At 40.1% G+C, this 61,219-nt stretch overlaps 3 protein-coding genes and 1 pseudogene across 6 annotated transcripts; 2 read left to right on the top strand and 2 right to left on the bottom strand.

Moving 5' to 3' along the window:
- Nucleotides 1–6,855: 6,855 nt before the first annotated feature.
- Nucleotides 6,856–10,820, bottom strand: LOC144717041 (metallo-beta-lactamase family protein). Of its 4 annotated transcripts, XM_078592353.1 has the most exons (12): nucleotides 10,533–10,817; nucleotides 10,420–10,463; nucleotides 10,251–10,331; nucleotides 10,077–10,184; nucleotides 9,752–9,843; nucleotides 9,607–9,681; nucleotides 9,440–9,509; nucleotides 9,259–9,360; nucleotides 9,080–9,191; nucleotides 8,927–8,986; nucleotides 8,694–8,834; nucleotides 6,856–8,594 (listed from the first exon to the last, which is right to left on the bottom strand). In XM_078592353.1, exons 1-11 carry the CDS (start codon nucleotides 10,714–10,716, stop codon nucleotides 8,728–8,730), a joined length of 1,035 nt encoding a protein of 344 aa, XP_078448479.1. In that variant the 5' UTR covers nucleotides 10,717–10,817; the 3' UTR covers nucleotides 6,856–8,594; nucleotides 8,694–8,727. The 4 variants fall into 4 exon arrangements, with proteins under 4 accessions (XP_078448479.1, XP_078448481.1, XP_078448478.1 ...); XM_078592355.1 differs by lacking the exon at nucleotides 6,856–8,594 and having other exon boundaries at nucleotides 8,656–8,834; nucleotides 9,752–9,846; nucleotides 10,119–10,184; nucleotides 10,533–10,820; XM_078592352.1 differs by lacking the exon at nucleotides 6,856–8,594 and having other exon boundaries at nucleotides 8,656–8,834.
- LOC144717040 (pentatricopeptide repeat-containing protein At5g66520 pseudogene) lies at nucleotides 6,992–8,758 on the top strand (annotated as a pseudogene).
- Nucleotides 10,821–27,109: 16,289 nt separating the features above from the next.
- On the bottom strand, nucleotides 27,110–31,138 carry LOC144716379 (alpha carbonic anhydrase 1, chloroplastic-like). Its single transcript, XM_078591497.1, has 6 exons — nucleotides 31,063–31,138; nucleotides 28,149–28,342; nucleotides 27,945–28,051; nucleotides 27,760–27,862; nucleotides 27,560–27,682; nucleotides 27,110–27,238 (listed from the first exon to the last, which is right to left on the bottom strand). Exons 1-6 carry the CDS (start codon nucleotides 31,136–31,138, stop codon nucleotides 27,110–27,112), a joined length of 732 nt encoding a protein of 243 aa, XP_078447623.1.
- Nucleotides 31,139–53,334: 22,196 nt separating this feature from the next.
- On the top strand, nucleotides 53,335–56,258 carry LOC144717039 (uncharacterized). Its single transcript, XM_078592351.1, has 11 exons — nucleotides 53,335–53,846; nucleotides 53,937–54,045; nucleotides 54,243–54,256; nucleotides 54,349–54,567; nucleotides 54,644–54,715; nucleotides 54,778–54,867; nucleotides 55,189–55,227; nucleotides 55,319–55,423; nucleotides 55,489–55,663; nucleotides 55,857–55,966; nucleotides 56,046–56,258. Exons 1-11 carry the CDS (start codon nucleotides 53,628–53,630, stop codon nucleotides 56,145–56,147), a joined length of 1,254 nt encoding a protein of 417 aa, XP_078448477.1. The 5' UTR covers nucleotides 53,335–53,627; the 3' UTR covers nucleotides 56,148–56,258.
- The last annotated feature ends 4,961 nt before the right edge of the window (nucleotides 56,259–61,219 follow it).

Genomic DNA, 61,219 nt, shown 5'->3' with positions numbered 1-61,219 from the left:
CGGTAAGGTGACCCTATATCACACACCCTTTCAATATTGATGAAGGAGGTCTTTAAGCAATCGCTCACATGAGCATTTGCTCAAGGACTCATCTAACCATATTATTTGAAAAGAGGTTGCCCGATCATTTCACGTTCTCTATTCACAAATGATGATATTCTTTTCCTCAATGGATCTGAAAAGTCCACTAAGGGGATTATGAGTGTACTCACTACGTACGAGCAAGCCTCCAGCCAGCTCGTCAATGCTTTGAAGAGTAGCTTTATGGTCGAACCATCCACCATCGTATAGCGCTCACATATCATCCATCAATATTCTTGATACTCACGAGGATGCCTTCCTTTCGATTGTCTTGGATGCCCATCTTTCTCGGCCCTGCACGACATAATAATTTTGATGCCTTGTTAGCCAAAATGAGAAAGAAACTATATGGGTGGAAATTTTGCTTTCTATCCCCTAGGGGGCGCATCCAACTTATACGTCAGATTCTCATGAGATTCCCGTTGCATCCCTAGAAGTACACTCATTATTGCTCATTGTTCTTTGCTTTATGGAGAGTCTATGACCCAATTCCTGTGGTCGGGTCACCTCGAGGGGAGGCATAGACACCATTGGGTCTCTTGGCAGAATGCCTACCTACCAACGGATGAGGGGAGTCTAGGGGTCAGGCGCCTCAAGACGTCCAAGTCATGCTTTTGAAGTAGCTGTGAGGTGTATGAGTACCCCAAACTCCCCTTTGGGGTGCTTCATATTGGCCAAATATGGTGAGTAGGCTTGTAGGATCGTAGGGAGTCAGATATCCAGGGCCGAAAAAGGTTGGATACTTGGCAGCATCGTTAGCTAGAGATATCCAATGTGACATATTGGCATGTTAGCCAAGGCACAATTAGTGCTTGGTATGATACTTCACTCACCGATACACCCTTAGCTCACCACCCTAACTTTGTCCACCATTGCCTATGGTTGACCCTGACACAGTTACTAACGGGGAACGTACGACTCCTATGGGAGCAACATGGCCTTTTATTAGATTTCTTACTGTAGGTTATGGCTGCTACAATAGGGACCTCCCCAAATTGTCCTCTTTAGACACTCACACTTAATTGGAATTTCTCATGCATGTCCTCTTGGGATCACTTTCAAGAGAGATTCCCTACTCAGACTTGGGGTCAATGCATCAGGCATTTGACAATTATTACTCGCTCCTCATTCTTCCTTTGGAGACTCCCTATTAATGATTGGGTGACCCCTCCTAGTCACTCACTCAGTTTGTGCTGACCTTGTTGCCCAATCTCTCCTTAGGTTGACACTATGAAACACATTTTCTTACATAGTGAGATTGCTATAGACTGTGTTGGCGCCAATTTACTCACCATTGGCATTTGTTCTTACACACCCATACTAAGCTAAAGTTGATAGTATTTTGACACGATATTTATCTTGCCAACACGCTCAAACCTAGCCTTATCTCCACATCAACATAGCATACTTGCTATGGGAGCTATGGAAAGGGTGAATTTTTTCTTGTTATGTAGGGTCTACCATGAGGGCGCAGGATGTCGTGCAATGCTTCAAGCAATGGCTACTAACGAAGGTGAAAATGGGTGTTAATTTTGTCATTGTTGTTATTTTCGCTTCGATCAAATAAAATTTTTATTTTGTAAACTTACTCAAAATTGTATAGAATTGAGCAAGGTCATCTCCACAGGGATTGGCTCTTAGGGATAGAATTCAACTAATGAGTAGGAGAGTCAACAAAAACCACTAGGTGTTTGTTGTAATGTTTGAGAGAGAATAGGGAAGAATTTAATGATGATTTATAAATGAAGTCCTCCATAAAGATTTTATTTGGACATTGAATTTTATAGATAGGTAGTAGAAGTAGATTAGTGATTTTATATAATTTTTTTAGATTTTTTAGAGGTTGAATTGTAGGAGAAACGTAAGAGTCAAATATTCAAGTCAAAGTGTTTGGTAAAATGCTTAAAAAGAGATTTTATATTTTTATGGATTTTTTATAGTGAACGAGAATGTATTTTTTTAGTTGTTTTCTCTTAAGATGTCTATAAAATGGGAAGTATGTCTTCCTAGATTTTATCGTATTTTTATGGATTTTTAATTGGTCAAAAGATATTTAAAAATGGTTGTTTAAAATTGTTTAGAAAATAAGTGCCTCAAGTGTTTGAGGAAATGCGTGAATAAGTTTTTTTTGTTCTTTTTCTTGAAATAGAGTTACTTCGATTTCAAGAAATGGATTGAGGATGATTCCTCAACCCTCTCATTATACTAAATGATTTATCAATTAAAGCTAAAGTGAAATCAAATTACTTAGCAGATTTGGCGGTAGACGGAAGTCGCCGACGGCTCTTGACCTCTGTTCCGGCTGCGTTGTCCTTCGGCTAAGTATTTCTTCTCTATCTTCCACTCTTCTCTCTTCATAATCTCCCTTCAGATCACAGCTCTGCCACCGCCGTTGACCAAGAGATCGAAGAGAAATGATAAGAAGGAGGATCTTCTCCTCGGCGATTAATTTTCAAAAGATCAGTTCAATATTCCAACGGCGAAAGATAGTTTTCCGGCAACTTACAACCATTTTATAGGTCAGGAATGGTCCGAAGACCTTCCTGATTGGTATGGGACAACTCCGGCGACGTATCGGCAGAAATCTGCCTTCTCGCCGCCAGATTGCCATCGCCGGCGACGGAGACAATGGCAGGAAAAGAGATTTTGGTCGAGTCATTCTTGACTGTTAGATCTATTTGTTGGGGGGTAGACGTGGATCCATTTCATTTCGGTGGACACCTGCTCTGTTAGTTCTCGCTGAGTCAGCATCGGTTGTCCACGTTACCGCCTCCGATTCATCCACCTAGAACTTTGGCGCTGAGTTGTCACCCTAAAAGAAATGAAAAGAAAAGGAAATGATTAAATCACAATCTTGACCGTCTGATCTTCCGAAGAAAGATCGACGGTCAAGATAATAACATCTTATTTAATAAAGGCCCGAACCCACACGGGCTTTGGGCTGGGTTGGCTCAAAGCCCGGTCTGGTTTTATTCTATTTTTCTTAAGATCACGGCCCGAAGGGCCGCGATCATACTCTGGCCCATTCTTGGCCCGCCTCGATCATGTTTGATGCATGAGGTTTTTGCTATCCCTCATTGCCTATTTAAAAAGGTGAATTAGTATATAAATTCCGAATATCGTAACAATATCGATTGAAATAAACCTCTTACCTTGGGCACTAACTGAGCTTACCTCAACCTCTTGACTGCTTTGATGCTTGGTTTGGGCTGCGCCTATGCTGCGGGTGCCGCTTGCGACTGAGGCCTTGGCTGTAGCTGCGGGTGGTGCCTGCGGCGTGCCAGCTTTGGCTGCGTCTTGGCGGCTCCTTAGGTGCCCATTTTTTAATTATCATATGTATATTATTATTAATACTTTTATTATTAATTTTCTTTTATTATTATTATTTTTTTATTTTATTTCTACTTAATCAATGAAGTTTATGCTATTTTTAAGATATGCAAAAACTCATAAAAAATAGGACATTTTGGATAATGGATGAAAAATTGCATGAAAATGGTATTTAACATAAAAATTCATCTTCATTTCATTAAATGACTTCATAAGCCCTTAATAAATGCTGCTTTACATTCCTGATTTGTGGTACATCAGCTACGGAGACACACCATCTTGTACCGCCCATAAAATTTACACTTTGGGAATCTAGATGGCTTTGACTTCCATCATCACTTGGCTATAGATTGTCCATTGGTACCCACCACCAATAGGCTTTACAAAGCATAATGTGGATGGTGAAGCCAAAGGGAAACCGGGCCCAACAGGTGGAGGTGGTATCCTATAGGACCACACATGTCGTATCATTTTTACTTTCTCATCTTTCTATGGAGTACATACTAATATATAAGCCCAACCTTTGGCGATAGATGATGGATTGCTCCTCATTGAGGAGCCAAACCTTCATAGTATCATCTTAATTTCGGACTCACATTTTTTGGTCAACATGCTCTGTGTAGGTTCATATTCCTAGTGGCGTCTCTAGAGAGTCTAGCAAGACATCATGCGATGTCACCCATACCTAACCAGTATTCATCATCAGTTGCATGAGGGGAACCAGAGAACGGATGGCGTTTCCAACTATGTTGTATGCTCTCACACCCCCTCCCTATACATCACTTGGCAGAACCTTCCTTAGGCGGCTCGCAGCTACCATCGCCTTGATAGCCTCGGTTTGCTTGTTCTCTGCACGTGTTGTATCCTATCAAATGTTGCCCCTCACGAGTGGCGTATTCTTTGGAGTACTAGAGGGGGGAGTGCGTGGGCTCTCACCTAACTTTTGTATCCTCTGTGCTCCTCCACGATGATATCTGATGATGACATGAGGACCGCTTGGACTCCATGCATCACTGCCTCAGAGGGACACGAGCATGCTATGGGCACCTGTGGCCTTCTTAGGGAGCTGCACCGGTATCATCTTTGTATATTTTTATTTTTTATTTTTTGCATCATGGGCATTAGTGAGTAGGGTCTGAGTGTGATTGGGACATTTACTCTTGCTCCACGCCTATAAACGCTTATAAACACTTCACTTAATACATAAAATTCCCTTGGGTGGCGTCTGGGCAATGGCTGGATCAGTTTAGGGCACAACCCTTGGGTTTTGTACCTGGTACTGTGTTTTTTGCCAATAGTAAAAAAAGATCTACCCAAGCTTTCATGTCATTTATTGAATTACTAAGTCCGTATCAGATGATAGAATACTATTGGATGACTTCAGCTTAAATTTGAAAATTATAATGTATAACACTGTTTTTGGTATGTATATCACAAAATGAGCTTCCATCTGTGGTAATGTTTGTATAACACAAATATGTAAAACATTGATGGTCACATTTTAATAAGTAAATTTACAAAAATTGAAATTGAAACTGAAATGTTAAGTTCATAAAATTAAAGGTGTGACAATATACCTAGTGTGCGCATAAAAAAATGAGCTTCACAAATAGGAACAATGTTTGAACTTTGTATTTAAGCATATCATATTATAGAAATAATTTATCTAATATGAATACATTAATAAATTATTTTAATAATGATATAAAGTTTCTTTAACTATATAAAATGTTTATATGAATGTTTATTAAAATGAATTCATTTATGTGAAAGCACTAAATCTGATTGGTTCACAATATTTTGTCTCAAGATTAATTTGTAAGACAAGGAGGATGTATCCAAGTTGTAATAAAAATATACTTCAAGGTTCTATTATCATCTCAAAACATGTGTATAATGAATATTTGCAGACGAAGTTAAAACCTTAATGCCATATTATTCATTATATTCAATTCATTGTAGGCACTATTGTTAATGTCTGTATCATATTATTTTCGATATTCAATACGAGACACAAATATATTTTTATGCTCCTCAACATTTACAATTAGTGCCTAATATAATGGTAAATTTCACTTATATGAGCTGATAAGGAATTCAACGTTTGAAAGTAGCAAAATCACTGCAGTCCAGCTGTCTAATTCAACCATTTTGTGTGTCTAGAAAATAGCCTTGTCTTATTTTTTCATTTATCCCATAGAAATTCGTATGTCAAACTATCATACCCAAAATCTAAAAATGTACTTAATGATAAAGAAATAGGTGAAAATTGATATTCCCAAAGAAATCTAATGGATGTAACAGAAAAATGAAGTTTTTTGTTCAATATTTTTGTTCCTTTATTTTTTAGTGTTTATAACTGTATACTTTCATGTATGGATTTTTCAGATAAACATAACAGTTTAGATGGACTGAAATGCCTTTAAAGTCTTGAGTGAGTGATGTACTAATCATGTTCGGGGCTCCAAAAGGATCCTTTCAAGGTCAAGGCTATTTCCTAAAGGTCAAGTTAGGATGACCACATGTATAAAACATGTGAGGTTTACATGAATATTGGGATTCATGAATATGATATCTAAAATAAAGGAAGGTTGAAGCGATTAGGGGATTTGGGTATTTTTAAGGAGCCTGATTTGAATGGAAAATGTTGTTTGTAAAAAACAAACATATTTTGACTATTCCCATAATATTCCATGTACTTACTTGAATTAGGGTCTTAGATAAATTAGGGAAGAAATCCAGGCTTATTCTGAACTATGGAAGAATTTGCATTTATGCTTTATCTACACAAGGGTTATGACATAAATTAATTCATTTATTATCTTGAGCCAATAATGATAACTATGCAAGCATCTCACTTTTTGGCCGAAAATTTGATTCACATGTATTATTTAATATGCCTCATGCAGGTACACATCTGCCAGGGCCTCTGGAGCATCTAGGAGGACATCACAAGGTGTCAAGGGCAGCTCACATGTACATCACCAACTACGCCAGGGGAACCAGACAAGCAACATGCTCACTGACCATACTGTAACTTCCCAATATGACACTCTTTCATCTCATGACAGAACCTACTTAAAGAAGCATATGATAGTCATGGCCTTGACCGCCTCGCCATGCCGACCATCCACATACAACACTCTCATTTCCATCAGACTGCCAGTGGTGAATATCATGGGTGTGAAATAGCAGGGGGGTGGCACGTGAAGAAGCATCATAGAGATGGTGTCTGCGGCATTTCTACCTCCACCACATGACGTTGGATGAAGGGTAGGAGAATCATCTTATAAATGTATGGCCATTGTAATAATGGCCAAAAGACATATAAAAGTATGGCCATTGTAATATTGGGTAGGCATGGATTAGTGGGTCCATGGGAGATTGGGTATTTAGGCCCATGCATTGTCCAACACCAGCATTTTTGATATATAGAAATACAACTGCTGGACAGATCTCTGAGTTTGCATTAAAAATGCAAGTATACAACTTTAAGTTATACTAGTATTCACCTATTCAAGAGTAAGGTTGTAACAGTGATGATTTCCTTGGACAAGCCTTCAGGCGCTTGAGACGACTGATGCGGCCACTGCCTGGTGCTCTGTCCAGGAAGCAGTTTCGATTGCGCGGTGGAATCCTCTCCCTCGTCGAAGGATGTCGTCTCACCATGAGAAGCGCCAAGCAGATCCACGCCGTCTTGGTCGTCTCCGGCGCCATGGCCGACCCCTTGGCCGCCGGCAAGATCGTCTCGTTCTTCGCCATCTCCGAAGCCGGAGACATGAACCACGCCGAGATGATCTTCCGCAGCCTCCCTGAACCCTCCATCTTCGTCTGGAACACCATGATCAGAGCTCACCTAGAAAGGGGAAACTCCTCCGCGGCGCTCCGCTTCTACGCCCCAATGCTGTCCTCTGGCCACCTCCCCAACAATTACACCTTCTCTTTCGTCCTCCGCGCCTGCCTCCACTCGCCATCCCTCTCCGACGGGCAGAAGCTCCACGCCCAGATCGCCAAGCTCGGGTGGGAAGCGTATGATTTCGTGCAGAACGAGCTTATCCACCTCTACGCTGCCCGCGGCTGCGTTGACGATGCCCGTAGAGTGTTCGACCGGAGCCTCCACCGAGACGTGGTGTCCTGGACCGCCATGCTTCATGGATACGCTGTCGCCGGCCGCATCGACGAAGCTCACAACCTGTTTGACAGAATGCCGCACCGAAATGCCGTCTCCTGGAGCGCCATGATTGGCGGGTATGTGCAGGCGGGGATGTTCGGGCAGGCGCTGGAGGTGTTCGGCGAGATGCAGAAGTCGGGGACGCGGCCGAACCACGCCGGCCTCGTCGGCGCGCTCACCGCTTCCGCCTTCCTCGGCGCGCTCGACCAGGGCCGCTGGATCCACGCCTACATTGCCCGGACCAATTTGGAGCTGGACCGGATCCTGGGCACGGCGCTGGTGGACATGTACGCCAAGTGCGGCCAAGTCGACGCGGCTTTGGAGGTGTTTGAGGAAATGCCGGAGAAGGATGTGTTCGCCTTCACCGCCATGATCTCCGGCTTGTCAAACCATGGGCGCAGTGACGGGGCCATCCGGCTTTTCCAGAGGATGGAGGGCCAAGGAGTGAGGCCCAATGAGATCACCTTCATCTGTGCTCTCACCGCATGCAGCCGCGCCGGGCTCATCGCCGAGGGAAGGAAGATCTTTGATGGCATGCGGCGGGTGCACCAAATTGAGCCGGGTGCAGAGCATTATGGGTGCATGGTTGATCTCCTTGGCCGCGCAGGGCGGCTGGCTGAGGCAGCGGCTTTGGTTAAGGAGATGACCACGGAGCCGGACGCTTACGTCCTTGGTGCGCTGCTCAACGCTTGCAGGGCGCATGGCGATGTGGATCTGGCGAGGGAGACGGCGGAGACACTGGAGCGTCTTGGCCTTGGTCATGGCGGCATCTACGTGCTGCTGTCCAACATGTATGCCTCTGAGAACAGATGGCACTGCGTGGCCGAGGTGAGGAAGGAGATGGAGTCCAAGCGGGTGAGCAAGGTGCCTGGCTGCAGCATGATCGAGATCGACGGAGAGGCGCGCGAGTTTGTCGCAGGGCCCGGAGCTCATCGTGGCAATGAGGCCATGTCTGTGATGCTGAAGAGGTTGGATGCCCAGTTGAAGGTCTCCGCAGTGGAAGTGAGATCACCTGACATCTCAACAATTTGTTCAGCTCTCAATTCTTCCTCATTGGATCATTCATACTAGCGTTGGTCATTCATAAAAGCCTGTTGTAAGTAAATTATACCAATTCCCAAAGCCGTGTTCATTACTTGGGTATGTCACGCTCGAGCAGAGTGGCCGTGTTCAATCTCTTTGGCGCTGATGAAAGCTTTCAGCGCTGCGCCTCTCTCCTCCTTGTCTCTGAACTCCACTCTTCTTCCATGCCCTGCAAAATGCCCCCATCCATGTTAACATACACACACACACTCTCTCTCTCTCACTCTTCAGCAGGACGGAGAACATAGATTAGCAGCTGACCTGGAAGAATCCACAAAAAGTCTGAGTTCATGAGCTTCCAAATGCTCCCCAACTGCAGTCCTATTGAAGACAAGAACATTACGATAACATATTGACTCTGATTTGAGCTATGTCATCCATTCCTAAGTTAAATATTGACTCTGCTCTTGTCACCTGAGTCTTTGCTGTACTGCTCAAACATGGTCAATTCCATGTCTTCTGAGGCGGCAAGGTGATCTCCAGTGAATAAGACCTTCAGGGGCTTGTACAACAAGCAGACCGATCCCTGATCATCAAACCAGAGGGTCATAAAAATAAGCAGTCGTCGGTCAAAAATTCTCTACAAGTCTTGCCTTGGTGTGCCCAGGAGTGTGGATTAGGTCAAAGTCAACGCCCAGACTCCACGGCCCCTCCCCATGTAGCTGCATCTCTGCGTCAGCCGTGAAGGCTTCCACCTTCTCCCCAAGCACAGAAGAATCAACGCTAGACCCTTTCACCTTGATATTACAAAATAATCTTAGTAAGAGGACTTACATCGGCGGAGTGGATTATTCTCTCCAGCCCAAACTCGTCATGCCATAAATGGTGATCTCCCACGTCATCCCTGACAAACGAAAATAACTTAGAGTTTGGTTTAAATATTATATATAGTACATGTTTGAAGTGAAAGAGTTAAAAAAAGGGGTCAGTCAGAATTTGACTTGTGCGTCAGGAACATGTAACGCGCTCCTCCAAGCATGCGAATTCTCCTTGCGAGCCCTTTGTCATATCTCGGGCTGCACATGAGATATAGATATAAAGATAGATAGATAGATAAAAGATAAGGATAGAGTTAAAAACATAAACCTGTCGACGAGTATATTTCCGTTGGGGTGGATTACTAGATAACTAGTGGCTCCAAAAGATTTTTCAGAATGGTAACCGCAGAAGCGCACACCCTGCATGAAAATCGCGCAAATTTCACAAGTTTCAGAACCAAAATATGAAATCGGGCAGGACTGAGCTCACTGAGCTCAATAATTATTGGGTTTTGATTTAATCTATGGTGCTCAGATGTTGATATTTGTCAATTGAGCTGAATAATTTAATGGGTTTTGATTTAATGTATGGTGCTCAGATGTTGATCTGTGTCATGGTTCAAGCCTGGAAATCGTATAGAGAAGAGTGCTACCGGGAGGCTCTGCTCATCGATCGGAAGAGGGAAGCTTTCCTGAACTTGGCGGATCTCTGCAGATGGCTTCTCCGTGTGAATTGAGGCCGTCGGACATGAGAGCAGCGCCTACGCAAATGATAGGCTGTGAATCAGCATGCCAGAAGAGAAGACAATAGCGGGAAGAACCCTAACCTGGAGAGCTCGCATCCTCTCTTCTGCGCCGCTTGGTTGTTTATAAACGGCGGATTGCTCGCTAATCCGCTGAAATGTCTCCTGTATTCAAGACGGAAGGGAGAATTCGGAGATTCTCAGCGGGAGGGTATGAACAGGAAGAACAATGATAGACTTTGCATCCACTCACCGGCGCCATCCATCGGCATGTGTCGCAATCGATGCATCTTTCATCTGCGAGTTTGATGGAAAACCTCAAACGATGATCGACATTGAATGAACAATTACCAACTGCTTACCTACGTAGAATTCTCCCTCGGTGTTTTGGCTGCGGCGCCGTCGAGTCGACGCTGTTGGGGGGGCCGTGATCAGCTCGGCAGGAGTTGGGCTTGATCGACGGCGTCCATGGATGCGGGAGGGCTGGCTCGGCAGCAGAGGTCGCGGCCAGACGAGAATCCCCATGGCTATAACTCCTCGACGGTGCCATCAAATTTGCGTCTTAAATCACAATTCCCTAGAGTTGATTGATGATGAATCTCATAGGATCGTCTTGCATTACATTCTTGAATCACAACTGTGGATGGGGAACTGGGATTGTTGGACCAGTAGTTGATTGATGTCCAAATTTCATGTGTGAATAAATCCCAAGTTTCTAGATCAATTGGAATTCATTTGGTCAATCAGAAAATTTAATATACATCTGATCAATATTTGATTTTTGACGGAGAAGTTTCTCTAATATAAATGAATGCTCCAAAGAATTTAATAAATAGTTATATGGATAGAAATGCTGCAGATTGAGTTGGATCAAATTTAAACTAATTTCTGCATCTCGTTTTCATGTCAACCATAGATGAATTAATTGTACTTTTTTTATTGTTTGATATAAAGATCAGATCAAAGAAAGTTGTCAAAATAAAGTTCTGACAATTAAAATAAACTTTCTAAAAGTGTTTTTTTCATAATTTTTGGACAAGTATTAGAGGATGTAGATTGTGCACATCAGATAGAAGTCCACAAGTTCAAAGTTGACCTTGTTACCTTCTTATCTTATACTATTTACATTCTTGCTTGCTTGGACCATGTGATGTCATATTCTTGCTTGGAACTGCCTTTTCACAAAGGTGTGTCTGGTAACAGAAAGAAAATGACAAGAAAGGTAAGGCATCTCACTTTAATTCAAAATTTATGTGCATTTAATGCTGACACCTACTCTCTCTCGTAAAGTGAATTACATCCCCTTATTTTTGGCATTAGTGTTTGAATGTGAAAAGTGTCTCCTCAACCAATTTCCTTTTTAAGGACTCTCTCTGCAAGCAAGATCTCCCTAGAAAAGAGAAGGCCTTCAAGGCTTTTCTCCCATTGAGCTCATCTCTCTCAAGGCGACCAAGCGAAGAGCAAGAATCAAGGATTCATTCTCCATTCTTGGTATGTCTTGAATTATTTTCTCTTTGTGTAGTGATTTCAGGTTGATCAAGAGGAATATGAATGTGGAAAGATGAGAGAAGAAAAATTGGAAAAAAGAGAAGCAAATATTTGAGGTTTCAATCATCTGAAGGTGTACATTTCCTTTCATTTGTGTGAAAGGCCTTTAAGGACAGGAATTTCGGGGGTATAATGCATTATATTCAAAATATTGAACCTAGCATGGGACTTAATCCACTTCCATTGGCATAGAAATATGTCTTCTTGGATCAAGGATAAGAGAAACCACTAACCATATCTGCATGACTTACATCTGACCAAGGGGACAAATTACTCAACCTACTAAGTGAAAATATAGTGGAGCTCTAGGTTGGTCACCCACTGATCTCGAAGGACTAGACCCAACCGTATGCATGCATATGATTTAGCTTGAGGATAATGCTAGGCCTGTGAGGGAAGCTCAATGACGACTAAACCCAAAGGGTTGCGATGCTGCAAAGGATGAAATTATGAAGTGGCTACAAGAAAGCATCCATCCATGTTGTACCAAAAAAAGTCGGAATTATGTTGGTTAGAAATGAAGAAGGGGATGTGATTCAAACTAGACTTCCTACCAAGTGGAGAGTTTGTATAGACTACCAGAAGTTGATGTAACATGCCAGGCGTCGAGATCGATCGGCTTGTGTTACACCACAGGGAGGGCGAGTGCAGTCATGTCATGTAGTAGAGACAAATAATGATGTAATGTCAATGATAATGAGACAATAAAATCGATGAGAAGTATAAATATGGCATCGACGTACACCAACGTCCATGAGGCTACGCCAAGCAAGACCTGGAAATGCCACAAGGCTCCCGATGATCTGAACGTCGGGTTGAAGGACGACGGTGCGAGCTCGGTTACTGCCGCTAATGCGCATGCCCTCGACGGTCCAAACCAAGAACGTACCGATTGAAATCCTAATCCTCGGAAGATGAATCCTATCTATCACTAATCTAACCCCTGCGGTCAAGAAAACGTCCGGAGGCACTGGAAGAAATAATATAACGTCGAGAGGGAGCTGATGAGCGTACTTGGAACGGTAGGCCTAAGCGGTGTCTGATTCAGCAGCAGTGGAGGTCGAGCAACACATAGGCGTGATGACGACGCATGTTGATGCCACGGCTATGCACGGAGACGGGCATGACGATGACGAGTTTGGTGGCAATGACCGCGTCTAGCGTAGATCCGATGTCCAAGAAATCTACGGTCCGGTTGTCAGCCAATGGCTATGACGGGCTGCTGTAGTGGTCGCTAGGGTTGGTGCGGCCGCAGCAGGCTGCGGCGACAACTAGGACTGCTGTAGGACTGAGTAATCTGCGGGGCCGCTAGGGTTGCAACGACTGCGGGCAGTTGCGGCGGCTGCGACTATGATGGCTGCAACGGCTCCGGCGGCCTCGGTCGCTTGTTGCTGCGGCAGCTGCAGGCCGTTGCAGCTGCCACATGCTGCTACGGCGGCCGCAGGCGGTGGCTTGCGTCGGCGGCCTGCGGTAGCTGCGATCGATGTTGCCGCTGCGGCCGTGGCTAGTGACCAGACGGCCATGGCGACGGCGCGGTCGGCCGCGGAGACGACGGTCATGAGCGGGAAGGACGCCGGCAGCAGCGGTAGAGCTCTAGCGAAGACAACGGCAATGAAGGTTTCTAGCGAAGGGGGGGCAGTTTTTGGTGAACTCTAGGGTTTTTTTCTCTCTATGTTCGCAATGGCATTTTAGTAAATATGTCAAAATCTAAAAAAAGACTAAAAATACAGGAAAATCACTAAAAATCACATTTTTAAAATCTTTTCTACTCTTTTTCATTCCTATGGGCGGGCCCCACCTTTTATAGGAGCAAATATGGGCCTCCCCCTCAGAAATAAAGGGTAGAAGGCCTAATTAAGATTAATTAGGGCCCCCTAATAGAAGATAGAAACCCACTAACACGCCCACACATGGGCTCACACACGCACAAACGTGTAGGTCCAGAGAGGGGTCCAACCACGTGTGAACAAACAGAAAACAAACGCATACGGGGCTGACATACAAGGCCTACTAAACAACGAAAATATGAGGAAAGATAATGTCAAACCTTTGTGGCCCATTGATGAGGCTGGGTACTCTGAAGGCTAGGTCTCGCGCATGAGCTCTCGTTCGACGAACTGGTTCGATGGAGTCTTCGAAGCAAGATGGTCCCCTAAAAAAGTCAGAATCATGGTGGTTAGAAATGAAGAAGGGGATGTGATTCAAACTAGACTTCCTACCAAGTGGAGAGTCTGTATAGAATACCAGAAGTTCAACTCCTCAACAAAGAAATACCATTTTGCTTGTCTATTTAATTGATCAGATTATTCAATGGTTGGTAGGACAATCATATTATTATTGTTAGGTGGTCATTAAAGGTATATACAGATTGTCATATTTCCAGATGACCAAGAGAAGACCACCTTTACATGTCCATTTGGAACATCCACATTCAAACATATGCTATTTGGGCAATGCAATGCCTCAACAACTTTCCAGAGATACATGACTACAATCTTCTTTGAGCTAATAGGAGGAAGCATGGAGGAGCTTATGGACAAGTCCTTGATCTTTGGCATGAGCTTTGATGAATGCATGTCCAGATTGGAAAAGGTCTTCGAATATGGATAGAAAAATGATTGGTTCTCAGATGGAAAAAATCTCAATTCATGGTTGAAGAGGGTTTGGTATAAGGTCATGTTGTCTCTCCAAAAGGGCTAGGAGTGGACAAAGCAAAAAACAAAAGTAATCCAAAATCTTTGCTTACCAAAAAACATCAAAGACATTTAATCTTTTTGGTCATATGGGATTTTATCAGAGATTCTTTAAAGATTTCTCAAGAATTCCCAAGCCTTTGACGTCACTAGTAGCAAAATATGTTGCTTAGCAAAATATGTAGATTTAGGAATGGATAAAGTTGTAGAGGCGGCGTTTCAAGCCATGAAGAAAGCTCTGATTAAAGGCCTCATTCTCCAAGCTCCCAACTGGGGCATGCCATTTGAAATCATGTCTGATGCTTCAAATTACGTAGTGAGAGAAGTTATGGGCCAAAGAATGGACAAGAAGCCAGAGTTGATCTACTACACAAGTAAGAACTTCAAGGGCACAAAAAGAACTACACAACCAAGAGAAGGAATCTCTCTCTGTTGTCTTTGCATTGGAGAAATTCAGGAATTGTTAAATGACAAAGCCGTCATACACAATAATCCTGTGGGTTTAAAATATATTTTCTACAAAAAATACGCAAAACCCAAGCTGCTCCAATGGGTACTCCTTTCAGAAGAGTTAGATTTGGAGATTAAGGATAGTAAAGGAAGTGAGAACTTGGTTTCAGATCACGTCAGCAATGATGATTGAATATGGAGGGAGATAGTTGAAGAATTTCTCGATTACCATTTTCTCACTATTGAACGTAATGAAGCTCCATGGTATGGGCACATAGTGAACTACTTAGCCACAAAAGTACTCCCATAATTTTGGAGAAGTGAGAAGAAGAATAAAATCTTTAGTGACATTAGATTCTACATCTGGGATGACCCAGAATTATACTGACTTGGACCTGACCATATTTTACAATGATGTGTTCTAGAGAGTGAACAATTACACATTTTAAGCATGTGTCGTTCAATAATGTGTGGGGGCCATTTTGCTACATAAAAGACTGGAGTAAACATTATACAACGTGGATTCTATTGGTCTACACTCTTTAAGCATTCAGAAACATCTCAAAGAGGGAAAAGATGCAACTAAATCCTATCAAAGAAGTTGAGATATTTGACGCATGGGGGATTGATATTATGGGGCCATTTCCTCCATCATTTGGAAACAAGTATATTTTGGTTGGTATAGACTCTTTGTGAGTGGGTTGAAGTTATACCTACTAAAATAAATGAGCATAAGTGGTTGTCAAATTTATTTTTGAAAACATACTGACCAGATTTGGATGCCCACTAGGAATTATTAGTGATGGAGGCTTCCATTTCACTATTCAACATGCCAGAGCTCTCTTGAAGAAATATGGCGTGCATCATGGAGTCACAAATGCCATACCACCCACAAGCCAATGTGCAAGTGGAAGTCAGCAAAGAAGAAAATAAGCAAATCTTACAAAAGATAGTGAGGCCTGATCGGAAGTTAATGGATGCATTGTGGACATATTGAATGGCTTACAACATCCCTTATCGCATGTCACTTATTCGATTGATTTATGGTAGGGATTTCCATTTACCCCAAGAATTGGAGCATACAGCACACTGGGCAATTAAGGAACTCAACATGGACCTTGGGGTCTCAAGGAAGAGAGCTTCTTCAACTCCACGAACTTCAAGAAATCAGAGATGAATCATATGAGAGTGCCAAAATATATAACAGGAAAATGAAGAATTATCATGATAAGTTTGTATCAAGGAAGACTTTCAAGATATATGATCAAGCTTGGCTCTTTAACTCACGCCTAAAGCTATCCCAGGCAAACTCCTAGGGAATACTGATAGAAGTGTAAAAGACAGGGAAAAGATTCAAAGTAAATGGAAAAAGGCTTCAGCAATACATAAAAGGAGAGAAGTTTCCACCTGAAGAATTAATAGAATTACAACCTTTAGATAAAGAGTCAGCCCCAAACGTGGGCAAATGGTTTGAGTAAGAATTCACGAGGGTGAGAATTTCCCTTATTTTCTAATAAAATGACGAGGAGGTGAATTTCAGCAATTTATCATGAGAAATAGGCTGACCAACCATGGAGCTGCTAACGTCGTCTTAAAATCAAGGAGAATTACATTTCGGGTTCCTTCTACTCACACTATTAATCTGTATGCATTAATTTTACCAGGTTAATTGATATACAAGGGTAGAGTATCTAAGTTCATTCATGATTCATGGAGTACCTTATAATCTTATATGCCACTTACATGTTATCATCTCTTTAACCCCCAAGCCAACAATTTGTTAGACATAGAGTGAATAAAAGACTTAGACAATCCTGAATGATGTGGTGATCCACCCAAGAAGAAAGAGGGATGAAGTTGGAAACCTGTCGCTTCCATCATGATTGAAAGTCCCTGTTTTGAGTAGAAGACGTGTGCAATTCTTTATAGCACTTGGTTGATGATCATGACCGATTCAATCTTATGAAGCCATTCTTTGGCTATAGATCTCACTTTTTAATCTTGAGATAGCAGTAAATTTCTTGAACCATGACCTAACTCCACACAATTGCATATATTTATCCTGCAATCTCAAATGCTCAATTACATACGGAAGTATAAATGCTTGGTAGACAAAAAACTTTGATAAGCAGTAAAAGGAGCAAGGCCCAGAGAATAAAATGATTTATATGACTTATGTTTATAACCTTACAAAAGAAAATTCAAAGGAAAAAAAGTTGCGCATCGAGTTCTACAATCATATCTTCTCAAACAGAGTGGGCAGTAGTTTTCATGCTTAACGAGAATGTGGGGTTAATAGGTATTTTATAGTACCAAAGGAAAGGAGAAGAACTTGAATTTTGCTTTGTGTACTGAGAAAGGACTCAACTCTTAAGTAGCCCAATTGACCCGTGAGATTTATGAGTGGCAAGAAAGCCCTTGAGCATGACCCTCAATCTGAGGGGAATTAACCCACTTTGGATAACCCAATTTGAAGAGAACTAGAAATCAAGGTCACCGATCATCATTATGAGAGAACACTGGCTTTGTTATACGTCATTGGTAAGGGACTAGCAATGTTTAAGTAGGGGGGTATTTGATGAACCTATTTTGAGACATGAAAACATACACATCTCAGAGTCATTCCGTGCACCATTTTATTGATGTTATCTTCATTTTAGTATAAATTCTCATTTCATACATTTATTCTGGAATGAGCTTAAAACCACCCTTTTTAATGAAGTTTCTACCTAACTTTCGAAGGCCATACCTTCTCAAATAAAACATGTATCAAAATATTATTTTTAATGGAATGAATTCTCACACAAGTGGGTATTGTACATTTTGTAGGGCATAAATTCTAGAAAAATGATATTAAAAAATAGCTTATAGGAGGCTAAGAGCCAGCAGCTGAGTGAGGCTCTTGCGGTGTTCAGGCCAGCATGCAGCCGGCGAGCATTGCCGCACATGGAGATGCACAAGGAGCCCTCGAGGGCTGCACAAGGAGCCACCAAAGGGCCACATTCATGAGGCCTAATACGCACAAATTGATTGCCCCCCATGCGCACTAGAGGGGAGGTATTTCATTAATTCAATTCATATTACAATCATAATTCAAATATTTTTCTCAATTTTAAAGATTATCTATAAGGGATAACCTTTAATCCAGTTCTTTCGGCATCATATTGGGCAGGCCGAGAAGCAATACAGGGGATCGTGGCCCAATGGGCCAAATTCTTTAGGAAGTTACATAGGAATTATGAACATGCTTTAGACCGACCCGACTCGAAGCTTGTGTCATATTGGGTTAGTTTTAAGTTGCCAATATAATCATGACCATTTGATCTTCTTAAGAAGATTGGATGGTGAGATATTAAGAGAGCATCATATTATTTATTTTACGACACAATCTTAAAAATAACGTGAATGGTGGACCATGTGATCAACAAATTAGAAGCAAAAAACAGGCTGACAGAGCCACTAACATGGCTGATGACATGGCTGGAGGCTACCAAACTTAAAGGTTGTCGAAGGTGAAAATAGGGTGTAATTTTGTCATTGTTACTGTTTTCGCTTCAATCAAATAAAATTTTTAAGTATAAACTTACTCAAGAATGTATATTTTTGAGTAAGGTCATCTCCAAAGGGATTGACTCTTAGAGTTGAATTTAACTAATGAGTAGGAGAGTAACCAAACACCACTAGGTGTTTGTTGTAATATCTAGGAGAGAACAAGGAACAATTTATAAATGATTTTATAAAAGAAGTTCCACCAAAAGATTTTATGTCAACCTCAAATTTTGTATGTATGCAATATAGATGGATTGGTGATTTTAGGATACTTTTTGTAGAATTTTTAGAAATTGATTTATAGGAGAATTTTGAGAATCAAATCCTGCACATAACCTATTTGATAAAATGCCTAGTAGAATAAAATGATGGATTTATATGTGTGGAAAATCAAGTTTTAACGTTTTTTTAATTTAGGACGTATTTAGGGTGGGAATTATAAATTCTAAATGTGATGATAAATTCTTATATATTTTTAATTGGTCGGAAAGTATTTTAAAATATTTTTAAAAGTTCTTGTTGAAGTCATGCATATCACGTGTTCGACGAAATGCTCGGATGAATAAGAATGCTTTTTCATAAGAGTTTTTGGTCGATTCTAATTAAATTGTTTAAGAAGATAAGACTTAGTTGAATGAAATTTGTGACTTACCAGACTGTGCAGTCGAGTGGAAGATTGCCGTGGGCTTCAGATCTAGTCGCTCGGCAGCGTCGTCTTCCTGGCTTAATTCACAAAGTCTTCTCCCTCTTCCACCCTTTCTCTCTTGCTAATCTCCCTTCAGGCCACAGCTCTTTCACCGCCGTGACTGAGAGACCAAGGAGAAATGAGACGGCGAAGGATCTTCCCCTGCGTTGTTTTTTATTTCAATTATGCAATTCAAATTCGACGGCAAAAGATCATTTTTCCAGCAATTTTACATCATTTTTATAGGTCAGGAACAGTCCAATGACCTTTCTGACAAGTATGGGACAACTTCGGCTCCATCTCTGGAGACAAATCGGCAGAAATCTGCCTTCTCGTCACCAAAGTGAAGTCTCCGGTGATGGAGACGGTGGCAGGAGGAAGACATCGGTCAAGATTATTCTCGACCGTCCGATCCTCTATGAGAAGGATCAACGGCGATGATTAAATGGTAACTGTGGACCCTCCTTATATCCGATGGACCTGCTCCATCAGCTCCACCAAGTTAGCTTCGGATGTCCACATGCCCATTTTTGATTCATCCACGTTGGAGCTGCGCGATGAGCTGTCACCTGAAAAAGAAGAAAATAAAAAGAAAATTAAAAGATGATCTTGATCGTTCGATCTTCCGAAAGAAGATCGACGACCAAGATTATAACATTGCTTTTAAGTAAGGCCCGTTTAGATACAGTCTTTGGGCCAGGTTGGCTCAAAGCCCGTTTGGATTTTAAGTGTATTTTTCTTGAGATCGCGGCTCATCATTCTCTTGCCTTTCAAAAATTTGGTTTTTAACGATCTCATATTGCCGCTTTCAAAGGGGAGCGGGATATAAATTCTGCAATCCATATCCAAACGAATTGAAATGAACCTCTACTTATCATGGGCGCTAGCTGGTCTTACCTCTAGGGCAGCTTTAAGGAGCTGGCCTTGGGCTGCGCTTGCGCTACAGGTGCCACCTGCGGCTGTAGCCTTGGCTGTGGTTGCGGGTGGAGCCTACGATGCGCCTGCCTTGGCGGCTCCTTAGGTGCCTATATTTTTTAATTATTTTATATGCATATGTATATTATTATTACTTTTATCATTATTACTATAATTATTATTACTATTATTATTACTATTATTATTACTATTATTATTACTATTATTATTACTATTATTATTATTATTACTATTATCACTATTACTATCATCATTATTATTTTCATTTATTATTTTTTTATTTTTACTTAATCAAAGAATTTGATAATATATATTTTTAACAATGGAAAACTCATTAAAAATAGGACATTTTGCATGATGGATGAAAAATTGCATAAAAATGGAATTTAACATAAAAATGTATCTTCATCTGATTAAATGACTTCATAACCCCTTAATAAATGTTGATTTACATGCCTGATTTGTGGTATGTCAAAGGAGTCCATGGCTGCCATATAATCGCAGCTGTGAATTCCTGATAATATGATATCTAATGTCCAAGGGGCAGATATGTTATCTGTGGCCTTTGTTGTTGTCCTCCTCTAGCTAAACAACGGCTTTCTACCGACGGGGACCGCCATAGGCTGTCAAACAGCCAATAAGGACCCCCATGGCCCGTCCATGCTATCTATAGACAAGGGAGGTCCTTCCCATATCTTATATAAGAACTCCAAAGATCTAAAGGGATCATCTCTCACCACAGGAGTTGAAGAAATGGAGAGAGACCCTTCCCGCATCAAAATGAGTAAGACGAGGAGTGTGATACTTCTCAAATGGCTTCAACCACTCAGGAAGTCACCATGAAGAGTAGAGGAAAACCCATATCTACACCAGCACAAAGGAAGACAATCAATGACACACCGATGCTAATCACCCCTATCCCTGCTCGCCAGAATCATGGCAAATCTGATAGCTTCCCATGACTTGATCTGGATGATGATGATAATGTTAGTATACACTAGTCTTGATTAAATCATTTATCGAGTTGGATTCAGAGATATTTCATAGACCATTGAGGCATCAACCGCTCTTTCTAACAAGAGCGGTGCATTGATAATTTCCCGAATCTTGCTGAATTTTCCTTCGATTTTATCTGATGAAAAATATTGAAAAATGCCTATTGTATATCTATTTATAAATCATATTTATATTATTCTAAGATAACCATAAAGATAAATAATAAGAGTAAATACCTACATTTGCCTTTATTAATCTTGTTAATCCTTCTTTCTTTTGTTAACACCCCTCTCTCTATGTAGTTAATTAAAATATATCCTCTCTTTCTAACTACCTAATTCTTCTAAATTTGGACAACACCTATTTTTTAAACTCTCCATTAAGATATTATGATATATAAATCTTTGTATCTCATTAATCTATTTATATCTAAATAAACCATCATTTGAATATGTATCTCGTATCTGATACATAACCTAATATTAAATAATTAAATAAATAAATAAACTCCTATTGCTTGGGCGGTGGTAGAAGGGGAAAATCAAGCTTCTTGGACTTGGTTTATTAGCCTGTTGATGACTGATTTAAGAATTATTGATGGCTACGGTTGGACTATTATAAGCGATCAGCAAAAGGTATTTAAATTTCTCATTCGCCGTATTCTACCTATCTTAAGACTTACTTGGTTAAGGTAGAACCAATGTTGTGCACTAAAAACCTGATACGCTTTGACATTTCGCAGGGTCTAGCAAATGCAGTGGTAGGCTTGTTACCTCATGCGGAGCATAGGAATTGCGCAAGACATATTTATTCAAATTGGAAGAAGAAGGGACACTCCAGTGACATCTTGAGGAACCTATTTTGGAAAGCAGTGAAGTGCACAACCCGTGAAGGATTCCAAAGGGTTATCAGAGAAATGGAGACATTGAAAGAAGCAGCTGCGCAAGATTTTATAGAGGTAGGCGTACAAAAGTTTTGCAGGGCTTTTATTTCTGAGAAGCCGAAATGTGAGGTTATTGATAACAACATGTCTGAGTGTTTCAATAGCTTCATCTTGCCGAGTAGGTCTCAACTTATCATCGACATGTTGGAATACATTAGAAGGGCAGTCATGGAGCGTATAGTGAAGAAGAGGGAGTTATTCTCTGAGAGTGCTGATTCCTTATGCCCTCAGATAAGACGGGTACTCGAAGATAATAGACTCAAGTGTAGGACATGCAGTGTTATTCATGCAGGCTATCTTAAATTCGAGGTTAGCACACACGGAGAAGGATTCGTGGTTGACCTGCGTGCCCAACACTGTACCTGCAGATATTGGGCTATCATGGGCATTCCATGCCCGCATTCTATTGCTTGCATTCACTTTATCCGAGCAGACCCTACTAATTACGTCAACGAATGGTTGAAGAGGGATTCATACTAGCTAGCTTACAGTTATGGTATTCCGCCGATGAATGGGAAAAACCTGTGGAGGAAAAATGAGGGAAGCTACCTCTTCCCCCCATTGGCGAAGAAACAACCGGGAAGGCCAAAGCGCAGAAGAAGAATTGACGCTAGTGAAGCCGGTCCCAGTGGTGTACGATTGACCAAGAAAGGCGTGCAAATGCACTGCTCTCTCTGCAACCAAGGCGGCCACAATAGAAAGACATTCAACAATACAAGGCCACAACCTGCATACGAGGTATGGATTGAGTTTTATATTGAACTTCCATTATATCCTCGATTTTCCGTAAACCTGAGATATTAAGCACATCTTGAACAATCATACAGGGATCGCAGTCTTCTTCGGGAGGATTCAGCAAATTGTTAAAGAGCATGACCAAGTTCCAAGTTTGACTGTTTCTTCATTTTAATTCACTACTCAGATATTTGTTGGTCAGTACTCAGATATTAATCAGTCAGCATATTTTATAGGTATTAGTATGCCACCCGTCTTTGTTCTCGAGTGTTACAAGTCGCATAGGGAATATTGATTCCTATATATTTCAGGATATTGAAATACTGAATATCAATATCAAGTTATATCGATATCAATATCCAAAAACTGATTTCTGGGAATATCGATATCGATATCGAATATTGATAGTGCGGAATATCGATATCAATAACTGAGAGAGAGACTGCAAGAGTTATGGAGGGATAGAGGGAGTAGCTAAAGAGAGTGGAAGCCGGAGAGAGCAACAGAGAGAGAGGGGGTGACAGGGAGAGCCGGAGACGGGAAGTGAGAGGGAGCGAGAGTGAGAGAGCAGGCGAGAAGGAGGGAGTCTCGTCCATCATCATCCATCATAATCATCATTCATCAATCATTATCATCATAATCTCACCGCAGCTACCGGCGAAATTCTCGTCGCAGTCGTTAACAATGGCATCGAAGCTGTCCACGAAGCCCTACAGGCCGGATGATTTTCCATGGCCTTCGTACTCTACGCCGTAGACCGCGTATCCCGCCTTGGTCAGTTGAATTGCCGTCCCTGCAGCGATACCATTCAATTCCAAGTCCGTCAATCCTCCGCTATTCACTTATTTGTCCGCTTATACCATCCGATATTCTCCATCCACTCACCTCTCATCGAGATGCCGCCCTCCATCGCATACCCTGTAGGACACAGATAAATGGGAGAGAGATGCACATCGATACCGTAGATTGATAGACTGATAGATAGAGAGAGAGAGAGATGGGGAGACAAGATATAAGAAGAAGTTGAGATAGATGAGAGAGGGATGGAGAGACGAGAAATAACAAGAGATGGAGATAGATGGGAGGGAGAGATGGGGAGGCGCGATATAACGAGAGATGGAGGTAGACGAGAGAAAGATGGAGAGACGAGACATAACAAGAGATGGAGATAAATGGGAGAGAGAGATGAGAAGACAAGATATAGCACGAACTTGAGATAGATGAGAGGCAGATGAGAGAGAGAGATGGAGAGGAGACATAACAAGAGATGGAGATAAATGGGAGAGAGAGATGAGAAGACAAGATATAACACGAACTTGAGATAGATGAGAGGCAGATGAGAGAGAGAGATGGAGAGGAGACATAACAAGAGATGGAGATAAATGGGAGAAAAAGATGAGGGGACACGATATAACACGAAATTGAGATAGATGAGAGATAGATGAGAGAGTTGGAGAGGAGACATAACAAGAGATGGAGATAGATGGGGAGACACGATATAACACGAAATTGAGATAGATGAGAGATAGATGAGAGAGATGGAGAGGAGACATAACAAGAGATGGAGATAGATGGGGAGAGAGATGGGGAGACACGATATAACACGAAATTAAGATAGATGAGAGATAGATGAGAGATAGATGAGAGAGATGGAGAGGAGACATAACAAGAGATGGAGATAGATGGGGAGAGAGATGGGGAGACACGATATAACACGAAATTGAGATAGATGAGAGATAGATGAGAGAGATGGAGAGGAGACATAACAAGAGATGGAGATAAATGGGAGAAAAAGATGAGGGGACACGATATAACTAGAGATGGAGGAAGACAAAAGAAATATGGAGAGACAGTACGCAATGATTTATGGAAACGGATATATGTGGGAGAGAAAGAGAAGGAGAGACAAGATATACCTTGAGATAGAGATGGGGAAAGATGAGAGATAGATGGGGAGACAAGATATAACAAGAAATGGAGATAGATGAAAGAGAGATGGAGAGACGAGACATAACAAAAGATAGAGATAGGTGGGAGAGAGAGATGGGGAGACAAGATTTAGAAAGTGATTTAGGGGGAGAGAACGACCGCGGGAGACCAAGAGAACGAGAAAGAGAAGAGGGAGAGGGAGCACGAGAGACAGAGTGCACGAGAGAGGGATGATATTGATTTGTGGAAATATTGATTTATTGCCATAGGTTTTATAGCGATCGTTAAGTTCGCGACCATCATAGGCATACAACTTTGTTAATGCAAAATAGAAACCCATTGTTTGATTGTTGTAGCCGAGGACGTCTTTATCGATTGCGCACTTGTAATCAAGTTTTATTGAGATTCTGGTTGGACTGCAAAGGAGATGTATCTCATAAAGTATGTAAGAACTGAGAGGTGGAATCTCAGGTAACGTCTTGAAAACATAAATCCTGATGGGTGAGTCTAAGATTTTTTAGATTACCGAAGGAGAGACCTTTATACACTCAATGATGCAACGAATGATCTTAGAAACCTGGGCAACATAAAGTTCAGAATTCTGCATACGAAAGGTGGTAAGTCAAGATGATCTCCATTGAGGGCTTCAATAGGCCTAATTAAACTCCTCTTTAGTTGATTTTAAGAACATTTCTGGTTTTTTTATAATGAATGATAATCATATAAGTGAACAATTTGTTCTGGGAATGATTAAAATATTTCTGCGAAACCTCTGACTAACTTTAAGATGAAGATGAGGAAAACACAATTCTCTCGACAATATCAGTCATGATTTTAAGGGATCAATCCGATGCGAGATTGTGTAGCCTACAAGTTTTAAATAACTCGAATCTCCAAATCATGTCTGAGCGAAAGATTCATCTTAATCCAAGCCTTGGAGGTTACCCACGGCCCTCATTTCAGCTTTTTGAGATTCCTACAGACCGATCTCCGAAACCAATTCAAATAAAAAAGAAATCTTTCTGGAAAGGCCTCCGAGCGTCGATATTTCAGAGCTGGAAATCGCATGAGAAAAAGAAACAAATAACAATGAATATCAGAGACGACGGGATTATCTAAAGCGAAAACCTTGTATTTTACTTTCCGCTGCTAAAGAGAGAGAGAGAGAGAGAGAGAGAGAGAGAGAGAGAGAGAGAGAGAGAGAGAGAGAGAGAGAGAGAGAGAGAGAGAGAGAGAGAGAGAACTAGCGGGAGCGAGGGTGAGACGGAGAGGGCGAGAAAGAGTTTGGGGGAGAGAACAACCGCGGGGGACCAAGAGAACGAGAAAGAGAAGGGGGAGAGGGAGCACGAGAGAACGAGAGCACGAGAGAGGGATGAGAGACAGAGAACTAGCGGGAGCGAGGGTGAGACAGAGAGGAGAGAGAGCGAGGGAGAGAGAAGGAGCAGGAGAGGGGGAGAGAGGTCGAGAGAGGGCGGAAAGAGAGAGAGCGAGGGAGACAGAGGAGATGAGAGACAGAGAGAACAAGGGAGACAGAGGAGATGAGAGACAGAGAGAACGAGAAAGAGAGAGAAGGCGAAAAGAGAGAGAACGAGAAAGAGAGAGGGGATGAGAGACAGAGAGGACGAGAAAGAGAGAGGGGGGGAAAAGAGAGAGAACGAGAAAGAGAGGGGGGATGAGAGACAGAGAGAACGAGAAAGAGAGAGGGGATGAGAGAAAGAGGGCGAGAAAGAGTTTGGGGGAGAGAACGACCGCGGGAGACCAAGAGAACGAGAAAGAGAAGGGGGAGAGGGAGCACGAGAGAGGGATGAGAGACGGAGAACTAGCGGGAGCGAGGGTGAGACGGAGAGGAGAGAGAGCGAGGGAGAGAGAAGGAGCAGGAGAGGGGGAGAGAGGTCGAGAGAGAGAGAACGAGTGGAGAGAGGTAGAGACGATGAGAAGGAGAAAACGGGAAGGGTGAGCGAGGGCGAGAAAAAGACGGACGGCCGGCGACGGCTGAGGCAGCCGGAGACGGACGGCAGCGGCGGCAGCGGCCGGCGAGGGGCGGCGGCGGCGGGCGGCGAGGGGCGGCGGCAGCGGGCGACGACGGGCGGCGGCGGCCAGAGACGGGCGCCCGCGGTGGCCGTCCGCGACGGGCAGCGGTGGCAACGGCCAGCGAAGTCCAGAAGCTGACGTGGAGTCCACCTGGCGTGGATGCCATCGTGGAGTCTACCTGGCTACCAGGTGGACTCCACGTCAGCTTCTGGACCATCGCTGGCAAACAAAAAAAAGAAGACGCCAAATGGCGTCTTCTGATTGGCGTGTGCTATATTTTGAACAAAACTAAAAGTTTGTGCTACTTTTTGAACGAAAAACGGAGTTCGTGACGTTTCGTAGTAAGCGCCCTATTATCGAAGACTTTTGCCTTATCCTTGTTGGGCATTATAATCCACGCTGCGACTACCCTTCTGGGTTTATTCCGTTTCCCCCTCCCAGTGCTCAATCATACACCCCCGTGGCAGAGTAATACGCGACGGCCATGAAGAGGCTGGGTGGGCCTCGTGTTATTGCGACAATCATATTCTAGAAGATCGATGAGAGAGGTCACCTGCTCCTTGCTTATCTGCTTCACCTGTGACAGAAGATACGATGGGAGCTACTGTTACGAACACGGACAGAGAGAACGAAGGGGGATACGTCGGAGAGAGCTAGTACATAAATAAATGAAAGGTGATATTAAAAAAGTAACTTATGATTTACAGTGGATCGCTGAACGAGATAGGAGGAATAAACAAGTGACATGGCGGAATAATGAAGAACGACCCGAGGGACACAAAAGAAAACTGGGCGAGGATATACACGGACGCATGCACACGGGGGGACAGTGCTTTACTTTGGCCATGACGTTCCAAATAACGTTCTACGAACAGGGTGGCGTATTGAGGGAACCGACATAGCGGTAGTACTTGCTCGTGCTGCTTATCAGGGCTCTTGTCCTCACAAGCCCTGCGGTGACGTTGGCATTGGGAATCCCAGTTTTTACCGCCTTCGACAGTGCTGCCACTTTCTCCTTAAGCTATACGAGGATTCACATGTCATAAGCCCTCTCACGGGGGTTACCCTTAACCTGAAGGATAGGAGAATAATTCATACCTGGGACAGGAATGGATCAGGCCTGCCGTACTTGTACAAAACAGCCACCACGCTGAGGTCACCACTGGGACTCACGTGGACAAGGTGCAACTCCGCCGGATATCTAGAAGACAGATGTGTAAGGCCTAGGCGCTAAAGAAACGGACAAGGAGAAGGGAAACAATAAGACGAGATTTTTTCCTCACCGAATGTCGTCGATGATATGCTCGTAGGGTGAATGCCGATGAACATGGTCAAGCTTGTACTTGACACCGTCGACGACAATGGCGCCAACTCCTTCTCCGTACTTGACCTGTCATGATCGTGTTTTCTTCCTTAAAACTACAATCCGGGGACCCTCAATGCTTTTAGAAAGAAGGTGGAGCCGCTGCTCACCATTACGTTATAACCTTCCCAACTAGCGTGGCGCTGGCTTTGGCATAAATGCTGTGGAGCGGCCTCAGTTTGGGATCCCGTACGGCGGCAGAACGGCTGATGTCTATGGGTGATTGGCGAGTCCCGTTAGAGCAGAGGAAGAACTCGGGGCTCAGATCAGACCACTTTTGTGGGTCCGAATTTCCGTCATATGAGAACCTCGTCCGGCCTGGGGGGTTTTAAAAAAGTGCTAGGATTGATATATACAAATATATATATTTGGTCTTTGGTGTGACTTAATGAGTTTCGAGATGTCATTATCTAATAATGGAGTTAGGAAAAATAATGTTATGGCTGAAATGAACGTCACAAACTGAATTGACTTTGTTCCTAAATAATTTCTATTTTTTAGTTTTTTCTGTAGTTATAGTGTTGAATGCCCAAAACAGGATGCCCTCCTAATGCTAAAATCAGTAGAGTGAGGGTGCTGAAACTAATTGTTATTTTTATTTAACTTAATGAGAGTTTTTTTTTGAGCTTATAGGAACTGTTTGACGAGGAGGTTGATTCAGAGAGAAAACAAGAAAAGCTCCTAGCAAATCAGATTGTGCATGCATGGAGGAGACAATGTAAAGATCCAGTGGTAGTCTGAGTTTCAATGGAGGAGACAAGGTAAATATAAACAATCAGACAAGCCAAATTTCAATGGTAGTCTGAGTTTTTTATCTTCTATTAATTCAAACAGTTTGCATTGAAAAGTAATATTAGAAGAGGAAAAAGATGATGGAAGGTTGGGCCAACCATAGTTTGCTTGGAAAGACACACCAGCTTTTGTAGTAAAAATATCCCCTAAAAGTATCTGGATCATCTATGAATTGTAACCAGATTATTTTGAAAATGCCAAGGCATGTGAAAGAAATACATTCCCTTGGAGATTTTGAATGGGAAGAAACTTTAAGTTCATGGACTATGGACAAAACGAAACAAAACTATCATTTTATCTTATTTATCCTCCTCAGTCTTATCTCAGACTTGCAGGTCCTTAAAATTTTATTGAAACTACTTACGCTAATTTCTCCATTATCTACGTCCCTATCACTTCCCACAATTATCTCTATGCATTTTGAATCTTAATTGATCCACAATTCAATAGAATATTTAGGTTTTCTCTCCTTTTAACATGATGTAGAAATCCATTTCTTTTCATCATGAATTTGAATTTGTTTCTCTAGTCTTATGTATTTTAACCCCTAGCGTTCAAAACTCAATCTCATATCATTTTTGTTTTCAATTTAAATTCGGTTTAATTTGAAACCCTGACTTGAATTACAGTCCTGAATTTTTATCACTGAAAAGGAAAATCTAGGAATTGTTATAAGATTCTAGATATCCATTGAAATAGGTTTTGAAGTAATTCTGTTTCTATATTTTATTCAATATCTTTAATGAAAAAGAAAACTAATGTTTTTATAGATAGATGGTTCCCCAGTTATAGAAATCTTTCTTGTCATATATTTTTATATTTTTATAAACTTAATAGACCAAATTTAAACCAATATTTTCAGTTTTTAATTACACATCAGTTTAAGGCTTATCACCTTTGACTTGGCCATGTCGTCTATTGGTGATGCTGATCAAATCAGCTTATTCACTCATGTAAGTGACGGGGTTTCAAATGTTGTCATCATTTATTAGAGATGCCAAAAACATACATAAGCGTGTGTGGTGTTTATTTGAATGTCTCGTAAATTTTATTTAACTTTATCAAATATAAGTTGTAATTATCTGAAGTCACACAGATGTGTGTAGTGGTTAGGGAGGCTATTGGTATGGGCACTGGCCTCTTGAAAGGGGTCTATTTATAGGATTAGAAAGAAAAAGGTTATAATATTGATAATATGAGACATTTGTTATGTAAAAAATAATATAATAGGTAAATTAATAATAAAGAGGATAATAAAAAGTGATAAGGTAGGTTTAAATTAGAAATGGGTAATTAGAGTGATGTTTAAATTAAGATGATATAAAAATGGTGTGTAATAAGAAGAGTAACTAAGAAACAGAGGAAGGGATAACTATGGTTTGTATAAGATAGGATAGTTGCGTATTATTATACTGATTAGTATATTTAAAGAAATTAGGATGCATGAATGTTTAGGGTGACGAAACATGCGTAAAGTTTTACAATGACAAACAAGAGTAAGGTAGGTAGTGAAACATTTATTTTAAATTTCAATTAAGATAATACAGTAATAACATAAAGTGAGTAAATAATAACTATATTATTCTTACAAGGGATATCTATAGTATGACCTTATTTGAATTGATTGTCAAGTTATAAGCAAGATAGGAAATACATGTAATAATTTGAAGAACGTTAATATATTGGGAGAGATTGAATAAGTGAATTTTATTTTCATAAGATATAACAGGATGGATGGAGAGGAAAGAGGATGAGAAATCAAATGATAGAAACAATAGACTATATATGCATTTATAGATTTATAGGATTAAGATTAATTATATATCTCACAGGATTTTAAGATCTTGGTAGATAATGAAATTTTCTTGTATTTTTTGTTACCATCTAAGAATTTTCATTGGCAGGGAAGGACAGGCGATGATAAATGGGATATATTAAGGTCAAAATTTTAATTAATCTTATGCAATGATAGAGGGAAAAAGATTTTTTATCTTAATAAAATAAGAAGTATGCTATGATATTTTAGAATATAAAAGCCAAGATAACAATAGGAGAAAATTGAGGAAGTGCTTAGTGAATTTGGTGTAAGAACTTTGATTGATGACTAAGTTCCTTTAAATGTTTCCGCTACTGTGAAATCGAGGAGAAGTGGCTAAAAATACTCCAAAACATTTCAGGAGGTCTCTTGAATTTAGAAATCCCCTGATTCAAGACCCGGAATTGGAGTGCCTACGGTCACACCTAACCTCCGGAATCGTCGCGCACCTCAAAGTTGACATTAGTAGACGGCGGGTTGGACTGCACACGCTCCAAGCATCGCATCTGCTATGCTGGCTCCAAACACTCCTGCAGGCATGAATGATCATCTCCCGATGATTGGCCCCCGCGATTGGCATATTGCATGAAGCATGGGAGGCAGGAGCGCTCGCTCTCTTGCCTAACTGATGTCCTCGCCACGCGCCTCATTGATGCCACCTATCGACGGTTGGGAGGTCTCCGCAGACTCTATGCATCATCACCGCCACGGTGGGATCTGGAGAGACACTGGCAGGAGCGACCTTCTCTTAGCACGTACCAGGTATCACTTATGTATCTTCTCTTTTTCCTGCACATGGGCGTGGACGAGTGGGATCCGAGTGTAATTGGGATATTTATGCCCGCTCCATGCCTATAAACACTTATAAACAATCTTCTTAGATATAAAATCCCCTGGGGTGGTATCTAGGGCACGACTGGATCAGTCTATGGGCACAAATGTAAGGTTGGACGTACATGGCACCGTGTTTTTTGCCAATAAAAAAGCCCTCCGGAATTGAGGTGTTTTCAACTCGGTGTTCTTCACTTCATCTTTTCCTTTGTGCTGGTGTGACTCTAAAGTGTTTGTAACCCCTCTAGACATTTTCTAAGCTTATCTTGTTGGCTAAAATTTTTTCAGCTCCTCTAGCTTTCTTGAACCTCTGAAATGCTCCTGACCATTTTTTTTGTTTGTGGGACAAAGGATTAAGAAAATGAAGGAAAGAGGGAGACCTCTCCCAACCCTAGATAGAGCACCTTCTATGGTTCTTCTAAGAGCCATCAGATTAAAATACAACCTCACATCATTATGCTCCATGGTCCATGTGATAGGTACTTACATTGTATTGGTGATGGGTAGTTTGAGCACCCCTACGCTAGCTGGCTGCTTTCAAATTTTAATATACATTTTTCCTATCATCCCTTTTTTATCTAAATTCACCAACTCAAATATTGGTCAATTGATCATTAACTGAATTGACCAATCATTCTAGGAAAGAAAATTTTACATTAAAATAAGAATAAATATGAATATAATGATGCAAAAAAAGATTTCAAGGGTTCATGATTAAATGCATATTGCTGGATTCTTTAGTGTTGTCATCTATGGGTTACACTGGGGACATCTTCTCTGGCACGTCGTCCATCATGTGAGTCATGTCATCTTGGTTGGTGAAATTAGAGGTTTTGTCTCAAATAATGATCTCTTGTACCAATGATGTATGTGATGTCATTAGTATGGCCTTCTTGAATCGACAATGTCATATATGTTACAGACAACTATCAGACAATTGGGTGTAAGACATTGCTTAAGTCATCCCAATCCATTCAGTTAGTCTAGTTGATAAGTTTTTTTAAGTAAGTCTCCGACGGTTATTTTCCATTGGTATCATCATATGTCTCATTAACATTGATTACATAGTCTCAATCAGACTTATTATGGTCAAGTCAGTGTATTCCTCTTGAAAATAAATTTCTAAAAATAATTTCATCTGCGTACTTATGCATAGCTACAATTGTAATGACTGATTTGTAATTCTTACATCCAAACACATACCTTAGTTTTTTCAAAATACATTTTCCATTCTCGGAATGAAATTTCTTTTTAATATAATTTTTTTTCATTACAGTTTGTATTATTATTCATTTCAGTTCCTCAAATCTAATAAATTATAAGTATACGCAAAAATTGTACAAAATGCTTGTGTGATCAAAATATTCAACCTTTTTGGATTGAGACTCATGTGGATCAAAAAAAATATTGGCTCAAAGGTTGATCAATTCAATTTGAAGCTCAATCCTTACTACCATTATATTTTCCAAGAGTTTCATTAGTTATCCATAAAGCATAGAATGAAGACCTATGTCAATCAGGTCCTTTGTTGTCTGAAATTTCAAGTTATCATATTCTGGCTCTACAAATCTATCCCAACCCATTTTACTACCAACACAATTATAGGAAGATAAATCCATTAACTTGCCTAAAGGGCTCCTTTGATTGGGGGGATTTGAACATATCATTTTATATGTTGGCCATCTCATAGTGTCCTCCAACAATGCTCAGCATACCACCCATAGAAAGATGGACAAATAAATGTTGTCAATAAGGGCCTTGAGACATACATATGAGGGCTTAAAAAGAAGGATCCTCAGCTCTATATTGCATGCCTGCGATGGGCAGAATTAAGCTACAACACATCTCACAACATATCTCAAAACATTCCCCTTCATCTAGGTTGGTCCCAAAAACACATGAAACTCTAGGTAGATATGAAACAATGAGAGGTGATCTTTAAAGTAGGCGATGAGTTTTATGTCTAGCTCTACCCTTTCAGATTAAGATGTTGGAGTGCCACAGAAACGAGAATCTAATTATCAATTCTTTGGGCCACAACATGTCCTCTAGTGCAATGGACCAATTACCTACAATGTTAACTTCCCCCTGCTTCCTAGGTATCTTCACATGAGGTTTTTTATGTGTCATAGATCTAGCATATCCTGGGGCTCCCTGACTTCTACTACCCATTTTGGTCTTTATATGTAGAACCAATCTTTGGATTTCACCCATACCCTCAAGGTCTAGTGGTCCTAACATGCTGAAAGGTCTTGCACTTCCCTAAGGCAATGTGGGAACTCACTTTTGTCTTTCAGCAACAATATATGGATTTCCAGGTTGAGGACAAGTTCATTGAATAAGGAGAGTATTGATATGGTCTTACTCTGAGCTTATGTATGACTCTAGCCCATTGAATCATCCTACCAAACTCAACCCACATCTAGATACTTAAGGGTGGCAATCATAAAGAAAGCATGATGCAATAATAGACATATTACTCTCCTTTCTCAGTTTGTTCACTAAAATGTGACCTCACTCTCTCTTAACCCTTCTCTTCTTGCAGGTGGTCTTAGATGAGTGCTTCTCTACCTGACGCACTTACCTTTCAGTCCCGACACCTTAAATTTCTCACTTCCTTCCCTCTTCTTAAGTAAGCCGCTCTCAGAATGTAGACTGAGTTATCAATTTTTGACTTACACTTTTGATTAAGACTAAAGGTTAAAAAATATTGATAGCGATCCCCATTTGGGCCTACTTAGAACCAATTTTGGGGGTTTAAATATGTTAAGATTTAGTGTTTATAAGAATTTTAAGCATGGAGTGAGCATAAATATTCACACATACGAATAATCCCCACTCACACACCTCTAAAAAAATACATACATTAGTCATACTTGTGGAGGTCAATATGTGCTGAATACCATTTACGTGTCCACCTTTGCTCAAGGCATTCATGAATATATGAAAGGAGATTGCATCATAGATAGTAATCTGATGTAATTGTAGGTGTGTTGCGAAGTACGCACCACCAAGGTATGTTTTCATGCATGCTCACCACAAAATTTGTTTATTGTACATCAATCATTAGGTCTTTTGGGAATAAGGACATGCCAAGTATAAATACGAAGCATGGGAAGGCTCTCTATGCAATGGCTTTTCCCTGTTTCTCAACATATATCATGATAAGTGGAAAAGAGGGAGGGAATATGATAAAGTGCATCATATTTTGTGAGTGCATGTCATCTTTAATTTCATTACATAGCTTGTGACATGTAGAGGTAATTATCACCCCACATCAGGAAATCTCCTCTCAAACACTTTGGAAATGCCAATCTGACCAAGAATATGTATGGAGAGTGTAACCTAATATTTTTAACATGTATTCTATGATGTTGACATGAGCTTGAGCACTATCCATCTTAAGCTTGAGAGATCCCATCAATATAGGGTGTGAATGGAATAATGATATCAAGTGGTAATGCATACCAAAGTTGCCCAAGTTATCCCCAATATGTAGTGCCTCACAGATAGTAAGTGTGAGGTCTATGATATTTGTACACTCTGAGCTCGAGAGATCTGATCAACAGTGACATGCGATAACAAGAGACAATTTTGTCATGCTCATTGGTTTTAAGACATCTTTTATAATGTACACAAATAGTTGAACCTGCAAAGGAGAGGATTTTTTTATTGGTAAAAGAACACTGTGCCAGGTATGGCCAACCTATGGGTTGTGTCTATAGACAAATCCAGCCATGCCCTAGACGCCACCCAAGGAGATTTTATATACTAAGTGGAGTGTGAAAAGGTAGATGAATTATACCACTTATAAATATATCATATTGGATAGACTATGGAGTTGCCTTAAATTTGTCAAAACACCCTAGTGGTGTGACACTAACGGGGTAAAAAATTTTCAATGCCAACCTAATGGTAATACATGTGGCTAGTAAGCTAATGATACATTCCCTATCTTATTCTTTTTCATTACAACAATATAATAGTTATAGTTCACATGTGATGCACATCATGAAGTCCTTGATACATGATCAAACTTAGTGAATTATGATGAGAACTTAATATAGAGATCACTAGTCTTTAAGTATATTTCTTGATAGTCCTATGCAAAGGATACTCTAGAATGACATTGAAGTATTGATAATCTCAATTTAGGGGTAAAACTCGCCGTTGGTAATTGAGATTATTCAATAAAAATACATTTAACCGTACCTGAAAATACTTAGTTAGTGATGAGTATGGATCGTCTCCACAAGGAAAGATGATTAAGGAATTACTTTCTTAAACTAGTGATGATCAATGAGAGGATTGACAAAAACACGATTCAAGGATATGAGCTAGTGATATCGATTATGAAGTACTTAATTTATATGTTAATTTAACTTATAATAAAAGAGTAAGTGATTGTGACGGACACGTTGATGAACGACAGTATGAATGAGGATAGTGGTTGGATGTGGAATGGTACGATGTCAAGGATAGACAGACAAGAGAATGGGGATGTAAGTAAGTGAAGTGATAAATGAAATGTTGATAAAAAACTATAACTATGATAATGATGATGTTGGGAGAGAAACAACGTAAGGCGAAGACACTTACCTTAGATCCTTATGTTCCGCCAGGATCATGGCGATTTGCGAGTGCCGATAAGCTCCCCCTCTTCTCTTATGTCTCTTCCCACACACCCAAGACACCAAGAACACTCTTGATGGATCTCAAATTCACTATCTTTCAATCAGCCCACAAAAGTAGGAAGCAAGTTCAAGATGATTTTTACAATGATTCAGGCCTCTATTTATAGGTCAGAGGGTATGGATAGAAAGAGGAGGGGAAGATCAAAAGTTATGGCCGTTGGAAGTTGAAGCAATCCTAGCCTTTCATTTATTCTCTTTCCTCTTCAATGTCATTGGTTTGGTGCCTGTTAAGAAGTCAAAGCACTTGGTATTTTGTGGCTTTTCGTATTCCATGGCTTTTCATATTCCATGGCTTTTCATATTCAGTGGTTTTCGTATTCCGTGGCTTTTCGCATTTTTTGCCACGTGTACATGACAAAAAGACAAAAAACTAAGAAAAAATCTCTTTCTCGACGCTGATGTGGCGGCGTGTCTACGCGCCACGTCACCCTACATCATAAAAAGCCAAAATACTTAAAATTTCATATTAAATAAAATAAAATGCCAAAAAAACACGTATAAATATATATTTTGACTCAAAAAATTACATCTTTCCAAATTTAATGCCAAACTATTCCAGAAAATTCATATTTTGTCTCAAATATTATATTCTTATAGAATCTAATTGTTAGAAAAATCCCAAAAAATGTAGAAAATTCATAAAATCATTCTAAAAATAGATCTAATCATTTTAAGCTTGATAACATGAATTATGAGTGATTTAATGCAAATAAACATGTAAATGTGATAACGTAAGGTACTAAAAATCCATGTTATCATGTATGTAGATAAAATAGCATTTTGTAGTTACACTCGTATGACAAGTATGACCGGTCTCGTAGCTATAAGTGTGAAAATCTGATGGATAGATAGTTGGTGCACTTGAGTGGAAATAGCTCAGTTATCTGATCCATATGAATCCTTCGCTGGTATTATGCCAAATGATCAATAAGATTATGTCACACCACAGTTTTGAAAGTGGTCCTTAGACCTAAGAAACTAAACATGTATTAGGGGTTGATGATTGTACTTTTACTTTGACTTATGGATTTGTAATCATGAAATGGTAAACTTTCTTATTTTTAGTGGACTAAGAATTTCATGGATTCAATTAAATGGTCCAAGGGGATTTCCCCCCATGAGCATAAGAGGAGACAAGTCAAGGAAGACGATGTGATGAAGTCCTTTATGAAGGGAATGAAATATCAGAGAATATTTATCCAATGTTTAATGAATGCATCAGTTCTAACTCAGATGACCGATTAGGCCTTGACAGTTGACCATAACATAAGTCATTGTAAGAGTGTCAAGTGGATGAGGGACTATACATATACAATTGCTCATGACACACATTCCATGAGTGAGTATGCATACACTCTTTTGTACCTACTAGAGCACGATGTGTAGCTATGTAGCCCATGTGCTGGAAAGTCAACAAATCAATTAAGTTAAATCAAATTTTGACTGATTACACTATGATTAATTAAATTTCAAGGCTGATAAAGGATATTGGGTTAATGGATTCGTCAACTAGACTGATACACTTGCCAAGAAAGACATAGAAATGATATTTTGAATGCAAACATAAGAATTTAAAGTTTTAAGGATTCTTTTTTAACTATCCTCGCATTCTAAATAGGAAAAGGCCCCCAAAAAAATTCACCCAGGTCAGAACGTTTCAGGGTTTTTTCCCTTCGTCTCCCTTTTCCCCTTTGTACCTCCCTATTCCCGATGGGAATGGAATACCATGATGACAATGATGGAGCATGAATAGGGATTTCAAGGTTAAGGAGGAGATGTGATGTGATGTGATGTGAATCACGTGGATATGTCTAGTGACTACACACATGAGCTGCTCAACACGTCTCACTTGAGGATCCAAGAAATCATAGATTTGATCTATGCATAGATGATTTGATTTATCATTTTGCAGATTTTGTTTCAAATTTTGTTATTAATCTTCCATGACAAGTAATATATTCTTTCATTCAGATCAAGGCCCTATAACCTACTATAATATGAAATAAAATTTGTGCCAACATTTTGTAGTGACGTTATATTTGACAAAAAGTTGCACCAATGTTTCAACATATCGTGGTTGGTAGCTAAGGGGCTTATCACCCTGGGTCATATCATGTAGTAACTGTACCCTGCCTGATTTGTAATCAGGTCACCATGGATGTCTGCAGTGAGTGAAATGAGACTAGGAACAAGTGTTATTAGTCTAGATACGTGACACTAACACTTTAGAAATGATGTATATGATGTCTAGGGGTACCTGATCCTTAGACTCCCTTCATCCATGGGATAGCATGAATTATACAAAAATAATAGTGGCAGTGGTGTCTGCCCTCTAGGTTGCCAAACAACATGAATTTTGCACAAAGGTGTTCCATGGCTTGAGAAACAAGTAGGTGGTTTCAAGTGTACTACTATAGGCTGAGATGTGATGCACGTGAATATGTGATCTATCATGTGGATGGACCGGGGATAGAAAGGGGAGCTTACATAACCCTAGTTTCTTTCTCATCTGAGACAATAGGGCACCCAAATAATGATGTTTTCTTGAACAGAGAGAGATGGGACATCCAAGATAGTCAAAGGTAGGCATACTTTTGAGCACCTTGTATGGTGCTAGGTAATCTGTCAGAATTTTATAGTAGAAAAAGGGCCTACCATAAAACTACACTTCAAGCATCAATAAGCAGATTCAACGCCTTCTCATCTACAACCATAATGCTGAATAGTCCCTTACTAGATTGTTTAGATCCATAAATAAATATGACTATATCATCAATGAAAAGGTTATGCGAGAGAATTATGCAACCCCTTTTGAAATAGTATAGTTGTATGAGAGTCCAATGAGCTCTCCGACCAAAATACAAATGGTGGGTGAGACAGGGCCACTTAGAACTAAACCACACATGGTACTGAAGAAAGTGTTAGTCCAATGGATGGGCTCGTTTGTAAGCTAGCAGTTATACTTGCATGGATCTACAACCTCTTCACAAAACTTCTAGGAGAGATGAGTCTATAAAGTCTGCTCCAATTATCTTTTCATTACTTCTAAATACAATGTTCCATCATACGTAACACATAATGAAATTTAAAAAGTATAAAATAAAATTTTGGTCGTACACTTGTAGAATAAGTGTGAAGAAAATGAACTTGTAACTTCTTTCAAATACTTGACATATGAATGTTTAATTGATATAGTACACAGAGTTTGTAGCCATGATCCCTGCTCATGTATGAAAGGCCTTGACGGTTGTATTTTCTTGTTCTCTCACCAAGTGTGGGAAAGAGGATAATATATATCATTTGTCATCAGCATTACTTCCAAATTAAGAAGGGTAAGAATGTAATTAATGCCAAATTTTTTCAAATGTTTTGGATCAAAATTATTTATTTTTAATAGGAACATATAATTAGTTCTAAATGTAAAATAGACCAAGGTGTAAAATAAAATAATATTTCTATCACTTTCTCTAAGACACTAGACATGCAATTATATAGATAGTATGTCTTCTAAAATTGGATCATCCCATCAATATGATATCTAATCCTAGTTTTTTTTCTCCAAGATGTATCGATCAAGGTATTTTGCATTTTCATTGAAACACATCAAGCATCATCTTAAGAGCCCCTATATATGCATGCACTCAAAATTTTGAATGGTCTAGAAGTTATGGGACCAAGAAGAAAAGGGTAATCCTAAAAAAATGACCAAGTTCTCCCCATTTTCCCTGACATAGTAGGTGGTCATCAAAGGCAAGGACAATTCTGAGTTGCTAAGGCTATCAGAGACATACCATGAACAAGTTGACATATAAGGGTCCATAGTGAGTAAATCTAGATAATAATCTCTAGTGTTGTATCCCAAAATTTTATTTCAGGATTAACAATATACATTATCGCCTCCAAATTACCTAGTTTTGGAATGCATAGGGTGATAGATTAACAATAAACATTCTTTGAGGTGATTATAGATTCAAAAAGAAAATTGTTCCCAATTTGTGAATATTGGTGAGGGATATTGGTGGGGGCTAAGTGAGAGTACTTTCAACGCATCTATATTTCCAAACACTGCATGGAAGCATGGAAAATAAATGTCTTCAACTCTTGTGAAAAGGTATTTTAGATATGATGGATTGATTGGGGTGTCAGAGTACTAATTAATAAGAGGGGCCATTTTATTTGCAAAATCATTTTATAAGGATTCACTATCCTTGCCCTATCACATGGAGGATCATTCACTACAATCCGTAGATGAATTCCTGAGTAGTGGAGGAAGGAAGTGATGCTTACTGGCTTATTGACATTTTTTTGCTAGCTGATGACACTAACTGTTAATGGAAATCTAACATAGAATTTATGATGTGAGGAAAATAGAAGAGAAGGGTGTGTAAGACGGGAGGCAAGAGGTGAGGAATGGCAGGCAGCTCTCAGCATGGACAGAATAGTGAAGGGGGTTGAGTTCTTGGTGGCTAGCATAGAAAGCAATTGGGATAATGAGTATATTCGTGGGGGGTTTACAAACCAGATATTGGTTTCACTAAGTCATCTTAAGGCTCAAATCGATGCAATAACAATATTGATAAAATTTAGCTCTGTACATGATGAATAAGGGTCCAATTCAGAAGGAGTGTGTATTGATAGAGTAAACTGCAGTAAACGTATATTTTTGGCATGATTTGATACTTTCCATATAGATCCAAAAATTTGTAGGATGCAATAAGATCACTAAAGTGATGGAGAGCTCGTCCAAAAAATTTGTATAGTTATTTTATGTTTAACAGTTCCAGAATAAAAAATGATTTTAAGAATTTTTGGGATTGTTTAGAGCTATGAATAAGTAAAGTACAACTAGATACCTTTGGTTGCCACTCTTGGGGAAAATTTATGACCACCTGTGTTGGATGGCATGGTAGTGTTGTTGTGTAGGAGAATGGGATATCGACTCATAGTGGACAAAAAATGTTTTGATATTTGCGCTAGGAGAAACTTTTAGACATCATTTGATGCATTGGAAAGCTTGAAATCTAGGCTAAACATTAGTAATTTATGCAAATTAAAATTAAAATAAAATATACCAGATTTTATAAAGCTATTGTCCCTTTCTCCAAAGGTGAAGTGGTTCCTTTTCTCCAAAAATCATTCTCATACTTGAGCGCTTTCACACACTCTTATAGAAAAATAATGAATGAAATAAATCTGATGAACTACGCTGCCAAAAAAAGTGAGAGCAGAATTCAGATATGGGATACAAAGAGAGAAAATAAGAGTTCAAAGAAAGTCCCCCAACTCTTCCACCCATTGGATTTTTTTTATAGGGACTTAGAGGGCTAGGACTATTTGATTTCTAGCCATGGGCCATGTTACTTTCTCCAGAGTTCAAATGTAGACCTTTGAAATTAGAGTTTCGTATTGAGCCTACTAGGCCGTCTTGTCTACTAGGCCTATTTTTTAAATCTAGGATGTGTCTTGAGTTTATCTTTGCCTACCATTTTTAACTACAAATTCTCCAATTTATTTGGGTATGTCTTGTATTGCGAATAAAATTCCCAGAAGATGTGAGAAATCAATTTGACTCTAAGGAATCAAGAAGGGTTAGAGTAAAAAATGAACCAAATATTTAAGAATAGAGCTTAGGAAAATGGATATGAAAATATTCTCATTTTATCCCTAAATGGCAAATAGTGGAAGTGCAAACCTAAAAGAAAGTCGTAAAAATCAAGTATAATAGCATCATTTTAGTGATTATATGTTTTGTGGGATGTGAGGCAGGGTGTTTTACTTTAAATGATGGAGGTCTAGGAGGGTCAGACTAGGTAGACAACCCTTGACTTCCATGGCAAAGAGATAGTTGTCGGGATGTGATGCAGGGGAGCTGCAATATGAGAATGTAAGGGAGGTGAGTAGTGGGGTACAAGAAAGCCTAAGGGTGGGTGACTAGTGAGTTTTCCAGTAGAGACCGATGTCTACCTAGTCGGGCCCTCCTCGACTTTAATGCATACTTGGCCAACTCAATTTAATACCTGATATTATGCCTCTTTTATTGTCATCCATGCCACTTTAAGGTTCACTTAATTGATAATTCTCCGAGCCAGAACAACCTTAGGCATGAAATAAATATATTATATTGTAATCACTTAGTTGAAAAGCAATTGTTGAGTTTTTGCAGCTGAACGTCTTATCTTTAATATTTATATCATGTGCTTAGAAAAATTTTAACCATATATTTGCCGTAATTCCTTTCCAAGTTTTTTTGAATTCATGAAAAACAGATTAATGGGAAAGAACATATGCATCATAAAAGTAGGGATATTTAAAATAGTCTAGCATCAGCAACATGCAACAAGAAAGAGGAGATCTTAAAGCAGAAGGTGTAATTGTAGCAATGAAGCAGCCACAACTAGCATAAGCTAGGGGTCAAGCAATTACATGGCTATAGCTGGTCATGACACACTAAATATCTCCAAAAAACCGAATAGGGCAAGCCGAATACTCAAGCTCATGCACACATGAGGAAAAATTTTATTTTGAATTCAAACATATTTTGATTTGATATTTCTGTTTATTCTGTTTTTCATATAGTATTTGGCTTTTGGTTTTTTGAAAGTATGGTTTGGGCTGGGGTAAGTCATATAATATATGATCACGCCCCATGGGTCATGTTATTAACTAACTAGTCATTAAATAAGGATCCAGTCTTGAGCCTATTTGGCCCAAAGCACAATTCATAAGAGGTTGAGTTCCAAATTGATGTCGCTTCCACCCCTGAATCTTCAGAAGGAAGATCATATGGTGATGAAAAGTACTCACATGTTCTTTTGATGTATTAATTGGAGATTGTGATTCACTATAATGAAGTGCTCCAGGCACTTGAAGAGGAATGCAACCATTGGTGGGTCCACAATGCAGGGGAAAGGGGAGAACCATAAGAGCTGATGCATGGCTGCATTCTCGTTGAGAGACATGGCAGTCAGGTGTAAAGACATCCATAACTACTTCCTCCCATACCAATCAGCAAGATCGTAGATTCTAATAATTGGTAGCCCAATCACCATGCAATAATTGGATGAAATGGCCCTATGGCATCAATGCCCAACATATATTTCTCCTAAATATTTTGATTTTTTCAGGCATCTTCAAGAAGATCCATGTTGCAATAGTATATGATATGAAGCTAAGAAAGCATATAAATGTTAGAGTACGATGATCAGTGTCCCTGGGCTTGCTCACCCGAATCCTATGATTGGTTTTTCCTGAACTTCTGGTTTTTTATAATGAAACTTTGTCATTAGATTATTGTGTTTCTTGAGATTTAATGAATCCTGACATTTGATCTTCAATTAAATTTTTTTGAATAACCTCTTTGAGTAATTTTATTCCTACACCTTGTGCTATTTGAAAGTTGTTGTTTCGCTCTTATTTTATATTTATTTTACATGAAAAATTACAGTTAATGGTTCCCTAAATTTATAATCGTCCGTATTAATGTTTTACACTGCTAAGACACCACATTGATACACCTAACTAACTATAGACTCGACCTTATATTCCCTTATGTTACCCCTTTTGTATCACTCATTTTTTAGTAAAACTTTAAAAAAACATTTCCTACTAAGTGTGCAAATCTGTATCTTTCTAGCTATACTAAAATTATTTCTCCCCTCGACACCTTATACCCACTCTTATGTTAAGATCAATTCAAAACCAAAAAGGTGTTTTGACTCAGAATAATGTTCTTATTATTCTATTTTCTATATTTGCTAAACTCATTATCCTTCACTTAAACATCATCCAAATAAGTTGTTTGAATTAATTACTATTTGGATTACCATTTTGAAAACACCATTCTCTTCAGGATCATTATCATGTCTATCCTATTTCACTGTATTCCTAAGGGATTTTATTATCCATATTATCATGTTATTCTCTCTTTCAAAATCAAACAGTAAATCTATATCTAAGTACGACACTTATTATTTTGAAAATACTATAATTTGATCCTACTTATATTATAAGTATGGTTGATCCTATGGCCCTTAGTGTGGGGACACTAAGGACAGACAATGGGTGCTCTTTGGAGAAAGAGTTCATTGAATTGATCTATGAACCCTCGGATGCTATCATACCTAAATGTCGATCAGATTGAATCATCTGATTATTCTATAAGTGATCCGTTAACCTTAAACACCAAATACATCTCATGGATGGATGAATATGTTTTAAATATCGCTTATGAGTCTTTAACCGTGAGATTCAAACAAGTCTTAGCTAAGATATAGTAATACACACAGAGAGATCATTGAGTGGTCCAGACTAGATTATCTGTCATTGTTATAAGAGGCGATCTACTAAAGGAAGACAATGCATCTAAATCCGTAGACAAGGTAGTGAGGATAGAAGAGTTGCTCAAATGATCTGCATCATCCATTAGTACAAATCCAATGATGGGTTAGGGTTTGATTATCAACCATACCCCAAGTAGTGGGGAAGCTTATGTAGAGGAAGGATTATACATTTATGGTACTTATGTCAATAAATGTGACACAATTCTAGATGAACAATTCTAAATGATCTAGATGAACAATTCTAAATGATCCGCAAAGGAAGACTTACATGAATCGTAATGTCATGACTAAAAACATGAATCAAACTACTTGGGCACAAATTGCATCTCAAATTTCATAGATCTAGGAGTGAGATGACTCAAGCTGCTCATGTGTGCAGCCTCAAGATATATCCACGCGTTTTGTAGCATGTCAAATCTTCTCCTTCACGTTTACGAGCTCTGTCAACCTCTATCACGGTTCTTACATCATTCAGAATACATCAGAAATAGAGAGGAGCCATGGGGAGAAGGGAGAAGAAGGGGAAGGCGCCTAAACAATTCTGGCCTAGGTGAGTTTTCTTCAAGGCTTTCCCCAATTCATACTAAGTGGGTATTTTTTATTTAAGTCCCCAAAACTTAACTACATCTTCGTACGTCTAAAATATCATTTGTGTGTAACCCTCAAGGCCCATGTATAAGTCTAGTTAATGACTTGAGTGGCCCAATAACCTTTATTGGCCTTCCAAATTAATTAACTACATCATCATGTAGATTAATATATTTCGGATCGATTTAACCCAATCAATATGTTTAGTCTCCAACATGTGGGCTTCCAAGCTACACCTCATGCTCTAGAATATACAAATAAGAGTGTATCGACTCACATATAGAACATGTTAGTCATCGGATATCGTGTTTGTATAATCCTTCATCCACTTGACATTCCTAGGATGATATAGGGTATGGTCAACTCTCAAACCCTAATCGATCATCCAAGTTAGTACTGATGCATTGGGAAATCATCGCATCGTCTTCCTTTAGCTGTCTCCTCTTATATTGATGGTGGATGATCTTATCTTGACCTCTCAATCATTTTTGTAAAATTTTTGATGCACTAGAACTAATACCATTTGAATCTCATAATTAGGGACTCATATATCATAGTCAAAGAGCAAATTGTCCACAAAACATCTTTGGTGTCTCAGGTCTAAGGACCACTTACAAAACTATGATGTGAACCAAACTGATTGAGATTTTGGTATAATACCATTCAGGGATTCATACGAATCAATTCAATAAACTCTTTCAACTAAAGAGCATCAACTATCTATCCTTAGTGTTTCCCCACTAATGGGTACATGAACGACCCTACTCATCATCTTAGTAAGGCTAGATAGTGCTATTATATCTGGATAATTTGATGTCTTTTTTTAGTATCCTTCGACTTGGAATATTTAGAACACATGTTTAAACACTAATGATCTCCATACTACGATGTCATCATAATTCACCAAGTCCGATCATGTACTCATGGACTTCATTGTAAGCATCATATGTGCAATACAATGAAATATGTTTTATCAATGAACATGGATTGAGATATGGAATTTGTGATTGACTTTCTGACCACATATGTTTCCATCACAAGGCATAGCTGGTCATCCCGCGTGTTGGAAACTAAACCAATGATTTGGTCAAATCAATCATTTGATAGTTAATCTATATCTCGATAAAGCTATTTAATAAGGTTGGTGGATATTTGTTATTGGGCCACTAAATTTATTAAATAGAATGATACGTTGGGATAGAGGTCACATGCATAAGATAATTGGGGCATAGGTGGATATAATTTTACATAATGAGTTATCATGGAAAATCTTAAGTGTAGATATGGAAAGGGGGCACCCAGTATAGGCATCCATGCCAGCCAGAGCGGGACGCTCCCTCCTTTTGTCCATCTCAATTTCTTCACTCCTCCAATAAGGGCTCTTGATGGTGAGAAGATCTCAGGACACAAATGCTATACTCGTGTCCAAGATAAGCAAATTGGACAAGTTTTTTTGGTTTACCACATGGACATCAGAATTCCAAATCAAATAGGAAAATGTCTTGTTTGATTGGAGATGAAACAGAAAGTTAAAAGCAAATTAAAAAAAAATTGGAAACGAGAGAAGCTTGGCTCGATTTAGAAAATTTCTACTCCAGAATATTTCCTCACATGTCACTTTGTCTATAATGATAATTAACTCACCTAATAAAGATAAACAAAACTCATAAGAGAGAACCCACTGATTTAGTTGAGGGGTTTCTAATAAAACTAAATAATGTAATTTTTATGTTTCTGCTTATTGTATTTTACATTTTTTAGTTTCAGTATTGCCCATTTTGGGAAATGATTTGGTAAATGAATTTACTTTATAATGATTTATTATGCATATTTTATTGATCTATATGATGAACCCACTAGACTCATTGGAATCAAGTATATTTGTGTAACATGTTATCTGATATTTTCTTGGAATTCTTAGATTAATTAGAATTGTGACTTTAATGTAAGCCAAATATTTATCCTGGATAAGTACTAAAAACCTATGCCACGGTGCAGATCCTAAAAAGGATTTTCACATAACATATTAAGTTAAAACCCAATCAAGGCCTTTCCAAACTTGGGAAAAATAAATTAGAAATTATGGGAATCACCCAGAATTCTATTAAAACTCAGCAAGGAATGAAAATCCATCATGTGCTGAAAGCAAGTGATCTTAAACCTAAACATAGAGTCTAGTAGAGGTAGGTTACTTCCAATTAAGCTATCTACAATCTCTTTGTATCTGATCTTGGATTTTTTCTCCTATGTAATTGTTAATGATCTAATACACCAGAGTTATTTGAAAGTTTTGTTATTCTACCAAGTGTGGGAATGTTTTTTATGAACCTGGATTGTGAAAAACTACTAAAACTGCTAAAATATATAAATACCTCTTAAAATATTTTAAAATATGTTTTAATTTATAAATTGAGATATAAATTGTTAACTAATAGGCTATTATAATTTTCATAGAGATATAAATTGTTAGGTGTCCTAAGGGAAATTGGTGAAAACTTTTTCATTAACTAATAGCCTTAAAATGACATTATATATCATAATTTTTGCTTTATTATCACCATGTTATTAGCCAACATTGCATGTACCATCAACCCACGTACAGTGCAGCTTTTCTCACACACCAGCTGCTTCAAATTAGAAATCACGCCTTTTAGTAGACTAATGGAAATTTAAATATAGCATAAATATGAAAACCAAACATATGGATAAAATAAAAAATACTGTCTTGCCGGGGATTACTGCATCAATTCTTAAGGCATTGAATGAGTCTCCTATGGTACGTAGAGATATCAGAGAAGTTTTTATAGTATGTGCCTGCTCTTATTTCCTTAAACTCTGCAGATGAACATTTGGTTTTTTTTTCATCTAGTGTCTCTTGGCAATATTATGAGAAGTACGGGGCCACACTATGCAAATACTATCTTAGACAATGAAATAATGTTTTATAAGTGACCTTAAGTCCCATAAATCTATCTAATTTAAAGTCCAAATGACCCAATAACTTCAGTTAGCTGACCTTGTTAGGTTACATAGTCGACATATAGATTGATTAATCAATTAATAATGAAATCCAATAAATAATTTGTCCACCTGTGGGGGCCAAGCAATAGTTCTTGCTTTATAATATTGTATGCCAACTCTCTCTAAGTGCATTTACTGTTGTAGGTTACGAGATCTGTATAATTCTTCCCCTTGAAACTCCCACAGGACTTGGATTTGGTTAACCATCAAATTGTTATTGATTATTGACTCCATACCAATGTGTGGGAAAAAAACACAAAATGCCTTGTACTATCTTTTCTTTGGTATTTTTACATAATTTTATAACAACATAATCTAAAACAATATAAATACAAATCCAGATAATTTTTTAAAATTTTAAGACATTTAAATCATGAAGATACAATAATTCTACATCATAATTTACTTGTTTATATGACATCAAATATATATATACTAGAATTATCTCACTTTAAGTATCTCTCAGTCTTTGTCTCACTCTCTACCTCTCAGTTTTTCTCTTTCTGTGTCCTGATCTATCTCCCAAACTCTCGTCCTCTCTCTCGCAAAATCTTTTTCTCTTACAATTTCTTACTCTCTTGATACTTCTATGTCTTTGTCTCTCTTTTAGTGTCTCACTTTCTACGTCTTAGGCTTTTTTTCTCTTGAATAACCTATATCTTTCAATCTTTCTCTTTCTCTCTCTGTCCTTCAGAAAGCATAGTTCCCTTTGTCTTTCTTAGTCTTACTCTTTCTCTCGTAGTCCCTAACTATATCTATCATTCATAATATCTCTCTCTATCTATCTCTCTATTACTCTTTTGCCAAATATGATGCATGAAATCATACACATTTCATGTCTATTTTTACATTACTGTCATATTCTACTCATATCAAAGTCAAATTACCATCATTATTTGATTAATCCTCTGTTTTAATTATATAATTATTATATTAAATTTTACATGTTTTACAAGTCCAATAACTGACTTTATGGAATTGCGTATTTCAAAATTGTGAAACTAAAAGTTGATTTTAATTTAAGTAGCTAAGGAATAATCTAACAATATAAACCTGTACCAGAACATAATATGCTAGATACTATGAGTCTAGGAGGATGTCAGAAACAATTTAATGTTTAAAGTTTCTCAAAAAAACTTTCAAACATCTTTAGAAGGCCAGATCTAATGCTGGCTCTTTGTAGTGCGAGTTCTCACAAAGAAGAGAGAGAATATGTAATTTGAAATCAGGGCTAGATCTGGATTTGTGTGGGCTTTGAAATAAAAGGGGAAAGTTTCGAATTTTCATAAACCAAAATAAAATGAGTTACAATCTTTCTATTCACTTCAAAATAAAATACAATGATGCTTCAATTTTAAATTTTCAGTATTACAATCTTTCTATTCACTTTCTAAGCCAAAACAATACCAACCAATACTTGCATTTCAACCATGCATAAATGTTTAGTCATCAAAATTTTAGCTCTTATAAAATAATCCGTTTATTAATACATAAATATCTCAAGTAGGTGGATAAGCCCATGTTGACTATTATGTTTCATGGGCCCAATGTTGTCTCATTAACATAAATATTTGATTAGAGATATAGAATTTGACTATAATTATGTCATGAAAGTATTGAGGCTTAACTTAGTGATTATTCTCATTAACCAGATTGTCAAACATCACATGTATTTATGCAGATGAACAAAGTCATCTAATTCGTGTGTGAGTTCCCTAGTTTGAAATGTATGAAGTCAATCATCTGCATATACATAATTCTCTATATCAATAAACATGTCTGGACTATTGTAACCCCACTGACTCAGGGTTGAATTGGCGTATTACATTTTTTACATTCATCACATCTTATACTCAGGCATTTTACTGAAATGCACTAAGCCATAATCGCCAGAACTCTTACGCTAAAAACTAATATCTCTCAACAATTTCTCCACACTAATGGTTATGGTATCAATCATACTCATCATAGTAAAGGGACAAGATAATGTTTTTCAATTTAGAGATTTTGATTTCCTTTTCAAGTATCCGACAAATAAGAATACTCAAAATATATTTTTGAGCTGGATATTATGTTATTTCAAGCCATTCACACGTCCATGTTATTTTTAAGCTCATTAAATAAATAATTATTCATTACTATTCCCATGTTTTGTTTGTAATGAAGCTCCTTAATATAAATAATGGCCTAGTATTTATGATGAGATGAGTATATAATAATCACAAGTTTCTAAAATTATTCTAAATTTTCATATTTTTTAGATACTCAAGACTTACATCAAACTATCTAAAAGAGTGGCATTATTTCATCTTACTTATATAATAATTATGGGTGGTCTTGCGACCAATAGTCTATAGTCACTAATGGCATATGATGGGTGCTCTTTGGGGAAAATTTTCACTGAATTGGTCTGTATGAATTTGTGAATGACATTATATTTAACAATCAACCAGGGTGATTCATGTCAGAATAGGAGGTATATCATGACACCCCACCAGCTGGAAGTTTAACCTATCAATCGGGTGAAATTGGTCCTTGGTTAAAATCTATAAAAAATTTTACTTAATTAATAATGTTGGTCAATAAATATTAATGGGCCAATAAATTTATGAACTACATTGATGTGTAGACCTAGAGAGTCATACACATAACATTTACGGACATCAATAATTATACCTAAATTATATGAGCTTTTATAAAATTTTCTATAATATTTTGGACACCTCCCCTTTTTCTTGAATTCTCAAAATCTCACTTCTGGATAGTTAGAAGATATACCAGACCTTCAAGGAGGAGAGAACAAAGTTAAAGAGGTAATTTATAGTCACATCGGTTGCATGCTGGCTGGATGTGTGAATGGCTTGAAGAAAGTCAACCAAGGAGCAAGTCAATGGTGTATTTATTTGCCGAGAACGTAATGTGATTATCTAATGTTTAACAGTTCAATTCCAAATTGTTTTCATTATTCGGCTGCAACAAGATTTTAGAGATGCAATCAAAGCTTAAGAACTTAACATTATGTAGAAAAGGCATTGGAATCAAAATTTAGATAATCACATTAAATCCTCAGATGATATGGAAAAATGTTACTGTTATTTATCATGAGTTCACGTATACCCTTAATTAGTCGTGGGCGGATTGGTCTATAAGACCAAGCAGCCCTTTATTAATGGATTTGGCATAAAAAAACTATTGAATTTGTTGTGGAACTATAAAAAATATCCAAGAACAAATTGTAAAGGTGATATTATTATATCCATCATAAGTCACTTTTACAGCTGACTTACCGCGAAGACAATATATGACAGTACCCAGATTTCAAGATGAGGGTTCGTCACAGCTATTTGGTTCAGCAGAACAATCATCTAGATTTTGATATTTTCCTAGGGTTGGAAGTATGGAATGTCACGGTCTGACCAAACTTTGGTCAGGACAGACCACGACGAGACCAGGAGTTCATCTTTTCAAGTTGGACTGAAAGTCTAGTCCGGTTCAATTCAATCGCGGACGGAAGACTTGAAGACAATTACTACCATTATTATATTTTTATAAATTTATATTATATACACTTTCTACCTATCTCACTCTCTCCTTCCCTATCTCTACTTCTCTCTCGCTATCTCTACTGCTCTCTCTCGCTCTCACTCTCTTGTTCTCTCTCACTAGACTCTCATTCTATCACTCTTTCTCTCTCTTAGTCTAGCTCTTTATATTTCCTCTATGGTTGTTTCACTCTCGCTCTAGCTCTTTCTCTTCCCGTGCTCACTTTCTCTCGCTCTAGCTCTTTCTCTTCCCGTGCTTACTTTCTCTCTCTCTCTTTCTCACTTACTCCCGCATTCTCTCTCTCTAGCTCTTTCTCTCTCACTCTCTTTAGTTCTTTCTCTCCCACTCTCTCTGCCTCTTTCTCCTTGCTTCTCTCTCGCTCGTTCTTGCTTTCTCTTTCTCTCTCGCTCGCTCTTGCTTTCTCTTTCTCTCTCGCTCGTTCTTCCTCTTTCTCTCAATCTTGGTTTGTCACTATTTCACACGGATCTTTCTATTTCTCTCTCTATCTCTCACTTCTTTCTCTCTCTCTGGTTCTTTCTCTCTCTCTCTTGTTCTCTCTTGCTCTCTATCTCTCTGCTCTTTCTTGCTCACTCACCTGTTCTCTCTCACACTCTCACTGGATCTTTCTATTTCTCTCTCTCTCTATCCCTCTCTTTTGGTCTCTCTCCCTCACTCCATCTTTCACTCGCTCTCTCTTTTGGTCTCTCTCTCTCCCCGCCTCTCTGACTTTCTCTCTCTCACATATTCTCTCTCTATCACTTGTTCTCTTTCTCTCCCCGCCTCTCTGACTTTCTCTGTCTCACTTGTTCTCTCTCTCTAACTCGTTCTAGTTATCTCTCTTCCATTCACTCTCTCTCCACATCTAACTCTATCTCTTTCCCTGTTACTCCCTCCCTCTGTCCACTTCTATCTATTTCCCTTTTACTGTCTCTCTATCCAGATCTATATATTTCCCTTTTATTCTATCCCTCTCCCCCAACAATTAGAACCCACGTTTCTGACGGCCTTATCGAGTTTGAGAAATGTAATCAACTTGACAGGGAGACCAAGTTTAGTGGAATCCGTTATAAGATAATATTAGGCTTTACAAGATCGACTCAATTGTTCTTAATATTAACTTTGATCTATTCATTGTTTTTAATAACCATGACATTGAGTTTTTTTATCTTGGAATGACTCGACAACATGAGCGCACGACACTCAAGGACTAGGTTTACCTTTCCGTAACCTGGCATGACGAGAGAGAGAGAGAGAGAGAGATATTAGCTTCCGTGAATTTTATTGCCTCCTCTGCGAAGTCCATAAGCATGAGAAACTCTACATATGTGAAGAAGAACACCATTTCCAATGAGGTCTATTGAACGAACAACCAATGTTGTCTGACGGTTCTTCTGCGGATATACGGGGAGTGTCAGAGGCGTGAGTCTGTGGTCCATTCATATTTCTCGGGAGGCAATGGAGTGAAGACGATGACAACAAGAGAGAGATAGAGAGAGAGAGAGAGAGAGATGGAGGGCGAGGGAGAAAAGGAGAGATAGGGAGAAGGAGAGAGTGAGAGAGGAGAGAAAGAGAGAGAAACAGAGGAAGAGAAAGAGGGATAGGGAGAGAATGAGAGAGGGAGAGTAACTGAAGGGGAGAGAGAGGGAGAGGCAGAGAGAGGGAAAGGGAGAGGGAGAGGGAGGATGAGAGAGAGCGAGAGAGAAAGAGAGAGTCGGTGGACACGAAGGAGCGGCGCTCTAGATGCAGAACGAGACAAAAAAATGCCGCAGGCAGTCACGGGCGGAGCGCGAGCGGACCCTCCAGAGGAAAACTCCGGACGCATGCTCTCGAGAGGGAATAAAAGCTCCCCCAAGTCGGCCACAGCGTAGGCTAGAAAGAAAAAGCTGCACTACCACTCTCTCCTTTCGCTCCCTTTTAACGCCAATCCATGTCCTAAAATCGGCGTTTACATCTTCCACAGATAAGTCTTCTTCTAAAGGATGCACCGCGCCGCCACCATGTCGCCACCGTATTCCCGATCACTCCAACTTGCCAGTTGCTTTCTCTCTCTGATCTTTCTCCCTCTCTTGATATCCGCGGCGGCGCCCCCAGTCAGTATCTCACGGGTAGAGGATGCGCAGTACTTCCGTATCTACTTCGGGCAAAGCTTCAAGGTCATCAAGAATGGCTTCGACGGAAAGAGCTATCTTCTGACGCAGGTAGAAGTTCAGGATCATGAAGAAGTTGTAGTTAAATATCGCGTCTTTATCTAACTTCCATATGGCAATCTTTGGGTTTTTCCGGAGCAGAGAAATTCAAAGATGGCGACCAGAGATGGGTACTGCACCGGAAGAATCAAGTCCTTCGCGATCCCTCTCTCCAACTACTCCCTTGACACTAGCACCCTCGGCATCCCAGGTACCAACCCTTCTTCATCTTAGGCTCGGTCCCCAACTCCGTTCCGTCATAAAAAGCCACTTAGTCTTCGAGTCCGTTCTCCGTCTTCCTCCGTCCGCGAGCCCTATCTGCAGATTCTCAAGGCATAGAGACACCATATTTTAGCATAATCTTTATTTTTTCTTCGTTAGTCTTGATCTGTCGTTCGTTTATGGCAGTTTCTTTCTTCGAGGTGAGGAAACAGAGAAGACCCATTCATGGCGGTGACCTTCAAGAGCCCCACCGTCATCCGTCCCTCCCTGACTGTTTCCTGCTGCTGCGCAGCTGCTGGGTTTGCTGGAGAGCGTGAAGAGTGTAACATCCGACGAAGTGACTTCTGAATGCCTGTTGAAATCTCTGTCTTCAGGAAACACGGCCCTGGTAAACACGACCGATGCGCGGCAGCTGATGCAGTTTGCAGCGCACTTCGTCAGCGATGTCGACAGAGTTCAAGCCTGCAACTACGTCGTTTTCACGCCGATGGAGGAGCTCTTACCGTTGCAGGCATTCGCAACCTTTCCCACTGTATTACACGCTCGTTTTTAAGATTTTTTTGTCTGAATCATGAATTTTTTTACAGAGGGCAGAGTGGATCAGGTACTTGGCACCATTTGCGAACGCAGAAGCTCGAGCTAACGCCGTCTACGGCTCAGTTAAGTGTCAACCTCTGGCTGCCCACTGCTTCAGAGTCTCTAACAGATACGGAGCTTGCAGGTGAAGAACAATTACCTCTGCTTGAGCAAGTTGGCAGCGAACCAGAGCGGACAGCTCAAACCAGTGGTCGCGTGGGTAGAGTACAAGAAGGTACTGCGGCCAATAGAAGGGTTCAGGGAGGAACGGAACAGGACTGAACGGATGACAGATTCTGGTAATGGATGGAACGGATGATGGATCATCATCCGTCCCCGAGAATTACTGTAAAATAAACAGACGAATCGGAAACTGATGACGGAATGGGAACAAATAAGGTGTTTTGTATTCCGTTTACAGTTCCGAGGTCAGCACCGATAACGTATTGGGTTCCTTCCCGCTCCGTTCGTTCTCCTTCCATGAATCCTAGCCGCGAGCAAGCGTCAAACATCATCTACCCTAAAACCCATCATCTTTTTCCATTATTCTCCGCAGGGCATATGGTCTTTCATCAGCGACCCGTATATTAAACAGGTAGAAGAAGACCCAAAACTACGCTCCCCAAGATTAATAAGGGGTATTAAATCTGATCTTCTTCGCTCGTATATTTCTTTTCCTTCTCCAGCTGGTGAGAGACGCCGGCGGGGAGACCGTCGACGAAATCATCACCAACAACAGTTACAACGTCTCCGACCCCGACGACATGGATAATTTTCACGCTATTCTCTGCGTGAGTTACAGGCCAACTCTTCTTACGCCCTCTACACCGTCTCACCGGCTAGTTTCGCGCTTCAGACTGTGTCCGTGCTGATCGACCAGACATACGCACCGTCTCCGGCGGAATACAACATGTCCACTTTCCTCGACAACATCGAAGTCATCGACAATTCGTGCTTCGCCTTCCTCACGAACCAGAGCCTCTGGAGGACTGATAAGCGCGTTCGAACCATCTCCGACGGCCACGTGACCGGTGAGTTTTCCATTCTGTGATTCTTTTTTTCTCCACTGCCGAAGGATGTCATCCGTCCAATTCCTTTCCGCCTTCCGTTACGGCGAGCTCCTTTGTTGGAAACGGAACGCTCTGTGACGGATGACCCACAGGATAACCTCTCCGTCCTGATCATTGCGCCTAACGATATTACTTGTCTTTGTGCCGACGGAAGACTGGTTCGACAGGGCCATATCGCAGCCGCAGCTGGTGTTGAAGGATCTGATAGAAGCGTTCTTCCCCTCTGGCGCCTACAGTACTACCTTCTTGAGGAACTTGGCCAAGGTAAAGAATCGGCCGTCCTTCTGTAATTTGATGGCAAGCATGAAGGATAATGGATATTTCTTTGACTATCGTCTTGCAGGGAGAAGAGGTAACGGAGATCGGGCCTGAAACTTGTGATAGAGGAAGTTCCGTTGCCTTAGAGCCAACCATAGTCCCCTGCCAGCGACTTCTTCGTCGTTGATGACATCGTTTTCGCCCCCCTAGAGAGACGACATCTTCGTACGCCGGAAATATCGTATCTTCCTGACCATATTTTCTTAATTTTCTTCCCAGACGAAGACCATGCATGCCATGTTATGTCCGTGTGATCGGCGGGTCCGATAGCAGTCTCTGTTCTGTCCCTCGAGTATAAAATTACGCGTATTACGAAAAGGGAAAGTATTACGTAAGTCCTCTTTGACATAAATAGGAAGTTTTCGGGTTTGGTTCTAATGGATTGTCCCATCCCGGGATAGGACGGGGACGGCTCAGTTTTAACGGAGCCGGCTGGCGTTTGGGGAGATGAAGGGTAGAATTCTTGGATGAAAAACGGATGACGATTTAGGACGGAAGGAATGGGACTGAACAGACATACGTTCAGTCATCAGTCTGTGGTATCCCCTTTTCATCATATATCCCTGTTTCATCATTGTTACAACTCCATCATCAGTCGTCAGTTCCAATCTGTCATTCATTCGTGATGAAAAATGGAATGTACCAAATATGCAAGAGAGGCTGGGAGTGAGCAAGCGAGAGAGAGTGAGAAAGAAAGAGTAAGAGAGAGGAGGGCTTGAATTGTGAAACCCCCCTCAAAGAGAGTGGGAGTGCGGAAGTTGAAGCGCGCCCCACTCTCGCTTATCGTTTTGTGAGGAAAGGGCCCATTTCGGGCCCATTTCCCTTGTTATCTGAAAAGGATTTCAACCCCATGAATTCTAATTCGTTTTACAGCCGTCAAATGGTGTTTCTTATTCATTCTTGTCTCTTCCTCTCTTCTCTCCCTTTCTCTGATGGAGCATGCTCAAACGACATCGACGGAATGTCATCGGAGCCATCCTCGTCGTCGACAACATCACCACCGGTCCGTGTCCAGCCCGACTGGCACGCCAAAGCATTCCCTGTCGTTATTGCCGTATCCATCCGTATCATTCATTTTTGCATCGTTTTAATTTATCTAGTTTTTGTCTATGTTGTAAAAGGGGGTCATTTAATGGGCCTCCATAATGGACTCTTTGTAAGTGGCCCATCATGGCCCTATATAAGGCTATGATGGGCACCACGTCTGGCAAATCTGGGATTATTGTTGGCAGTTACACATTTAGACTCAGATCTCACGTTCAAGAAGAAGAAGAGGAGAGGAGAAGGGAGAAGAGAAGGAAGAGAATATACCGAAGAAGGAAAACAGCATCGTCCATTGTTGTCTCTTCAGATCAGGTTATCACTGTGGGGTTCAAGCCGACAATCATCTTGTTCGTCGACCTACTGGCGTCGGGAGTTGACCGCACGCTGAAGGCCCAAAGTCGTTCACTCCAGCCACGGGCATTCTCCAAAGGAAGACGGTTGTGCGCCCTTTCTGCAACCGACGTCGTCAGTGTCTCCTATCATATTCGTCTCACAATGTTGCACTACTGACCCAAGTAATGTTGGGACGCTGCTCAATCGCGTGGTGCATTCATGATTCTGTGCATGAATCAAATACGCCACGTCGGAGGCTGATCGTTGAGTCGACTGGGCCCACAACTATGGCTTGATGTTGCCTACGTCTCTCCTCGCAAGTGTTGCTGTAGACATTTGGTTTCCACAAACGGTCAACATACCATAGTTGCGATTGACCGCGCACCACACTGCACCTTCAGGAGTACGAACCCATCTCAATGTCAATTTCGGCCGCTCACTTAGGCTCTTGACCTTCGAAAAGTATCAACTACATCTGCAGCACCGACAGCAAGAGGCGGCACCAGTTCGGGTCCTGTTCAGGTGTGCCAACGTCACCCGATTGCCCCCCTAGTATCACCCTGCGCCAATGTCAACACGCTTGCCCAGCCGCACGTATATCCCGCCTTGTTGCCGCACTGACTATTATGTCACGCATCTGCACCAAGACTGTCCACGTCCCCGCTGGCCTATCAGCCCGCTGCATACTGCGTTGTTTTGCTACGTCACCACGCACTGCTGGTTCTCTCAGTTGTTCGCACCGCCCGTGCCGCTCCATCTGTGTCCGCCGAGACTCTATTTAGCTTCCAGATTCGACACGCCACCTGCTTCGTGCCTGCCTCCTGCCCGTTGATGAGGAACAACACCACTGACGACTTGTCAACCGTGTTGATCCACCACTCGAGTTTCGGCAGATCGTTCATGCTGCTTCGTCATCGATCTCCGTCATCGCCTTCGCCCTTTTGACCCCTTGCTCTAGCACCGCGCCATCGCCGACTGTCGAGCTGCTCCAAGTTTCTCTACGGCATTCATCCACCGTTCTTGATCACCCTGGTCAGTGCATCGACGAAGATTTCAACAACGAGCAATGCCACAGACGAGGTATATCATTCCCTTGCTCGCTCCTTACATTAATTTCTTCAGTATATTTTTTACTGCACTCCACCGCGCCGAGTTAGATTAGGTGAGAGAATTACTTCAAGAAAACTACGAGTTGAGTGTTTCTCTAGGCATGGCCCAAGTCTGTCCGTTACGTGTGAGTCCCTACGGATTTATTCCGTTCGGCGCCGTAGTCGCCATCGTCGCTCTGACGAGGTTCAAAAGGTCACCGCCATCTTCATTGTTCACTCAACCCAGAGTTTGGAAATCGGTGAATTCCCCAAGTCGGACCTGCATGTACACTGTCCTCTAGGTTCCATCGCATCATGTAGTTACATTCACTTAGTGAATTATCCCTCGGATGACACCATCAACGATGTCTGACATCACTCTCCCTTGGTTTATTGTTTTCATTACTCCTTGGTGTTTACTCCCTTGTCTTGGGAGTTCAAGGGGGAGCTCCTCAACTACATCGTACGACAAGCTTATGCCCTGCACCAAGAACCGTGGAGGTTGACATCACATTGGTGATGTACGAAGGTTCTTATTATCTATCTCTATACACCTTCATATTGATCTTGTCTGGGTTGATATGTTCCGCATTATACAATAACATCTTGGGATTTCTTTCGACAAGCGGTATTTGAGCTTGTAGGTTGTTTTATTCGGACTTGATATGGCATTGACATCATATCATTTTTTGATGTGGAGAAGCTAGACAGTTCGTCAAACTTTAACCTGTGGCAGCAGCGGGTGTATGATCTTTTGATCCAGCAGGATTTGACGTTGACCTTGGATGGGCCGAAACCTGATAATGTTACAACAGTTGATTGGCACAAGTTTTAGCAAAAATCCTCGAGTACCACTTGGTCATGTTTGCCTGATATTGCTCTTTATCATGTTCTTGGCAACAAGGATCTCACAGATATTTGGGATAAGTTGGCAAAGAACTTTGCATAGAAGTCAATGATGAGCAATTTGGCATTGAAAATATAAATTTTTGGGCTACATATGGCGGCAGATGCTGATTTATCTGGTCATATTGATTGTATTAATTAGTTTATTACAGATTTTATGAAGATAGAGGAGGTGTTATCTGATAAGAACAAAGTTATATGTCTGCTTGTATCTCTTCCCAAGTCGTATGATCATCTTGCGATGACCTTGTTGTGTGGAAGAAAAGCACTAGGTCTTGAAGAGATTATTACAACATTTATGGAGTATTATCATCAGAAGAAATGAGCTGAAGATAATCATACCGAGGCACTCTACATGAAGAACGGGAAGAAATGTGGAAGGCAAAGGAGAAGGGGAAGTTGGTAAAGAAGAATCATCAGTCAAAGCCTAGTACTAATTGGTTGAAGAATATGAGATGTCACAACCATCATGAGAAAGAACATGTGAGGAGAGATTGTCCGAAGTTGAAGAATGGGAAGGTGGTTGTTTGTGAGATGAGCACTGCTAATTTTGTGAGAGTTGAGGAAAGTAGTGATGGAGACATCTACTTTGCCTTGGTCACAGCTGATGAATTAGTAGGTATGTGAATTCTTGATTCTGGTTGCACTTATTATCTATGTCCTCACATTGAATGGTTTCACTCTTATTCGAATGCTTAAGGAATTGTTTCTATGCGGAACAACGCTCCTTGCAAGGTCGTCGGCATTGGAATGGTGAAGATCTGGATATTTGATGGAGCAGTCAGAGTATTGGGAAATGTACGGCATGTGCCAGAGCTATGACAAAATTTAATTTCCCTTGGCAATTTAGAGGTGAATGACTGCACTTTCAAGGCCGCGAACAGAATTTAATTTCCCTTGGCTATTCCGCATTTTACCATAGCCTCTTTGGATTTCTTTCAATAGAGAGATAGAGAGAGAAAGACTGAGAGAGAGAGAGCAAGAGAGTGAGAGAGAGAGAGAGAGAGAAAGTTAGAAAGAGGGCAGGAGAGATACCTCACTATCAACATTAGTCAACGATGTTTCTCTCCGTAACAAATAATCATTGACGCAGCCTTTTGGGCTACACCAGTCATTATCCGCATTGTTAACATTACTTGTCCCCCTCATTGAATGTCTTCATCCTCTTCATCTGTAGTGTTCGTCTTCATCATTGACGGTGGTCGTCTCCGTCATCATTGGTCATTGTCCACTTCATCATTGGTCCTCATTCTCATAATCCACATATTTTCCTCATCATCAACAGTCCTCATCCCTGCCATCATTGATAGTTGTCTACATAATCGCTGGTAACTGTCCCCTTCAATGTCACAACTCCATCAGCATCATCAATGGTCCTCAATCTCCTTGTCCTTGTCCATGGTCCTTTTGCACATCTCAGCAGTCATCGCCCACATTGTTGACAGCCGTGATTCATGTCATCTACTTAGTTTTCCCATAATGATGTCCATCATCCCCATCATCTGCCTTGTTGATGGTCATCACCCCTATCATCCACATGAGCCATCTTCATTGTCCATGGTCGTCATAATCATTGTTGATGGTCGACGTCCCTGTCATCTATGGTTGGCTTACCTTTGTCCTTGGCATCATTAATAATCTTCATACCCGTCATTGTTTCTCATCATCCATGTCCTCGATGGTTGTCATCCCTGTTGTCACTAGTTTTCATCTATGCTGTAAATAGTAACCATCAAAGATCATTATCTACATCATGGATGATTATTGTTCCCATCGCCCATCGTCATAGTCCATGCCAGAAATGGTCATTATTCACTTATTCTCTGTC

Source organism: Wolffia australiana, chromosome 2 (assembly GCF_029677425.1).
Source record: "Wolffia australiana isolate 7733 chromosome 2, ASM2967742v1".
NCBI classification, from domain to species: Eukaryota; Viridiplantae; Streptophyta; class Magnoliopsida; order Alismatales; family Araceae; genus Wolffia; species Wolffia australiana.
The sequence above is the reverse complement of the archived record's forward strand: the minus strand, read 5'-3'. Positions and strand labels throughout refer to the sequence as shown.

Bases quoted from the DNA above. Each gene is read 5' to 3' on its own strand.
- LOC144717039 (XM_078592351.1), top strand. From the start codon at position 53,628: ATGCACCGCGCCGCCACCATGTCGCCACCGTATTCCCGATCACTCCAA. The intron at 54,568-54,643 runs GCATTCGCAACC...ATTTTTTTACAG, and splicing joins AGGAGCTCTTACCGTTGCAG to AGGGCAGAGTGGATCAGGTA. The intron at 55,228-55,318 runs GTAGAAGAAGAC...TTCCTTCTCCAG, and splicing joins GCGACCCGTATATTAAACAG to CTGGTGAGAGACGCCGGCGG.
- LOC144717041 (XM_078592353.1), bottom strand. From the start codon at position 10,716: ATGGCACCGTCGAGGAGTTATAGCCATGGGGATTCTCGTCTGGCCGCG. The intron at 9,510-9,606 runs GTCAAATTCTGA...TTCGTTTGTCAG, and splicing joins TACATGTTCCTGACGCACAA to GGATGACGTGGGAGATCACC. The intron at 9,361-9,439 runs GTAAGTCCTCTT...CTTGGGGAGAAG, and splicing joins GAATAATCCACTCCGCCGAT to GTGGAAGCCTTCACGGCTGA.
- LOC144716379 (XM_078591497.1), bottom strand. From the start codon at position 31,138: ATGCGATGCTTGGAGCGTGTGCAGTCCAACCCGCCGTCTACTAATGTC. The intron at 28,343-31,062 runs GTTAGGTGTGAC...AAAACCCCCCAG, and splicing joins GGTGCGCGACGATTCCGGAG to GCCGGACGAGGTTCTCATAT. The intron at 27,863-27,944 runs GTGAGGAAAAAA...TCTGTCTTCTAG, and splicing joins CATATCATCGACGACATTCG to ATATCCGGCGGAGTTGCACC.